Source organism: Salmo salar, chromosome 19, assembly GCF_965601325.2.
Source record: "Salmo salar chromosome 19, fSalSal1, whole genome shotgun sequence".
Taxonomy (NCBI): domain Eukaryota; kingdom Metazoa; phylum Chordata; class Actinopteri; order Salmoniformes; family Salmonidae; genus Salmo; species Salmo salar.
Window position 1 is genome coordinate 56,501,517 of NC_138309.1, and position 72,089 is coordinate 56,573,605.

The following is a 72,089-nucleotide window of genomic DNA, read 5'->3' on the forward strand; positions in this document are numbered from 1 at the left end:
TACTCAATGTAGTAATGTACTCTGCTACTCAATGTAGTAAGGTACTCTGCTACTCAATGTAGTAATATACTCTGCTACTCAATGTAGTAAGGTACTCTGCTACTCAATGTAGTAATCTACTCTGCTACTCAATGTAGTAATGCACTCTGCTGCTCAATGTAGTAATCTACTCTGCTACTCAATGTAGTAATATCTCTGCTACTCAATGTAGTAATATACTCTGCTACTCAATGTAGTAATGTACTCTGCTACTCAATGTAGTAATATACTCTGCTACTCAATGTAGTAATATACTCTGCTACTCAATGTAGTAATGCAATCTGCTGCTCAATGTAGTAATCTACTCTGCTACTCAATGTAGTAAGGTACTCTGCTACTCAATGTAGTAATATACTCTGCTACTCAATGTAGTAATGCACTCTGCTACTCAATGTAGTAATCTACTCTGCTAATCAACTACTCAATGTAGTAATATACTCTGCTACTCAATGTAGTAATATACTCTGCTACTCAATGTATAAAGGTACTCTGCTACTCAATGTAGAAAGGTACTCTGCTGCTCAATGTAGAAAGGTACTCTGCTACTCAATGTAGTAATCTACTCTGCGACTCAACTACTCAATGTAGTAAGGTACACTGCTACTCAATGTAGTAATATACTCTGCTACTCAATGTAGTAATGTACTCTGCTACTCAATGTAGTAAGGTACTCTGCTACTCAATGTAGTAAGGTACTCTGCTACTCAATGTAGTAAGGTACTCTGCTACTCAATGTAGTAATATCTCTGCTACTCAATGTAGTAATATACTCTGCTACTCAATGTAGTAAGGTACTCTGCTGCTCAATGTAGTAATGCACTCTGCTGCTCAATGTAGTAATCTACTCTGCTACTCAATGTAGTAATATCTCTGCTACTCAATGTAGTAATATCTCTGCTACTCAATGTAGTAATCTACTCTGCTACTCAATGTAGTAATGCACTCTGCTGCTCAATGTAGTAATCTACTCTGCTACTCAATGTAGTAATATCTCTGCTACTCAATGTAGTAATATACTCTGCTACTCAATGTAGTAAGGTACTCTGCTACTCAATGTAGTAAGGTACTCTGCTACTCAATGTAGTAAGGTACTCTGCTACTCAATGTAGTAAGGTACTCTGCTACTCAATGTAGTAAGGTACTCTGCTACTCAATGTAGTAAGGTACTCTGCTACTCAATGTAGTAAGGTACTCTGCTACTCAATGTAGTAAGGTACTCTGCTACTCAATGTAGTAATCTACTCTGCTACTCAATGTAGTAATGCACCCTGCTGCTCAATGTAGTAATCTACTCTGCTACTCAATGTAGTAATATCTCTGCTACTCAATGTAGTAATGTACTCTGCTACTCAATGTAGTAAGGTACTCTGCTACTCAATGTAGTAAGGTACTCTGCTACTCAATGTAGTAATATACTCTGCTACTCAATGTAGTAATATACTCTGCTACTCAATGTAGTAATGCACTCTGCTGCTCAATGTAGTAATCTACTCTGCTACTCAATGTAGTAAGGTACTCTGCTACTCAATGTAGTAATGTACTCTGCTACTCAATGTAGTAATATACTCTGCTACTCAATGTAGTAATATACTCTGCTACTCAATGTTGTAATGCAATCTGATGCTCAATGTAGTAATCTACTCTGCTACTCAATGTAGTAATATCTCTCCTACTCAATGTAGTAATATACTCTGCTACTCAATGTAGTAAGGTACTCTGCTACTCAATGTAGTAAGGTACTCTGCTACTCAATGTAGTAAGGTACTCTGCTACTCAATGTAGTAAGGTACTCTGCTACTCAATGTAGTAATGTACTCTGCTACTCAATGTAGTAAGGTACTCTGCTACTCAATGTAGTAATCTACTCTGCTACTCAATGTAGTAATGCACTCTGCTACTCAATGTAGTAATCTACTCTGCTACTCAATGTAGAAAGGTACTCTGCTACTCAATGTAGTAAGGTACTCTGCTACTCAATGTAGTAAGGTACTCTGCTACTCAATGTAGTAAGGTACTCTGCTACTCAATGTAGTAAGGTACTCTGCTACTCAATGTAGTAATGTACTCTGCTACTCAATGTAGTAAGGTACTCTGCTACTCAATGTAGTAAGGTACTCTGCTACTCAATGTAGTAAGGTACTCTGCTACTCAATGTAGTAAGGTACTCTGATACTCAATGTAGTAAGGTACTCTGCTACTCAATGTAGTAAGGTACTCTGTTTCTCAATGTAGTAAGGTACTCTGCTACTCAATGTAGTAAGGTACTCTGCTACTCAATGTAGTAATCTACTCTGCTACTCAATGTAGTAATATCTCTGCTACTCAATGTAGTAATATACTCTGCTACTCAATGTAGTAATATATCTGCTACTCAATGTAGTAATATACTCTGCTACTCAATGTAGTAAGGTACTCTGCTACTCAATGTAGTAATGTACTCTGCTACTCAATGTAGTAATATACTCTGCTACTCAATGTAGTAATATACTCTGCTACTCAATGTAGTAATGCAATCGGCTGCTCAATGTAGTAATCTACTCTGCTACTCAATGTAGTAATATCTCTGCTACTCAATGTAGTAATATACTATGCTACTCAATGTAGTAAGGTACTCTGCTACTCAATGTAGTAAGGTACTCTGCTACTCAATGTAGTAAGGTACTCTGCTACTCAATGTAGTAATATACTCTGCTACTCAATGTAGTAAGGTACTCTGCTACTCAATGTAGTAATCTACTCTGCTACTCAATGTAGTAATGCACTCTGCTGCTCAATGTAGTAATCTACTCTGCTACTCAATGTAGTAATATCTCTGCTACTCAATGTAGTAATATCCTCTGCTACTCAATGTAGTAATGTACTCTGCTACTCAATGTAGTAATATACTCTGCTACTCAATGTAGTAATATACTCTGCTACTCAATGTAGTAATATACTCTGCTACTCAATGTAGTAATGCAATCTGCTGCTCAATGTAGTAATCTACTCTGCTACTCAATGTAGTAAGGTACTCTGCTACTCAATGTAGTAATATACTCTGCTACTCAATGTAGTAATATACTCTGCTACTCAATGTAGTAATGCACTCTGCTAGTCAATGTAGTAATCTACTCTGCTACTCAACTACTCAATGTAGTAATATACTCTGCTACTCAATGTAGTAATATACTCTGCTACTCAATGTAGAAAGGTACTCTGCTACTCAATGTAGAAAGGTACTCTGCTATTCAATGTAGAAAGGTACTCTGCTACTCAATGTAATAATCTACTCTGCGACTCAACTACTCAATGTAGTAAGGTACACTGCTACTCAATGTAGTAATATACTCTGCTACTCAATGTAGTAATCTACTCTGCTACTCAATGTAGTAATATCTCTGCTACTCAATGTAGTAATATACTATGCTACTCAATGTAGTAAGGTACTCTGCTACTCAATGTAGTAAGGTACTCTGCTACTCAATGTAGTAAGGTACTCTGCTACTCAATGTAGTAAGGTACTCTGCTACTCAATGTAGTAAGGTACTCTGCTACTCAATGTAGTAAGGTACTCTGCTACTCAATGTAGTAATCTACTCTGCTACTCAATGTAGTAATATATCTGCTACTCAATGTAGTAATATACTCTGCTACTCAATGTAGTAAGGTACTCTGCTACTCAATGTAGTAATGTACTCTGCTACTCAATGTAGTAATATACTCTGCTACTCAATGTAGTAATATACTCTGCTACTCAATGTAGTAATGCAATCGGCTGCTCAATGTAGCAATCTACTCTGCTACTCAATGTAGTAATATCTCTGCTACTCAATGTAGTAATATACTCTGCTACTCAATGTAGTAAGGTACTCTGCTACTCAATGTAGTAAGGTACTCTGCTACTCAATGTAGTAAGGTACTCTGCTAGTCAATGTAGTAATATACTCTGCTACTCAATGTAGTAAGGTAGTCTGCTACTCAATGTAGTAATCTACTCTGCTACTCAATGTAGTAATGCACTCTGCTGCTCAATGTAGTAATCTACTCTGCTACTCAATGTAGTAATATCTCTGCTACTCAATGTAGTAATATACTCTGCTACTCAATGTAGTAATGTACTCTGCTACTCAATGTAGTAATATGCTCTGCTACTCAATGTAGTAATATACTCTGCTACTCAATGTAGTAATATACTCTGCTACTCAATGTAGTAATGCAATCTGCTGCTCAATGTAGTAATCTACTCTGCTACTCAATGTAGTAAGGTACTCTGCTACTCAATGTAGTAATATACTCTGCTACTCAATGTAGTAATGCACTCTGCTACTCAATGTAGTAATCTACTCTGCTACTCAACTACTCAATGTAGTAATATACTCTGCTACTCAATGTAGTAATATACTCTGCTACTCAATGTAGAAAGGTACTCTGCTACTCAATGTAGAAAGGTACTCTGCTGCTCAATGTAGAAAGGTACTCTGCTACTAAATGTAGTAATCTACTCTGCGACTCAACTACTCAATGTAGTAAGGTACTCTGCGACTCAACTACTCAATGTAGTAAGGTACACTGCTACTCAATGTAGTAATATACTCTGCTACTCAATGTAGTAATCTACTCTGCTACTCAATGTAGTAATATCTCTGCTACTCAATGTAGTAATATACTATGCTACTCAATGTAGTAAGGTACTCTGCTACTCAATGTAGTAAGGTACTCTGCTACTCAATGTAGTAAGGTACTCTGCTACTCAATGTAGTAAGGTACTCTGCTACTCAATGTAGTAAGGTACTCTGCTACTCAATGTAGTAAGGTACTCTGCTACTCAATGTAGTAATCTACTCTGCTACTCAATGTAGTAATATATCTGCTACTCAATGTAGTAATATACTCTGCTACTCAATGTAGTAAGGTACTCTGCTACTCAATGTAGTAATGTACTCTGCTACTCAATGTAGTAATATACTCTGCTACTCAATGTAGTAATATACTCTGCTACTCAATGTAGTAATGCAATCGGCTGCTCAATGTAGCAATCTACTCTGCTACTCAATGTAGTAATATCTCTGCTACTCAATGTAGTAATATACTCTGCTACTCAATGTAGTAAGGTACTCTGCTACTCAATGTAGTAAGGTACTCTGCTACTCAATGTAGTAAGGTACTCTGCTACTCAATGTAGTAATATACTCTGCTACTCAATGTAGTAAGGTACTCTGCTACTCAATGTAGTAATCTACTCTGCTACTCAATGTAGTAATGCACTCTGCTGCTCAATGTAGTAATCTACTCTGCTACTCAATGTAGTAATATCTCTGCTACTCAATGTAGTAATATACTCTGCTACTCAATGTAGTAATGTACTCTGCTACTCAATGTAGTAATATACTCTGCTGCTCAATGTAGTAATATACTCTGCTACTCAATGTAGTAATATACTCTGCTACTCAATGTAGTAATGCAATCTGCTGCTCAATGTAGTAATCTACTCTGCTACTCAATGTAGTAAGGTACTCTGCTACTCAATGTAGTAAGGTACTCTGCTAGTCAATGTAGTAATATACTCTGCTACTCAATGTAGTAAGGTAGTCTGCTACTCAATGTAGTAATCTACTCTGCTACTCAATGTAGTAATGCACTCTGCTGCTCAATGTAGTAATCTACTCTGCTACTCAATGTAGTAATATCTCTGCTACTCAATGTAGTAATATACTCTGCTACTCAATGTAGTAATGTACTCTGCTACTCAATGTAGTAATATGCTCTGCTACTCAATGCAGTAATATACTCTGCTACTCAATGTAGTAATATTCTCTGCTACTCAATGTAGTAATGCAATCTGCTGCTCAATGTAGTAATCTACTCTGCTACTCAATGTAGTAAGGTACTCTGCTACTCAATGTAGTAATATACTCTGCTACTCAATGTAGTAATGCACTCTGCTACTCAATGTAGTAATCTACTCTGCTACTCAACTACTCAATGTAGTAATATACTCTGCTACTCAATGTAGTAATATACTCTGCTACTCAATGTAGAAAGGTACTCTCCTACTCAATGTAGAAAGGTACTCTGCTGCTCAATGTAGAAAGGTACTCTGCTACTAAATGTAGTAATCTACTCTGCGACTCAACTACTCAATGTAGTAAGGTACTCTGCGACTCAACTACTCAATGTAGTAAGGTACACTGCTACTCAATGTAGTAATATACTCTGCTACTCAATGTAGTAATCTACTCTGCTACTCAATGTAGTAATATCTCTGCTACTCAATGTAGTAATATACTATGCTACTCAATGTAGTAAGGTACTCTGCTACTCAATGTAGTAAGGTACTCTGCTACTCAATGTAGTAAGGTACTCTGCTACTCAATGTAGTAAGGTACTCTGCTACTCAATGTAGTAATCTACTCTGCTACTCAATGTAGTAATATATCTGCTACTCAATGTAGTAATATACTCTGCTACTCAATGTAGTAAGGTACTCTGCTACTCAATGTAGTAATGTACTCTGCTACTCAATGTAGTAATATACTCTGCTACTCAATGTAGTAATATACTCTGCTACTCAATGTAGTAATGCAATCGGCTGCTCAATGTAGCAATCTACTCTGCTACTCAATGTAGTAATATCTCTGCTACTCAATGTAGTAATATACTCTGCTACTCAATGTAGTAAGGTACTCTGCTACTCAATGTAGTAAGGTACTCTGCTACTCAATGTAGTAAGGTACTCTGCTACTCAATGTAGTAATATACTCTGCTACTCAATGTAGTAAGGTACTCTGCTACTCAATGTAGTAATCTACTCTGCTACTCAATGTAGTAATGCACTCTGCTGCTCAATGTAGTAATCTACTCTGCTACTCAATGTAGTAATATCTCTGCTACTCAATGTAGTAATATACTCTGCTACTCAATGTAGTAATGTACTCTGCTACTCAATGTAGTAATATACTCTGCTACTCAATGTAGTAATATACTCTGCTACTCAATGTAGTAATATACTCTGCTACTCAATGTAGTAATGCAATCTGCTGCTCAATGTAGTAATCTACTCTGCTACTCAATGTAGTAAGGTACTCTGCTACTCAATGTAGTAATATACTCTGCTACTCAATGTAGTAATGCACTCTGCTACTCAATGTAGTAATCTACTCTGCTACTCAACTACTCAATGTAGAAAGGTACTCTGCTACTCAATGTAGAAAGGTACTCTGCTGCTCAATGTAGAAAGGTACTCTGCTACTAAATGTAGTAATCTACTCTGCGACACAACTACTCAATGTAGTAAGGTACACTGCTACTCAATGTAGTAATATACTCTGCTACTCAATGTAGTAATGTACTCTGCTACTCAATGTAGTAAGGTACTCTGCTACTCAATGTAGTAAGGTACTCTGCTACTCAATGTATTAAGGTACTCTGCTACTGAATGTAGTAATATCTCTGCTACTCAATGTAGTAATATACTCTGATACTCAATGTAGTAAGGTACTCTGCTGCTCAATGTAGTAATGCACTCTGCTGCTCAATGTAGTAATCTACTCTGATACTCAATGTAGTAATATCTCTGCTACTCAATGTAGTAATATCTCTGCTACTCAATGTAGTAATCTACTCTGCTACTCAATGTAGTAATGCACTCTGCTGCTCAATGTAGTAATCTACTCTGCTACTCAATGTAGTAATATCTCTGCTACTCAATGTAGTAATATACTCTGCTACTCAATGTAGTAAGGTACTCTGCTACTCAATGTAGTAAGGTACTCTGCTACTCAATGTAGTAAGGTACTCTGCTACTCAATGTAGTAAGGTACTCTGCTACTCAATGTAGTAAGGTACTCTGCTACTCAATGTAGTAAGGTACTCTGCTACTCAATGTAGTAAGGTACTCTGCTACTCAATGTAGTAATCTACTCTGCTACTCAATGTAGTAATGCACCCTGCTGCTCAATGTAGTAATCTACTCTGCTACTCAATGTAGTAATATCTCTGCTACTCAATGTAGTAATGTACTCTGCTACTCAATGTAGTAAGGTACTCTGCTACTCAATGTAGTAAGGTACTCTGCTACTCAATGCAGTAATATACTCTGCTACTCAATGTAGTAATATACTCTGCTACTCAATGTAGTAATGCACTCTGCTGCTCAATGTAGTAATCTACTCTGCTACTCAATGTAGTAAGGTACTCTGCTACTCAATGTAGTAATGTACTCTGCTACTCAATGTAGTAATATACTCTGCTACTCAATGTAGTAATATACTCTGCTACTCAATGTAGTAATGCAATCTGCTGCTCAATGTAGTAATCTACTCTGCTACTCAATGTAGTAATATCTCTGCTACTCAATGTAGTAATATACTCTGCTACTCAATGTAGTAAGGTACTCTGCTACTCAATGTAGTAAGGTACTCTGCTACTCAATGTAGTAAGGTACTCTGCTACTCAATGTAGTAAGGTACTCTGCTACTCAATGTAGTAATGTACTCTGCTACTCAATGTAGTAAGGTACTCTGCTACTCAATGTAGTAATCTACTCTGCTACTCAATGTAGTAATGCACTCTGCTACTCAATGTAGTAATCTACTCTGCTACTCAATGTAGAAAGGTACTCTGCTACTCAATGTAGAATGGTACTCTGCTACTCAATGTAGAAAGGTACTCTGCTACTCAATGTAGTAATCTACTCTGCGACTCAACTACTCAATGTAGTAAGGTACACTGCTACTCAATGTAGTAATGCACTCTGCTGCTCAATGTAGTAATCTACTCTGCTACTCAATGTAGTAATATCTCTGCTACTCAATGTAGTAATATCTCTGCTACTCAATGTAGTAATCTACTCTGCTACTCAATGTAGTAATGCACTCTGCTGCTCAATGTAGTAATCTACTCTGCTACTCAATGTAGTAATATCTCTGCTACTCAATGTAGTAATATCTCTGCTACTCAATGTAGTAATATACTCTGCTACTCAATGTAGTAAGGTACTCTCCTACTCAATGTAGTAAGGTACTCTGCTACTCAATGTAGTAAGGTACTCTGCTACTCAATGTAGTAATCTACTCTGCTACTCAATGTAGTAATGCACTCTGCTGCTCAATGTAGTAATCTACTCTGCTACTCAATGTAGTAATATATCTGCTACTCAATGTAGTAATATACTCTGCTACTCAATGTAGTAAGGTACTCTGCTACTCAATGTAGTAAGGTACTCTGCTACTCAATGTAGTAATATACTCTGCTACTCAATGTAGTAATATACTCTGCTACTCAATGTAGTAATACACTCTGCTGCTCAATGTAGTAATCTACTCTGCTACTCAATGTAGTAATATCTCTGCTACTCAATGTAGTAATATACTCTGCTACTCAATGTAGAAATGTACTCTGCTACTCAATGTAGTAATATACTCTGCTACTCAATGTAGTAATATACTCTGCTACTCAATGTAGTAATGCAATCTGCTGCTCAATGTAGTAATCTACTCTGCTACTCAATGTAGTAATATCTCTGCTACTCAATGTAGTAATATACTCTGCTACTCAATGTAGTAAGGTACTCTGCTACTCAATGTAGTAAGGTACTCTGCTACTCAATGTAGTAAGGTACTCTGCTACTCAATGTAGTAAGGTACTCTGCTACTCAATGTAGTAAGGTACTCTGCTACTCAATGTAGTAAGGTACTCTGCTACTCAATGTAGTAATGTACTCTGCTACTCAATGTAGTAAGGTACTCTGCTACTCAATGTAGTAATATACTCTGCTACTCAATGTAGTAAGGTACTCTGCTACTCAATGTAGTAATCTACTCTGCTACTCAATGTAGTAATGCACTCTGCTGCTCAATGTAGTAATCTACTCTGCTACTCAATGTAGTAATATCTCTGCTACTCAATGTAGTAATATACTCTGCTACTCAATGTAGTAATGTACTCTGCTACTCAATGTAGTAATATACTCTGCTACTCAATGTAGTAATATACTCTGCTACTCAATGTAGTAATGCAATCTGCTGCTCAATGTAGTAATCTACTCTGCTACTCAATGTAGTAAGGTACTCTGCTACTCAATGTAGTAATATACTCTGCTACTCAATGTAGTAATGCACTCTGCTACTCAATGTAGTAATCTACTCTGCTAATCAACTACTCAATGTAGTAATATACTCTGCTACTCAATGTAGTAATATACTCTGCTACTCAATGTAGAAAGGTACTCTGCTACTCAATGTAGAAAGGTACTCTGCTGCTCAATGTAGAAAGGTACTCTGCTACTCAATGTAGTAATCTACTCTGCGACTCAACTACTCAATGTAGTAAGGTACACTGCTACTCAATGTAGTAATATACTCTGCTACTCAATGTAGTAATGTACTCTGCTACTCAATGTAGTAAGGTACTCTGCTACTCAATGTAGTAAGGTACTCTGCTACTCAATGTAGTAAGGTACTCTGCTACTCAATGTAGTAATATCTCTGCTACTCAATGTAGTAATATACTCTGCTACTCAATGTAGTAAGGTACTCTGCTGCTCAATGTAGTAATGCACTCTGCTGCTCAATGTAGTAATCTACTCTGCTACTCAATGTAGTAATATCTCTGCTACTCAATGTAGTAATATCTCTGCTACTCAATGTAGTAATCTACTCTGCTACTCAATGTAGTAATGCACTCTGCTGCTCAATGTAGTAATCTACTCTGCTACTCAATGTAGTAATATCTCTGCTACTCAATGTAGTAATATACTCTGCTACTCAATGTAGTAAGGTACTCTGCTACTCAATGTAGTAAGGTACTCTGCTACTCAATGTAGTAAGGTACTCTGCTACTCAATGTAGTAAGGTACTCTGCTACTCAATGTAGTAAGGTACTCTGCTACTCAATGTAGTAAGGTACTCTGCTACTCAATGTAGTAAGGTACTCTGCTACTCAATGTAGTAAGGTACTCTGCTACTCAATGTAGTAATCTACTCTGCTACTCAATGTAGTAATGCACCCTGCTGCTCAATGTAGTAATCTACTCTGCTACTCAATGTAGTAATATCTCTGCTACTCAATGTAGTAATGTACTCTGCTACTCAATGTAGTAAGGTACTCTGCTACTCAATGTAGTAAGGTACTCTGCTACTCAATGTAGTAATATACTCTGCTACTCAATGTAGTAATATACTCTGCTACTCAATGTAGTAATGCACTCTGCTGCTCAATGTAGTAATCTACTCTGCTACTCAATGTAGTAAGGTACTCTGCTACTCAATGTAGTAATGTACTCTGCTACTCAATGTAGTAATATACTCTGCTACTCAATGTAGTAATATACTCTGCTACTCAATGTTGTAATGCAATCTGATGCTCAATGTAGTAATCTACTCTGCTACTCAATGTAGTAATATCTCTCCTACTCAATGTAGTAATATACTCTGCTACTCAATGTAGTAAGGTACTCTGCTACTCAATGTAGTAAGGTACTCTGCTACTCAATGTAGTAAGGTACTCTGCTACTCAATGTAGTAAGGTACTCTGCTACTCAATGTAGTAATGTACTCTGCTACTCAATGTAGTAAGGTACTCTGCTACTCAATGTAGTAATCTACTCTGCTACTCAATGTAGTAATGCACTCTGCTACTCAATGTAGTAATCTACTCTGCTACTCAATGTAGAAAGGTACTCTGCTACTCAATGTAGTAAGGTACTCTGCTACTCAATGTAGTAAGGTACTCTGCTACTCAATGTAGTAAGGTACTCTGCTACTCAATGTAGTAAGGTACTCTGCTACTCAATGTAGTAATGTACTCTGCTACTCAATGTAGTAAGGTACTCTGCTACTCAATGTAGTAATATACTCTGCTACTCAATGTAGTAAGGTACTCTGCTACTCAATGTAGTAATCTACTCTGCTACTCAATGTAGTAATGCACTCTGCTGCTCAATGTAGTAATCTACTCTGCTACTCAATGTAGTAATATCTCTGCTACTCAATGTAGTAATATACTCTGCTACTCAATGTAGTAATGTACTCTGCTACTCAATGTAGTAAGGTACTCTGCTACTCAATGTAGTAAGGTACTCTGCTACTCAATGTAGTAATATCTCTGCTACTCAATGTAGTAATATACTCTGCTACTCAATGTAGTAAGGTACTCTGCTGCTAAATGTAGTAATGCACTCTGCTGCTCAATGTAGTAATCTACTCTGCTACTCAATGTAGTAATATCTCTGCTACTCAATGTAGTAATATACTCTGCTACTCAATGTAGTAAGGTACTCTGCTTCTCAATGTAGTAAGGTACTCTGCTACTCAATGTAGTAAGGTACTCTGCTACTCAATGTAGTAAGGTACTCTGCTACTCAATGTAGTAAGGTACTCTGCTACTCAATGTAGTAAGGTACTCTGCTACTCAATGTAGTAAGGTACTCTGCTACTCAATGTAGTAAGGTACTCTGCTACTCAATGTAGTAATCTACTCTGCTACTCAATGTAGTAATGCACCCTGCTGCTCAATGTAGTAATCTACTCTGCTACTCAATGTAGTAATATCTCTGCTACTCAATGTAGTAATGTACTCTGCTACTCAATGTAGTAAGGTACTCTGCTACTCAATGTAGTAAGGTACTCTGCTACTCAATGTAGTAATATACTCTGCTACTCAATGTAGTAATATACTCTGCTACTCAATGTAGTAATGCACTCTGCTGCTCAATGTAGTAATCTACTCTGCTACTCAATGTAGTAAGGTACTCTGCTACTCAATGTAGTAATGTACTCTGCTACTCAATGTAGTAATATACTCTGCTACTCAATGTAGTAATATACTCTGCTACTCAATGTTGTAATGCAATCTGATGCTCAATGTAGTAATCTACTCTGCTACTCAATGTAGTAATATCTCTGCTACTCAATGTAGTAATATACTCTGCTACTCAATGTAGTAAGGTACTCTGCTACTCAATGTAGTAAGGTACTCTGCTACTCAATGTAGTAAGGTACTCTGCTACTCAATGTAGTAAGGTACTCTGCTACTCAATGTAGTAATGTACTCTGCTACTCAATGTAGTAAGGTACTCTGCTACTCAATGTAGTAATCTACTCTGCTACTCAATGTAGTAATGCACTCTGCTACTCAATGTAGTAATCTACTCTGCTACTCAATGTAGAAAGGTACTCTGCTACTCAATGTAGTAAGGTACTCTGCTACTCAATGTAGTAAGGTACTCTGCTACTCAATGTAGTAAGGTACTCTGCTACTCAATGTAGTAAGGTACTCTGCTACTCAATGTAGTAATGTACTCTGCTACTCAATGTAGTAAGGTACTCTGCTACTCAATGTAGTAATATACTCTGCTACTCAATGTAGTGAGGTACTCTGCTACTCAATGTAGTAATCTACTCTGCTACTCAATGTAGTAATGCACTCTGCTGCTCAATGTAGTAATCTACTCTGCTACTCAATGTAGTAATATCTCTGCTACTCAATGTAGTAATATACTCTGCTACTCAATGTAGTAATGTACTCTGCTACTCAATGTAGTAATATACTCTGCTACTCAATGTAGTAATATACTCTGCTACTCAATGTAGTAATCTACTCTGCTACTCAATGTAGTAATGCACTCTGCTACTCAATGTAGTAATCTACTCTGCTACTCAATGTAGAAAGGTACTCTGCTACTCAATGTAGTAAGGTACTCTGCTACTCAATGTAGTAAGGTACTCTGCTACTCAATGTAGTAAGGTACTCTGCTACTCAATGTAGTAAGGTACTCTGCTACTCAATGTAGTAATGTACTCTGCTACTCAATGTAGTAAGGTACTCTGCTACTCAATGTAGTAATATACTCTGCTACTCAATGTAGTAAGGTACTCTGCTACTCAATGTAGTAATCTACTCTGCTACTCAATGTAGTAATGCACTCTGCTGCTCAATGTAGTAATCTACTCTGCTACTCAATGTAGTAATATCTCTGCTACTCAATGTAGTAATATACTCTGCTACTCAATGTAGTAATGTACTCTGCTACTCAATGTAGTAAGGTACTCTGCTACTCAATGTAGTAAGGTACTCTGCTACTCAATGTAGTAATATCTCTGCTACTCAATGTAGTAATATACTCTGCTACTCAATGTAGTAAGGTACTCTGCTGCTCAATGTAGTAATGCACTCTGCTGCTCAATGTAGTAATCTACTCTGCTACTCAATGTAGTAATATCTCTGCTACTCAATGTAGTAATATCTCTGCTACTCAATGTAGTAATCTACTCTGCTACTCAATGTAGTAATGCACTCTGCTGCTCAATGTAGTAATCTACTCTGCTACTCAATGTAGTAATATCTCTGCTACTCAATGTAGTAATATACTCTGCTACTCAATGTAGTAAGGTACTCTGCTACTCAATGTAGTAAGGTACTCTGCTACTCAATGTAGTAAGGTACTCTGCTACTCAATGTAGTAAGGTACTCTGCTACTCAATGTAGTAAGGTACTCTGCTACTCAATGTAGTAAGGTACTCTGCTACTCAATGTAGTAAGGTACTCTGCTACTCAATGTAGTAATCTACTCTGCTACTCAATGTAGTAATGCACCCTGCTGCTCAATGTAGTAATCTACTCTGCTACTCAATGTAGTAATATCTCTGCTACTCAATGTAGTAATGTACTCTGCTACTCAATGTAGTAAGGTACTCTGCTACTCAATGTAGTAAGGTACTCTGCTACTCAATGTAGTAATATACTCTGCTACTCAATGTAGTAATATACTCTGCTACTCAATGTAGTAATGCACTCTGCTGCTCAATGTAGTAATCTACTCTGCTACTCAATGTAGTAAGGTACTCTGCTACTCAATGTAGTAATGTACTCTGCTACTCAATGTAGTAATATACTCTGCTACTCAATGTAGTAATATACTCTGCTAATCAATGTTGTAATGCAATCTGATGCTCAATGTAGTAATCTACTCTGCTACTCAATGTAGTAATATCTCTGCTACTCAATGTAGTAATATACTCTGCTACTCAATGTAGTAAGGTACTCTGCTACTCAATGTAGTAAGGTACTCTGCTACTCAATGTAGTAAGGTACTCTGCTACTCAATGTAGTAAGGTACTCTGCTACTCAATGTAGTAATGTACTCTGCTACTCAATGTAGTAAGGTACTCTGCTACTCAATGTAGTAATCTACTCTGCTACTCAATGTAGTAATGCACTCTGCTACTCAATGTAGTAATCTACTCTGCTACTCAATGTAGAAAGGTACTCTGCTACTCAATGTAGTAAGGTACTCTGCTACTCAATGTAGTAAGGTACTCTGCTACTCAATGTAGTAAGGTACTCTGCTACTCAATGTAGTAAGGTACTCTGCTACTCAATGTAGTAATGTACTCTGCTACTCAATGTAGTAAGGTACTCTGCTACTCAATGTAGTAATATACTCTGCTACTCAATGTAGTAAGGTACTCTGCTACTCAATGTAGTAATCTACTCTGCTACTCAATGTAGTAATGCACTCTGCTGCTCAATGTAGTAATCTACTCTGCTACTCAATGTAGTAATATCTCTGCTACTCAATGTAGTAATATACTCTGCTACTCAATGTAGTAATGTACTCTGCTACTCAATGTAGTAATATACTCTGCTACTCAATGTAGTAATATACTCTGCTACTCAATGTAGTAATATACTCTGCTACTCAATGTAGTAATGCAATCTGCTGCTCAATGTAGTAATCTACTCTGCTACTCAATGTAGTAAGGTACTCTGCTACTCAATGTAGTAATATACTCTGCTACTCAATATAGTAATGCACTCTGCTACTCAATGTAGTAATCTACTCTGCTACTCAACTACTCAATGTAGTAATATACTCTGCTACTCAATGTAGTAATATACTCTGCTACTCAATGTAGAAAGGTACTCTGCTACTCAATGTAGAAAGGTACTCTGCTGCTCAATGTAGAAAGGTACTCTGCTACTCAATGTAGTAATCTACTCTGCGACTCAACTACTCAATGTAGTAAGGTACACTGCTACTCAATGTAGTAATATACTCTGCTACTCAATGTAGTAATGTACTCTGCTACTCAATGTAGTAAGGTACTCTGCTACTCAATGTAGTAAGGTACTCTGCTACTCAATGTAGTAAGGTACTCTGCTACTCAATGTAGTAATATCTCTGCTACTCAATGTAGTAATATACTCTGCTACTCAATGTAGTAAGGTACTCTGCTGCTCAATGTAGTAATGCACTCTGCTGCTCAATGTAGTAATCTACTCTGCTACTCAATGTAGTAATATCTCTGCTACTCAATGTAGTAATATCTCTGCTACTCAATGTAGTAATCTACTCTGCTACTCAATGTAGTAATGCACTCTGCTGCTCAATGTAGTAATCTACTCTGCTACTCAATGTAGTAATATCTCTGCTACTCAATGTAGTAATATACTCTGCTACTCAATGTAGTAAGGTACTCTGCTACTCAATGTAGTAAGGTACTCTGCTACTCAATGTAGTAAGGTACTCTGCTACTCAATGTAGTAAGGTACTCTGCTACTCAATGTAGTAAGGTACTCTGCTACTCAATGTAGTAAGGTACTCTGCTACTCAATGTAGTAAGGTACTCTGCTACTCAATGTAGTAATCTACTCTGCTACTCAATGTAGTAATGCACCCTGCTGCTCAATGTAGTAATCTACTCTGCTACTCAATGTAGTAATATCTCTGCTACTCAATGTAGTAATGTACTCTGCTACTCAATGTAGTAAGGTACTCTGCTACTCAATGTAGTAAGGTACTCTGCTACTCAATGTAGTAATATACTCTGCTACTCAATGTAGTAATATACTCTGCTGCTCAATGTAGTAATGCACTCTGCTGCTCAATGTAGTAATCTACTCTGCTACTCAATGTAGTAAGGTACTCTGCTACTCAATGTAGTAATGTACTCTGCTACTCAATGTAGTAATATACTCTGCTACTCAATGTAGTAATATACTCTGCTACTCAATGTAGTAATGCAATCTGCTGCTCAATGTAGTAATCTACTCTGCTACTCAATGTAGTAATATCTCTGCTACTCAATGTAGTAATATACTCTGCTACTCAATGTAGTAAGGTACTCTGCTACTCAATGTAGTAAGGTACTCTGCTACTCAATGTAGTAAGGTACTCTGCTACTCAATGTAGTAAGGTACTCTGCTACTCAATGTAGTAATGTACTCTGCTACTCAATGTAGTAAGGTACTCTGCTACTCAATGTAGTAATCTACTCTGCTACTCAATGTAGTAATGCACTCTGCTGCTCAATGTAGTAATCTACTCTGCTACTCAATGTAGTAATATCTCTGCTACTCAATGTAGTAATATACTCTGCTACTCAATGTAGTAAGGTACTCTGCTACTCAATGTAGTAAGGTACTCTGCTACTCAATGTAGTAAGGTACTCTGCTACTCAATGTAGTAAGGTACTCTGCTACTCAATGTAGTAAGGTACTCTGCTACTCAATGTAGTAAGGTACTCTGCTACTCAATGTAGTAAGGTACTCTGCTACTCAATGTAGTAATCTACTCTGCTACTCAATGTAGTAATGCACCCTGCTGCTCAATGTAGTAATCTACTCTGCTACTCAATGTAGTAATATCTCTGCTACTCAATGTAGTAATGTACTCTGCTACTCAATGTAGTAAGGTACTCTGCTACTCAATGTAGTAAGGTACTCTGCTACTCAATGTAGTAATATACTCTGCTACTCAATGTAGTAATATACTCTGCTACTCAATGTAGTAATGCACTCTGCTGCTCAATGTAGTAATCTACTCTGCTACTCAATGTAGTAAGGTACTCTGCTACTCAATGTAGTAATGTACTCTGCTACTCAATGTAGTAATATACTCTGCTACTCAATGTAGTAATATACTCTGCTACTCAATGTTGTAATGCAATCTGATGCTCAATGTAGTAATCTACTCTGCTACTCAATGTAGTAATATCTCTGCTACTCAATGTAGTAATATACTCTGCTACTCAATGTAGTAAGGTACTCTGCTACTCAATGTAGTAAGGTACTCTGCTACTCAATGTAGTAAGGTACTCTGCTACTCAATGTAGTAAGGTACTCTGCTACTCAATGTAGTAATGTACTCTGCTACTCAATGTAGTAAGGTACTCTGCTACTCAATGTAGTAATCTACTCTGCTACTCAATGTAGTAATGCACTCTGCTACTCAATGTAGTAATCTACTCTGCTACTCAATGTAGAAAGGTACTCTGCTACTCAATGTAGTAAGGTACTCTGCTACTCAATGTAGTAAGGTACTCTGCTACTCAATGTAGTAAGGTACTCTGCTACTCAATGTAGTAAGGTACTCTGCTACTCAATGTAGTAATGTACTCTGCTACTCAATGTAGTAAGGTACTCTGCTACTCAATGTAGTAATATACTCTGCTACTCAATGTAGTAAGGTACTCCGCTACTCAATGTAGTAATCTACTCTGCTACTCAATGTAGTAATGCACTCTGCTGCTCAATGTAGTAATCTACTCTGCTACTCAATGTAGTAATATCTCTGCTACTCAATGTAGTAATATACTCTGCTACTCAATGTAGTAATGTACTCTGCTACTCAATGTAGTAATATACTCTGCTACTCAATGTAGTAATATACTCTGCTACTCAATGTAGTAATATACTCTGCTACTCAATGTAGTAATGCAATCTGCTGCTCAATGTAGTAATCTACTCTGCTACTCAATGTAGTAAGGTACTCTGCTACTCAATGTAGTAATATACTCTGCTACTCAATATAGTAATGCACTCTGCTACTCAATGTAGTAATCTACTCTGCTACTCAACTACTCAATGTAGTAATATACTCTGCTACTCAATGTAGTAATATACTCTGCTACTCAATGTAGAAAGGTACTCTGCTACTCAATGTAGAAAGGTACTCTGCTGCTCAATGTAGAAAGGTACTCTGCTACTCAATGTAGTAATCTACTCTGCGACTCAACTACTCAATGTAGTAAGGTACACTGCTACTCAATGTAGTAATATACTCTGCTACTCAATGTAGTAATGTACTCTGCTACTCAATGTAGTAAGGTACTCTGCTACTCAATGTAGTAAGGTACTCTGCTACTCAATGTAGTAAGGTACTCTGCTACTCAATGTAGTAATATCTCTGCTACTCAATGTAGTAATATACTCTGCTACTCAATGTAGTAAGGTACTCTGCTGCTCAATGTAGTAATGCACTCTGCTGCTCAATGTAGTAATCTACTCTGCTACTCAATGTAGTAATATCTCTGCTACTCAATGTAGTAATATCTCTGCTACTCAATGTAGTAATCTACTCTGCTACTCAATGTAGTAATGCACTCTGCTGCTCAATGTAGTAATCTACTCTGCTACTCAATGTAGTAATATCTCTGCTACTCAATGTAGTAATATACTCTGCTACTCAATGTAGTAAGGTACTCTGCTACTCAATGTAGTAAGGTACTCTGCTACTCAATGTAGTAAGGTACTCTGCTACTCAATGTAGTAAGGTACTCTGCTACTCAATGTAGTAAGGTACTCTGCTACTCAATGTAGTAAGGTACTCTGCTACTCAATGTAGTAATCTACTCTGCTACTCAATGTAGTAATGCACCCTGCTGCTCAATGTAGTAATCTACTCTGCTACTCAATGTAGTAATATCTCTGCTACTCAATGTAGTAATGTACTCTGCTACTCAATGTAGTAAGGTACTCTGCTACTCAATGTAGTAAGGTACTCTGCTACTCAATGTAGTAATATACTCTGCTACTCAATGTAGTAATATACTCTGCTGCTCAATGTAGTAATGCACTCTGCTGCTCAATGTAGTAATCTACTCTGCTACTCAATGTAGTAAGGTACTCTGCTACTCAATGTAGTAATGTACTCTGCTACTCAATGTAGTAATATACTCTGCTACTCAATGTAGTAATATACTCTGCTACTCAATGTAGTAATGCAATCTGCTGCTCAATGTAGTAATCTACTCTGCTACTCAATGTAGTAATATCTCTGCTACTCAATGTAGTAATATACTCTGCTACTCAATGTAGTAAGGTACTCTGCTACTCAATGTAGTAAGGTACTCTGCTACTCAATGTAGTAAGGTACTCTGCTACTCAATGTAGTAAGGTACTCTGCTACTCAATGTAGTAATGTACTCTGCTACTCAATGTAGTAAGGTACTCTGCTACTCAATGTAGTAATCTACTCTGCTACTCAATGTAGTAATGCACTCTGCTACTCAATGTAGTAATCTACTCTGCTACTCAATGTAGAAAGGTACTCTGCTACTCAATGTAGAATGGTACTCTGCTACTCAATGTAGAAAGGTACTCTGCTACTCAATGTAGTAATCTACTCTGCGACTCAACTACTCAATGTAGTAAGGTACACTGCTACTCAATGTAGTAATGCACTCTGCTGCTCAATGTAGTAATCTACTATGCTACTCAATGTAGTAATATCTCTGCTACTCAATGTAGTAATATCTCTGCTACTCAATGTAGTAATCTACTCTGCTACTCAATGTAGTAAGGCACTCTGCTGCTCAATGTAGTAATCTACTCTGCTACTCAATGTAGTAATATCTCTGCTACTCAATGTAGTAATATCTCTGCTACTCAATGTAGTAATATACTCTGCTACTCAATGTAGTAAGGTACTCTCCTACTCAATGTAGTAAGGTACTCTGCTACTCAATGTAGTAAGGTACTCTGCTACTCAATGTAGTAATCTACTCTGCTACTCAATGTAGTAATGCACTCTGCTGCTCAATGTAGTAATCTACTCTGCTACTCAATGTAGTAATATATCTGCTACTCAATGTAGTAATATACTCTGCTACTCAATGTAGTAAGGTACTCTGCTACTCAATGTAGTAAGGTACTCTGCTACTCAATGTAGTAATATACTCTGCTACTCAATGTAGTAATATACTCTGCTACTCAATGTAGTAATACACTCTGCTGCTCAATGTAGTAATCTACTCTGCTACTCAATGTAGTAATATCTCTGCTACTCAATGTAGTAATATACTCTGCTGCTCAATGTAGTAATGTACTCTGCTACTCAATGTAGTAATATACTCTGCTACTCAATGTAGTAATATACTCTGCTACTCAATGTAGTAATGCAATCTGCTGCTCAATGTAGTAATCTACTCTGCTACTCAATGTAGTAATATCTCTGCTACTCAATGTAGTAATATACTCTGCTACTCAATGTAGTAAGGTACTCTGCTACTCAATGTAGTAAGGTACTCTGCTACTCAATGTAGTAAGGTACTCTGCTACTCAATGTAGTAAGGTACTCTGCTACTCAATGTAGTAAGGTACTCTGCTACTCAATGTAGTAATGTACTCTGCTACTCAATGTAGTAAGGTACTCTGCTACTCAATGTAGTAATATACTCTGCTACTCAATGTAGTAAGGTACTCTGCTACTCAATGTAGTAATCTACTCTGCTACTCAATGTAGTAATGCACTCTGCTGCTCAATGTAGTAATCTACTCTGCTACTCAATGTAGTAATATCTCTGCTACTCAATGTAGTAATATACTCTGCTACTCAATGTAGTAATGTACTCTGCTACTCAATGTAGTAATATACTCTGCTACTCAATGTAGTAATATACTCTGCTACTCAATGTAGTAATATACTCTGCTACTCAATGTAGTAATGCAATCTGCTGCTCAATGTAGTAATCTACTCTGCTACTCAATGTAGTAAGGTACTCTGCTACTCAATGTAGTAATATACTCTGCTACTCAATGTAGTAATGCACTCTGCTACTCAATGTAGTAATCTACTCTGCTACTCAACTACTCAATGTAGTAATATACTCTGCTACTCAATGTAGTAATATACTCTGCTACTCAATGTAGAAAGGTACTCTGCTACTCAATGTAGAAAGGTACTCTGCTGCTCAATGTAGAAAGGTACTCTGCTACTCAATGTAGTAATCTACTCTGCGACTCAACTACTCAATGTAGTAAGGTACACTGCTACTCAATGTAGTAATATACTCTGCTACTCAATGTAGTAATGTACTCTGCTACTCAATGTAGTAAGGTACTCTGCTACTCAATGTAGTAAGGTACTCTGCTACTCAATGTAGTAAGGTACTCTGCTACTCAATGTAGTAATATCTCTGCTACTCAATGTAGTAATATACTCTGCTACTCAATGTAGTAAGGTACTCTGCTGCTCAATGTAGTAATGCACTCTGCTGCTCAATGTAGTAATCTACTCTGCTACTCAATGTAGTAATATCTCTGCTACTCAATGTAGTAATATCTCTGCTACTCAATGTAGTAATCTACTCTGCTACTCAATGTAGTAATGCACTCTGCTGCTCAATGTAGTAATCTACTCTGCTACTCAATGTAGTAATATCTCTGCTACTCAATGTAGTAATATACTCTGCTACTCAATGTAGTAAGGTACTCTGCTACTCAATGTAGTAAGGTACTCTGCTACTCAATGTAGTAAGGTACTCTGCTACTCAATGTAGTAAGGTACTCTGCTACTCAATGTAGTAAGGTACTCTGCTACTCAATGTAGTAAGGTACTCTGCTACTCAATGTAGTAAGGTACTCTGCTACTCAATGTAGTAAGGTACTCTGCTACTCAATGTAGTAATCTACTCTGCTACTCAATGTAGTAATGCACCCTGCTGCTCAATGTAGTAATCTACTCTGCTACTCAATGTAGTAATATCTCTGCTACTCAATGTAGTAATGTACTCTGCTACTCAATGTAGTAAGGTACTCTGCTACTCAATGTAGTAAGGTACTCTGCTACTCAATGTAGTAATATACTCTGCTACTCAATGTAGTAATATACTCTGCTACTCAATGTAGTAATGCACTCTGCTGCTCAATGTAGTAATCTACTCTGCTACTCAATGTAGTAAGGTACTCTGCTACTCAATGTAGTAATGTACTCTGCTACTCAATGTAGTAATATACTCTGCTACTCAATGTAGTAATATACTCTGCTACTCAATGTAGTAATGCAATCTGATGCTCAATGTAGTAATCTACTCTGCTACTCAATGTAGTAATCTACTCTGCTACTCAATGTAGTAATATCTCTGCTACTCAATGTAGTAATATACTATGCTACTCAATGTAGTAAGGTACTCTGCTACTCAATGTAGTAAGGTACTCTGCTACTCAATGTAGTAAGGTACTCTGCTACTCAATGTAGTAAGGTACTCTGCTACTCAATGTAGTAAGGTACTCTGCTACTCAATGTAGTAAGGTACTCTGCTACTCAATGTAGTAATCTACTCTGCTACTCAATGTAGTAATATGTCTGCTACTCAATGTAGTAATATACTCTGCTACTCAATGTAGTAAGGTACTCTGCTACTCAATGTAGTAATGTACTCTGCTACTCAATGTAGTAATATACTCTGCTACTCAATGTAGTAATATACTCTGCTACTCAATGTAGTAATGCAATCGGCTGCTCAATGTAGCAATCTACTCTGCTACTCAATGTAGTAATATCTCTGCTACTCAATGTAGTAATATACTCTGCTACTCAATGTAGTAAGGTACTCTGCTACTCAATGTAGTAAGGTACTCTGCTACTCAATGTAGTAAGGTACTCTGCTACTCAATGTAGTAATATACTCTGCTACTCAATGTAGTAAGGTACTCTGCTACTCAATGTAGTAATCTACTCTGCTACTCAATGTAGTAATGCACTCTGCTGCTCAATGTAGTAATCTACTCTGCTACTCAATGTAGTAATATCTCTGCTACTCAATGTAGTAATATACTCTGCTACTCAATGTAGTAATGTACTCTGCTACTCAATGTAGTAATATACTCTGCTGCTCAATGTAGTAATATACTCTGCTACTCAATGTAGTAATATACTCTGCTACTCAATGTAGTAATGCAATCTGCTGCTCAATGTAGTAATCTACTCTGCTACTCAATGTAGTAAGGTACTCTGCTACTCAATGTAGTAAGGTACTCTGCTAGTCAATGTAGTAATATACTCTGCTACTCAATGTAGTAAGGTAGTCTGCTACTCAATGTAGTAATCTACTCTGCTACTCAATGTAGTAATGCACTCTGCTGCTCAATGTAGTAATCTACTCTGCTACTCAATGTAGTAATATCTCTGCTACTCAATGTAGTAATATACTCTGCTACTCAATGTAGTAATGTACTCTGCTACTCAATGTAGTAATATGCTCTGCTACTCAATGCAGTAATATACTCTGCTACTCAATGTAGTAATATTCTCTGCTACTCAATGTAGTAATGCAATCTGCTGCTCAATGTAGTAATCTACTCTGCTACTCAATGTAGTAAGGTACTCTGCTACTCAATGTAGTAATATACTCTGCTACTCAATGTAGTAATGCACTCTGCTACTCAATGTAGTAATCTACTCTGCTACTCAACTACTCAATGTAGTAATATACTCTGCTACTCAATGTAGAAATATACTCTGCTACTCAATGTAGAAAGGTACTCTCCTACTCAATGTAGAAAGGTACTCTGCTGCTCAATGTAGAAAGGTACTCTGCTACTAAATGTAGTAATCTACTCTGCGACTCAACTACTCAATGTAGTAAGGTACTCTGCGACTCAACTACTCAATGTAGTAAGGTACACTGCTACTCAATGTAGTAATATACTCTGCTACTCAATGTAGTAATCTACTCTGCTACTCAATGTAGTAATATCTCTGCTACTCAATGTAGTAATATACTATGCTACTCAATGTAGTAAGGTACTCTGCTACTCAATGTAGTAAGGTACTCTGCTACTCAATGTAGTAAGGTACTCTGCTACTCAATGTAGTAAGGTACTCTGCTACTCAATGTAGTAAGGTACTCTGCTACTCAATGTAGTAAGGTACTCTGCTACTCAATGTAGTAATCTACTCTGCTACTCAATGTAGTAATATATCTGCTACTCAATGTAGTAATATACTCTGCTACTCAATGTAGTAAGGTACTCTGCTACTCAATGTAGTAATGTACTCTGCTACTCAATGTAGTAATATACTCTGCTACTCAATGTAGTAATATACTCTGCTACTCAATGTAGTAATGCAATCGGCTGCTCAATGTAGCAATCTACTCTGCTACTCAATGTAGTAATATCTCTGCTACTCAATGTAGTAATATACTCTGCTACTCAATGTAGTAAGGTACTCTGCTACTCAATGTAGTAAGGTACTCTGCTACTCAATGTAGTAAGGTACTCTGCTACTCAATGTAGTAATATACTCTGCTACTCAATGTAGTAAGGTACTCTGCTACTCAATGTAGTAATCTACTCTGCTACTCAATGTAGTAATGCACTCTGCTGCTCAATGTAGTAATCTACTCTGCTACTCAATGTAGTAATATCTCTGCTACTCAATGTAGTAATATACTCTGCTACTCAATGTAGTAATGTACTCTGCTACTCAATGTAGTAATATACTCTGCTACTCAATGTAGTAATATACTCTGCTACTCAATGTAGTAATATACTCTGCTACTCAATGTAGTAATGCAATCTGCTGCTCAATGTAGTAATCTACTCTGCTACTCAATGTAGTAAGGTACTCTGCTACTCAATGTAGTAATATACTCTGCTACTCAATGTAGTAATGCACTCTGCTACTCAATGTAGTAATCTACTCTGCTACTCAACTACTCAATGTAGAAAGGTACTCTGCTACTCAATGTAGAAAGGTACTCTGCTGCTCAATGTAGAAAGGTACTCTGCTACTAAATGTAGTAATCTACTCTGCGACACAACTACTCAATGTAGTAAGGTACACTGCTACTCAATGTAGTAATATACTCTGCTACTCAATGTAGTAATGTACTCTGCTACTCAATGTAGTAAGGTACTCTGCTACTCAATGTAGTAAGGTACTCTGCTACTCAATGTATTAAGGTACTCTGCTACTGAATGTAGTAATATCTCTGCTACTCAATGTAGTAATATACTCTGCTACTCAATGTAGTAAGGTACTCTGCTGCTCAATGTAGTAATGCACTCTGCTGCTCAATGTAGTAATCTACTCTGCTACTCAATGTAGTAATATCTCTGCTACTCAATGTAGTAATATCTCTGCTACTCAATGTAGTAATCTACTCTGCTACTCAATGTAGTAATGCACTCTGCTGCTCAATGTAGTAATCTACTCTGCTACTCAATGTAGTAATATCTCTGCTACTCAATGTAGTAATATACTCTGCTACTCAATGTAGTAAGGTACTCTGCTACTCAATGTAGTAAGGTACTCTGCTACTCAATGTAGTAAGGTACTCTGCTACTCAATGTAGTAAGGTACTCTGCTACTCAATGTAGTAAGGTACTCTGCTACTCAATGTAGTAAGGTACTCTGCTACTCAATGTAGTAAGGTACTCTGCTACTCAATGTAGTAATCTACTCTGCTACTCAATGTAGTAATGCACCCTGCTGCTCAATGTAGTAATCTACTCTGCTACTCAATGTAGTAATATCTCTGCTACTCAATGTAGTAATGTACTCTGCTACTCAATGTAGTAAGGTACTCTGCTACTCAATGTAGTAAGGTACTCTGCTACTCAATGCAGTAATATACTCTGCTACTCAATGTAGTAATATACTCTGCTACTCAATGTAGTAATGCACTCTGCTGCTCAATGTAGTAATCTACTCTGCTACTCAATGTAGTAAGGTACTCTGCTACTCAATGTAGTAATGTACTCTGCTACTCAATGTAGTAATATACTCTGCTACTCAATGTAGTAATATACTCTGCTACTCAATGTAGTAATGCAATCTGCTGCTCAATGTAGTAATCTACTCTGCTACTCAATGTAGTAATATCTCTGCTACTCAATGTAGTAATATACTCTGCTACTCAATGTAGTAAGGTACTCTGCTACTCAATGTAGTAAGGTACTCTGCTACTCAATGTAGTAAGGTACTCTGCTACTCAATGTAGTAAGGTACTCTGCTACTCAATGTAGTAATGTACTCTGCTACTCAATGTAGTAAGGTACTCTGCTACTCAATGTAGTAATCTACTCTGCTACTCAATGTAGTAATGCACTCTGCTACTCAATGTAGTAATCTACTCTGCTACTCAATGTAGAAAGGTACTCTGCTACTCAATGTAGAATGGTACTCTGCTACTCAATGTAGAAAGGTACTCTGCTACTCAATGTAGTAATCTACTCTGCGACTCAACTACTCAATGTAGTAAGGTACACTGCTACTCAATGTAGTAATGCACTCTGCTGCTCAATGTAGTAATCTACTCTGCTACTCAATGTAGTAATATCTCTGCTACTCAATGTAGTAATATCTCTGCTACTCAATGTAGTAATCTACTCTGCTACTCAATGTAGTAATGCACTCTGCTGCTCAATGTAGTAATCTACTCTGCTACTCAATGTAGTAATATCTCTGCTACTCAATGTAGTAATATCTCTGCTACTCAATGTAGTAATATACTCTGCTACTCAATGTAGTAAGGTACTCTCCTACTCAATGTAGTAAGGTACTCTGCTACTCAATGTAGTAAGGTACTCTGCTACTCAATGTAGTAATCTACTCTGCTACTCAATGTAGTAATGCACTCTGCTGCTCAATGTAGTAATCTACTCTGCTACTCAATGTAGTAATATATCTGCTACTCAATGTAGTAATATACTCTGCTACTCAATGTAGTAAGGTACTCTGCTACTCAATGTAGTAAGGTACTCTGCTACTCAATGTAGTAATATACTCTGCTACTCAATGTAGTAATATACTCTGCTACTCAATGTAGTAATACACTCTGCTGCTCAATGTAGTAATCTACTCTGCTACTCAATGTAGTAATATCTCTGCTACTCAATGTAGTAATATACTCTGCTACTCAATGTAGAAATGTACTCTGCTACTCAATGTAGTAATATACTCTGCTACTCAATGTAGTAATATACTCTGCTACTCAATGTAGTAATGCAATCTGCTGCTCAATGTAGTAATCTACTCTGCTACTCAATGTAGTAATATCTCTGCTACTCAATGTAGTAATATACTCTGCTACTCAATGTAGTAAGGTACTTTGCTACTCAATGTAGTAAGGTACTCTGCTACTCAATGTAGTAAGGTACTCTGCTACTCAATGTAGTAAGGTACTCTGCTACTCAATGTAGTAAGGTACTCTGCTACTCAATGTAGTAAGGTACTCTGCTACTCAATGTAGTAATGTACTCTGCTACTCAATGTAGTAAGGTACTCTGCTACTCAATGTAGTAATATACTCTGCTACTCAATGTAGTAAGGTACTCTGCTACTCAATGTAGTAATCTACTCTGCTACTCAATGTAGTAATGCACTCTGCTGCTCAATGTAGTAATCTACTCTGCTACTCAATGTAGTAATATCTCTGCTACTCAATGTAGTAATATACTCTGCTACTCAATGTAGTAATGTACTCTGCTACTCAATGTAGTAATATACTCTGCTACTCAATGTAGTAATATACTCTGCTACTCAATGTAGTAATGCAATCTGCTGCTCAATGTAGTAATCTACTCTGCTACTCAATGTAGTAAGGTACTCTGCTACTCAATGTAGTAATATACTCTGCTACTCAATGTAGTAATGCACTCTGCTACTCAATGTAGTAATCTACTCTGCTAATCAACTACTCAATGTAGTAATATACTCTGCTACTCAATGTAGTAATATACTCTGCTACTCAATGTAGAAAGGTACTCTGCTACTCAATGTAGAAAGGTACTCTGCTGCTCAATGTAGAAAGGTACTCTGCTACTCAATGTAGTAATCTACTCTGCGACTCAACTACTCAATGTAGTAAGGTACACTGCTACTCAATGTAGTAATATACTCTGCTACTCAATGTAGTAATGTACTCTGCTACTCAATGTAGTAAGGTACTCTGCTACTCAATGTAGTAAGGTACTCTGCTACTCAATGTAGTAAGGTACTCTGCTACTCAATGTAGTAATATCTCTGCTACTCAATGTAGTAATATACTCTGCTACTCAATGTAGTAAGGTACTCTGCTGCTCAATGTAGTAATGCACTCTGCTGCTCAATGTAGTAATCTACTCTGCTACTCAATGTAGTAATATCTCTGCTACTCAATGTAGTAATATCTCTGCTACTCAATGTAGTAATCTCCTCTGCTACTCAATGTAGTAATGCACTCTGCTGCTCAATGTAGTAATCTACTCTGCTACTCAATGTAGTAATATCTCTGCTACTCAATGTAGTAATATACTCTGCTACTCAATGTAGTAAGGTACTCTGCTACTCAATGTAGTAAGGTACTCTGCTACTCAATGTAGTAAGGTACTCTGCTACTCAATGTAGTAAGGTACTCTGCTACTCAATGTAGTAAGGTACTCTGCTACTCAATGTAGTAAGGTACTCTGCTACTCAATGTAGTAAGGTACTCTGCTACTCAATGTAGTAAGGTACTCTGCTACTCAATGTAGTAATCTACTCTGCTACTCAATGTAGTAATGCACCCTGCTGCTCAATGTAGTAATCTACTCTGCTACTCAATGTAGTAATATCTCTGCTACTCAATGTAGTAATGTACTCTGCTACTCAATGTAGTAAGGTACTCTGCTACTCAATGTAGTAAGGTACTCTGCTACTCAATGTAGTAATATACTCTGCTACTCAATGTAGTAATATACTCTGCTACTCAATGTAGTAATGCACTCTGCTGCTCAATGTAGTAATCTACTCTGCTACTCAATGTAGTAAGGTACTCTGCTACTCAATGTAGTAATATACTCTGCTACTCAATGTAGTAATATACTCTGCTACTCAATGTTGTAATGCAATCTGATGCTCAATGTAGTAATCTACTCTGCTACTCAATGTAGTAATATCTCTCCTACTCAATGTAGTAATATACTCTGCTACTCAATGTAGTAAGGTACTCTGCTACTCAATGTAGTAAGGTACTCTGCTACTCAATGTAGTAAGGTACTCTGCTACTCAATGTAGTAAGGTACTCTGCTACTCAATGTAGTAATGTACTCTGCTACTCAATGTAGTAAGGTACTCTGCTACTCAATGTAGTAATCTACTCTGCTACTCAATGTAGTAATGCACTCTGCTACTCAATGTAGTAATCTACTCTGCTACTCAATGTAGAAAGGTACTCTGCTACTCAATGTAGTAAGGTACTCTGCTACTCAATGTAGTAAGGTACTCTGCTACTCAATGTAGTAAGGTACTCTGCTACTCAATGTAGTAAGGTACTCTGCTACTCAATGTAGTAATGTACTCTGCTACTCAATGTAGTAAGGTACTCTGCTACTCAATGTAGTAATATACTCTGCTACTCAATGTAGTAAGGTACTCTGCTACTCAATGTAGTAATCTACTCTGCTACTCAATGTAGTAATGCACTCTGCTGCTCAATGTAGTAATCTACTCTGCTACTCAATGTAGTAATATCTCTGCTACTCAATGTAGTAATATACTCTGCTACTCAATGTAGTAATGTACTCTGCTACTCAATGTAGTAAGGTACTCTGCTACTCAATGTAGTAAGGTACTCTGCTACTCAATGTAGTAATATCTCTGCTACTCAATGTAGTAATATACTCTGCTACTCAATGTAGTAAGGTACTCTGCTGCTCAATGTAGTAATGCACTCTGCTGCTCAATGTAGTAATCTACTCTGCTACTCAATGTAGTAATATCTCTGCTACTCAATGTAGTAATATCTCTGCTACTCAATGTAGTAATCTACTCTGCTACTCAATGTAGTAATGCACTCTGCTGCTCAATGTAGTAATCTACTCTGCTACTCAATGTAGTAATATCTCTGCTACTCAATGTAGTAATATACTCTGCTACTCAATGTAGTAAGGTACTCTGCTACTCAATGTAGTAAGGTACTCTGCTACTCAATGTAGTAAGGTACTCTGCTACTCAATGTAGTAAGGTACTCTGCTACTCAATGTAGTAAGGTACTCTGCTACTCAATGTAGTAAGGTACTCTGCTACTCAATGTAGTAAGGTACTCTGCTACTCAATGTAGTAAGGTACTCTGCTACTCAATGTAGTAATCTACTCTGCTACTCAATGTAGTAATGCACCCTGCTGCTCAATGTAGTAATCTACTCTGCTACTCAATGTAGTAATATCTCTGCTACTCAATGTAGTAATGTACTCTGCTACTCAATGTAGTAAGGTACTCTGCTACTCAATGTAGTAAGGTACTCTGCTACTCAATGTAGTAATATACTCTGCTACTCAATGTAGTAATATACTCTGCTACTCAATGTAGTAATGCACTCTGCTGCTCAATGTAGTAATCTACTCTGCTACTCAATGTAGTAAGGTACTCTGCTACTCAATGTAGTAATGTACTCTGCTACTCAATGTAGTAATATACTCTGCTACTCAATGTAGTAATATACTCTGCTACTCAATGTTGTAATGCAATCTGATGCTCAATGTAGTAATCTACTCTGCTACTCAATGTAGTAATATCTCTGCTACTCAATGTAGTAATATACTCTGCTACTCAATGTAGTAAGGTACTCTGCTACTCAATGTAGTAAGGTACTCTGCTACTCAATGTAGTAAGGTACTCTGCTACTCAATGTAGTAAGGTACTCTGCTACTCAATGTAGTAATGTACTCTGCTACTCAATGTAGTAAGGTACTCTGCTACTCAATGTAGTAATCTACTCTGCTACTCAATGTAGTAATGCACTCTGCTACTCAATGTAGTAATCTACTCTGCTACTCAATGTAGAAAGGTACTCTGCTACTCAATGTAGTAAGGTACTCTGCTACTCAATGTAGTAAGGTACTCTGCTACTCAATGTAGTAAGGTACTCTGCTACTCAATGTAGTAAGGTACTCTGCTACTCAATGTAGTAATGTACTCTGCTACTCAATGTAGTAAGGTACTCTGCTACTCAATGTAGTAATATACTCTGCTACTCAATGTAGTAAGGTACTCTGCTACTCAATGTAGTAATCTACTCTGCTACTCAATGTAGTAATGCACTCTGCTGCTCAATGTAGTAATCTACTCTGCTACTCAATGTAGTAATATCTCTGCTACTCAATGTAGTAATATACTCTGCTACTCAATGTAGTAATGTACTCTGCTACTCAATGTAGTAATATACTCTGCTACTCAATGTAGTAATATACTCTGCTACTCAATGTAGTAATCTACTCTGCTACTCAATGTAGTAATGCACTCTGCTACTCAATGTAGTAATCTACTCTGCTACTCAATGTAGAAAGGTACTCTGCTACTCAATGTAGTAAGGTACTCTGCTACTCAATGTAGTAAGGTACTCTGCTACTCAATGTAGTAAGGTACTCTGCTACTCAATGTAGTAAGGTACTCTGCTACTCAATGTAGTAATGTACTCTGCTACTCAATGTAGTAAGGTACTCTGCTACTCAATGTAGTAATATACTCTGCTACTCAATGTAGTAAGGTACTCTGCTACTCAATGTAGTAATCTACTCTGCTACTCAATGTAGTAATGCACTCTGCTGCTCAATGTAGTAATCTACTCTGCTACTCAATGTAGTAATATCTCTGCTACTCAATGTAGTAATATACTCTGCTACTCAATGTAGTAATGTACTCTGCTACTCAATGTAGTAAGGTACTCTGCTACTCAATGTAGTAAGGTACTCTGCTACTCAATGTAGTAATATCTCTGCTACTCAATGTAGTAATATACTCTGCTACTCAATGTAGTAAGGTACTCTGCTGCTCAATGTAGTAATGCACTCTGCTGCTCAATGTAGTAATCTACTCTGCTACTCAATGTAGTAATATCTCTGCTACTCAATGTAGTAATATCTCTGCTACTCAATGTAGTAATCTACTCTGCTACTCAATGTAGTAATGCACTCTGCTGCTCAATGTAGTAATCTACTCTGCTACTCAATGTAGTAATATCTCTGCTACTCAATGTAGTAATATACTCTGCTACTCAATATAGTAAGGTACTCTGCTACTCAATGTAGTAAGGTACTCTGCTACTCAATGTAGTAAGGTACTCTGCTACTCAATGTAGTAAGGTACTCTGCTACTCAATGTAGTAAGGTACTCTGCTACTCAATGTAGTAAGGTACTCTGCTACTCAATGTAGTAAGGTACTCTGCTACTCAATGTAGTAATCTACTCTGCTACTCAATGTAGTAATGCACCCTGCTGCTCAATGTAGTAATCTACTCTGCTACTCAATGTAGTAATATCTCTGCTACTCAATGTAGTAATGTACTCTGCTACTCAATGTAGTAAGGTACTCTGCTACTCAATGTAGTAAGGTACTCTGCTACTCAATGTAGTAATATACTCTGCTACTCAATGTAGTAATATACTCTGCTACTCAATGTAGTAATGCACTCTGCTGCTCAATGTAGTAATCTACTCTGCTACTCAATGTAGTAAGGTACTCTGCTACTCAATGTAGTAATGTACTCTGCTACTCAATGTAGTAATATACTCTGCTACTCAATGTAGTAATATACTCTGCTACTCAATGTTGTAATGCAATCTGATGCTCAATGTAGTAATCTACTCTGCTACTCAATGTAGTAATATCTCTGCTACTCAATGTAGTAATATACTCTGCTACTCAATGTAGTAAGGTACTCTGCTACTCAATGTAGTAAGGTACTCTGCTACTCAATGTAGTAAGGTACTCTGCTACTCAATGTAGTAAGGTACTCTGCTACTCAATGTAGTAATGTACTCTGCTACTCAATGTAGTAAGGTACTCTGCTACTCAATGTAGTAATCTACTCTGCTACTCAATGTAGTAATGCACTCTGCTACTCAATGTAGTAATCTACTCTGCTACTCAATGTAGAAAGGTACTCTGCTACTCAATGTAGTAAGGTACTCTGCTACTCAATGTAGTAAGGTACTCTGCTACTCAATGTAGTAAGGTACTCTGCTACTCAATGTAGTAAGGTACTCTGCTACTCAATGTAGTAATGTACTCTGCTACTCAATGTAGTAAGGTACTCTGCTACTCAATGTAGTAATATACTCTGCTACTCAATGTAGTAAGGTACTCTGCTACTCAATGTAGTAATCTACTCTGCTACTCAATGTAGTAATGCACTCTGCTGCTCAATGTAGTAATCTACTCTGCTACTCAATGTAGTAATATCTCTGCTACTCAATGTAGTAATATACTCTGCTACTCAATGTAGTAATGTACTCTGCTACTCAATGTAGTAATATACTCTGCTACTCAATGTAGTAATATACTCTGCTACTCAATGTAGTAATATACTCTGCTACTCAATGTAGTAATGCAATCTGCTGCTCAATGTAGTAATCTACTCTGCTACTCAATGTAGTAAGGTACTCTGCTACTCAATGTAGTAATATACTCTGCTACTCAATATAGTAATGCACTCTGCTACTCAATGTAGTAATCTACTCTGCTACTCAACTACTCAATGTAGTAATATACTCTGCTACTCAATGTAGTAATATACTCTGCTACTCAATGTAGAAAGGTACTCTGCTACTCAATGTAGAAAGGTACTCTGCTGCTCAATGTAGAAAGGTACTCTGCTACTCAATGTAGTAATCTACTCTGCGACTCAACTACTCAATGTAGTAAGGTACACTGCTACTCAATGTAGTAATATACTCTGCTACTCAATGTAGTAATGTACTCTGCTACTCAATGTAGTAAGGTACTCTGCTACTCAATGTAGTAAGGTACTCTGCTACTCAATGTAGTAAGGTACTCTGCTACTCAATGTAGTAATATCTCTGCTACTCAATGTAGTAATATACTCTGCTACTCAATGTAGTAAGGTACTCTGCTGCTCAATGTAGTAATGCACTCTGCTGCTCAATGTAGTAATCTACTCTGCTACTCAATGTAGTAATATCTCTGCTACTCAATGTAGTAATATCTCTGCTACTCAATGTAGTAATCTACTCTGCTACTCAATGTAGTAATGCACTCTGCTGCTCAATGTAGTAATCTACTCTGCTACTCAATGTAGTAATATCTCTGCTACTCAATGTAGTAATATACTCTGCTACTCAATGTAGTAAGGTACTCTGCTACTCAATGTAGTAAGGTACTCTGCTACTCAATGTAGTAAGGTACTCTGCTACTCAATGTAGTAAGGTACTCTGCTACTCAATGTAGTAAGGTACTCTGCTACTCAATGTAGTAAGGTACTCTGCTACTCAATGTAGTAAGGTACTCTGCTACTCAATGTAGTAATCTACTCTGCTACTCAATGTAGTAATGCACCCTGCTGCTCAATGTAGTAATCTACTCTGCTACTCAATGTAGTAATATCTCTGCTACTCAATGTAGTAATGTACTCTGCTACTCAATGTAGTAAGGTACTCTGCTACTCAATGTAGTAAGGTACTCTGCTACTCAATGTAGTAATATACTCTGCTACTCAATGTAGTAATATACTCTGCTGCTCAATGTAGTAATGCACTCTGCTGCTCAATGTAGTAATCTACTCTGCTACTCAATGTAGTAAGGTACTCTGCTACTCAATGTAGTAATGTACTCTGCTACTCAATGTAGTAATATACTCTGCTACTCAATGTAGTAATATACTCTGCTACTCAATGTAGTAATGCAATCTGCTGCTCAATGTAGTAATCTACTCTGCTACTCAATGTAGTAATATCTCTGCTACTCAATGTAGTAATATACTCTGCTACTCAATGTAGTAAGGTACTCTGCTACTCAATGTAGTAAGGTACTCTGCTACTCAATGTAGTAAGGTACTCTGCTACTCAATGTAGTAAGGTACTCTGCTACTCAATGTAGTAATGTACTCTGCTACTCAATGTAGTAAGGTACTCTGCTACTCAATGTAGTAATCTACTCTGCTACTCAATGTAGTAATGCACTCTGCTACTCAATGTAGTAATCTACTCTGCTACTCAATGTAGAAAGGTACTCTGCTACTCAATGTAGAATGGTACTCTGCTACTCAATGTAGAAAGGTACTCTGCTACTCAATGTAGTAATCTACTCTGCGACTCAACTACTCAATGTAGTAAGGTACACTGCTACTCAATGTAGTAATGCACTCTGCTGCTCAATGTAGTAATCTACTATGCTACTCAATGTAGTAATATCTCTGCTACTCAATGTAGTAATATCTCTGCTACTCAATGTAGTAATCTACTCTGCTACTCAATGTAGTAATCTACTCTGCTACTCAACTACTCAATGTAGTAATATACTCTGCTACTCAATGTAGTAATATACTCTGCTACTCAATGTAGAAAGGTACTCTGCTACTCAATGTAGAAAGGTACTCTGCTGCTCAATGTAGAAAGGTACTCTGCTACTCAATGTAGTAATCTACTCTGCGACTCAACTACTCAATGTAGTAAGGTACACTGCTACTCAATGTAGTAATATACTCTGCTACTCAATGTAGTAATGTACTCTGCTACTCAATGTAGTAAGGTACTCTGCTACTCAATGTAGTAAGGTACTCTGCTACTCAATGTAGTAAGGTACTCTGCTACTCAATGTAGTAATATCTCTGCTACTCAATGTAGTAATATACTCTGCTACTCAATGTAGTAAGGTACTCTGCTGTTCAATGTAGTAATGCACTCTGCTGCTCAATGTAGTAATCTACTCTGCTACTCAATGTAGTAATATCTCTGCTACTCAATGTAGTAATATCTCTGCTACTCAATGTAGTAATCTACTCTGCTACTCAATGTAGTAATGCACTCTGCTGCTCAATGTAGTAATCTACTCTGCTACTCAATGTAGTAATATCTCTGCTACTCAATGTAGTAATATACTCTGCTACTCAATGTAGTAAGGTACTCTGCTACTCAATGTAGTAAGGTACTCTGCTACTCAATGTAGTAAGGTACTCTGCTACTCAATGTAGTAAGGTACTCTGCTACTCAATGTAGTAAGGTACTCTGCTACTCAATGTAGTAAGGTACTCTGCTACTCAATGTAGTAAGGTACTCTGCTACTCAATGTAGTAAGGTACTCTGTTACTCAATGTAGTAATCTACTCTGCTACTCAATGTAGTAATGCACCCTGCTGCTCAATGTAGTAATCTACTCTGCTACTCAATGTAGTAATATCTCTGCTACTCAATGTAGTAATGTACTCTGCTACTCAATGTAGTAAGGTACTCTGCTACTCAATGTAGTAAGGTACTCTGCTACTCAATGTAGTAATATACTCTGCTACTCAATGTAGTAATATACTCTGCTACTCAATGTAGTAATGCACTCTGCTGCTCAATGTAGTAATCTACTCTGCTACTCAATGTAGTAAGGTACTCTGCTACTCAATGTAGTAATGTACTCTGCTACTCAATGTAGTAATATACTCTGCTACTCAATGTAGTAATATACTCTGCTACTCAATGTAGTAATGCAATCTGATGCTCAATGTAGTAATCTACTCTGCTACTCAATGTAGTAATATCTCTGCTACTCAATGTAGTAATATACTCTGCTACTCAATGTAGTAAGGTACTCTGCTACTCAATGTAGTAAGGTACTCTGCTACTCAATGTAGTAAGGTACTCTGCTACTCAATGTAGTAAGGTACTCTGCTACTCAATGTAGTAATGTACTCTGCTACTCAATGTAGTAAGGTACTCTGCTACTCAATATAGTAATCTACTCTGCTACTCAATGTAGTAATGCACTCTGCTACTCAATGTAGTAATCTACTCTGCTACTCAATGTAGAAAGGTACTCTGCTACTCAATGTAGTAAGGTACTCTGCTACTCAATGTAGTAAGGTACTCTGCTACTCAATGTAGTAAGGTACTCTGCTACTCAATGTAGTAAGGTACTCTGCTACTCAATGTAGTAATGTACTCTGCTACTCAATGTAGTAAGGTACTCTGCTACTCAATGTAGTAATATACTCTGCTACTCAATGTAGTAAGGTACTCTGCTACTCAATGTAGTAATCTACTCTGCTACTCAATGTAGTAATGCACTCTGCTGCTCAATGTAGTAATCTACTCTGCTACTCAATGTAGTAATATCTCTGCTACTCAATGTAGTAATATACTCTGCTACTCAATGTAGTAATGTACTCTGCTACTCAATGTAGTAATATACTCTGCTACTCAATGTAGTAATATACTCTGCTACTCAATGTAGTAATATACTCTGCTACTCAATGTAGTAATGCAATCTGCTGCTCAATGTAGTAATCTACTCTGCTACTCAATGTAGTAAGGTACTCTGCTACTCAATGTAGTAATATACTCTGCTACTCAATGTAGTAATGCACTCTGCTACTCAATGTAGTAATCTACTCTGCTACTCAACTACTCAATGTAGTAATATACTCTGCTACTCAATGTAGTAATATACTCTGCTACTCAATGTAGAAAGGTACTCTGCTACTCAATGTAGAAAGGTACTCTGCTGCTCAATGTAGAAAGGTACACTGCTACTCAATGTAGTAATCTACTCTGCGACTCAACTACTCAATGTAGTAAGGTACACTGCTACTCAATGTAGTAATATACTCTGCTACTCAATGTAGTAATGTACTCTGCTACTCAATGTAGTAAGGTACTCTGCTACTCAATGTAGTAAGGTACTCTGCTACTCAATGTAGTAAGGTACTCTGCTACTCAATGTAGTAATATCTCTGCTACTCAATGTAGTAATATACTCTGCTACTCAATGTAGTAAGGTACTCTGCTGCTCAATGTAGTAATGCACTCTGCTGCTCAATGTAGTAATCTACTCTGCTACTCAATGTAGTAATATCTCTGCTACTCAATGTAGTAATATCTCTGCTACTCAATGTAGTAATCTACTCTGCTACTCAATGTAGTAATGCACTCTGCTGCTCAATGTAGTAATCTACTCTGCTACTCAATGTAGTAATATCTCTGCTACTCAATGTAGTAATATACTCTGCTACTCAATGTAGTAAGGTACTCTGCTACTCAATGTAGTAAGGTACTCTGCTACTCAATGTAGTAAGGTACTCTGCTACTCAATGTAGTAAGGTACTCTGCTACTCAATGTAGTAAGGTACTCTGCTACTCAATGTAGTAAGGTACTCTGCTACTCAATGTAGTAAGGTACTCTGCTACTCAATGTAGTAATCTACTCTGCTACTCAATGTAGTAATGCACCCTGCTGCTCAATGTAGTAATCTACTCTGCTACTCAATGTAGTAATATCTCTGCTACTCAATGTAGTAATGTACTCTGCTACTCAATGTAGTAAGGTACTCTGCTACTCAATGTAGTAAGGTACTCTGCTACTCAATGTAGTAATATACTCTGCTACTCAATGTAGTAATATACTCTGCTGCTCAATGTAGTAATGCACTCTGCTGCTCAATGTAGTAATCTACTCTGCTACTCAATGTAGTAAGGTACTCTGCTACTCAATGTAGTAATGTACTCTGCTACTCAATGTAGTAATATACTCTGCTACTCAATGTAGTAATATACTCTGCTACTCAATGTAGTAATGCAATCTGCTGCTCAATGTAGTAATCTACTCTGCTACTCAATGTAGTAATATCTCTGCTACTAAATGTAGTAATATACTCTGCTACTCAATGTAGTAAGGTACTCTGCTACTCAATGTAGTAAGGTACTCTGCTACTCAATGTAGTAAGGTACTCTGCTACTCAATGTAGTAATGTACTCTGCTACTCAATGTAGTAAGGTACTCTGCTACTCAATGTAGTAATCTACTCTGCTACTCAATGTAGTAATGCACTCTGCTACTCAATGTAGTAATCTACTCTGCTACTCAATGTAGAAAGGTACTCTGCTACTCAATGTAGAATGGTACTCTGCTACTCAATGTAGAAAGGTACTCTGCTACTCAATGTAGTAATCTACTCTGCGACTCAACTACTCAATGTAGTAAGGTACACTGCTACTCAATGTAGTAATGCACTCTGCTGCTCAATGTAGTAATCTACTATGCTACTCAATGTAGTAATATCTCTGCTACTCAATGTAGTAATATCTCTGCTACTCAATGTAGTAATCTACTCTGCTACTCAATGTAGTAAGGCACTCTGCTGCTCAATGTAGTAATCTACTCTGCTACTCAATGTAGTAATATCTCTGCTACTCAATGTAGTAATATCTCTGCTACTCAATGTAGTAATATACTCTGCTACTCAATGTAGTAAGGTACTCTCCTACTCAATGTAGTAAGGTACTCTGCTACTCAATGTAGTAAGGTACTCTGCTACTCAATGTAGTAATCTACTCTGCTACTCAATGTAGTAATGCACTCTGCTGCTCAATGTAGTAATCTACTCTGCTACTCAATGTAGTAATATATCTGCTACTCAATGTAGTAATATACTCTGCTACTCAATGTAGTAAGGTACTCTGCTACTCAATGTAGTAAGGTACTCTGCTACTCAATGTAGTAATATACTCTGCTACTCAATGTAGTAATATACTCTGCTACCTAATGTAGTAATACACTCTGCTGCTCAATGTAGTAATCTACTCTGCTACTCAATGTAGTAATATCTCTGCTACTCAATGTAGTAATATACTCTGCTACTCAATGTAGTAATGTACTCTGCTACTCAATGTAGTAATATACTCTGCTACTCAATGTAGTAATATACTCTGCTACTCAATGTAGTAATGCAATCTGCTGCTCAATGTAGTAATCTACTCTGCTACTCAATGTAGTAATATCTCTGCTACTCAATGTAGTAATATACTCTGCTACTCAATGTAGTAAGGTACTCTGCTACTCAATGTAGTAAGGTACTCTGCTACTCAATGTAGTAAGGTACTCTGCTACTCAATGTAGTAAGGTACTCTGCTACTCAATGTAGTAAGGTACTCTGCTACTCAATGTAGTAAGGTACTCTGCTACTCAATGTAGTAATGTACTCTGCTACTCAATGTAGTAAGGTACTCTGCTACTCAATGTAGTAATCTACTCTGCTACTCAATGTAGTAATGCACTCTGCTGCTCAATGTAGTAATCTACTCTGCTACTCAATGTAGTAATATCTCTGCTACTCAATGTAGTAATATACTCTGCTACTCAATGTAGTAAGGTACTCTGCTACTCAATGTAGTAAGGTACTCTGCTACTCAATGTAGTAAGGTACTCTGCTACTCAATGTAGTAATATACTCTGCTACTCAATGTAGTAATATACTCTGCTACTCAATGTAGTAATGCACTCTGCTGCTCAATGTAGTAATCTACTCTGCTACTCAATGTAGTAATATCTCTGCTACTCAATGTAGTAATATCTCTGCTACTCAATGTAGTAATATACTCTGCTACTCAATGTAGTAAGGTACTCTGCTACTCAATGTAGTAAGGTACTCTGCTACTCAATGTAGTAAGGTACTCTGCTACTCAATGTAGTAAGGTACTCTGCTACTCAATGTAGTAATGTACTCTGCTACTCAATGTAGTAAGGTACTCTGCTACTCAATATAGTAATCTACTCTGCTACTCAATGTAGTAATGCACTCTGCTACTCAATGTAGTAATCTACTCTGCTACTCAATGTAGAAAGGTACTCTGCTACTCAATGTAGTAAGGTACTCTGCTACTCAATGTAGTAAGGTACTCTGCTACTCAATGTAGTAAGGTACTCTGCTACTCAATGTAGTAAGGTACTCTGCTACTCAATGTAGTAATGTACTCTGCTACTCAATGTAGTAAGGTACTCTGCTACTCAATGTAGTAATATACTCTGCTACTCAATGTAGTAAGGTACTCTGCTACTCAATGTAGTAATCTACTCTGCTACTCAATGTAGTAATGCACTCTGCTGCTCAATGTAGTAATCTACTCTGCTACTCAATGTAGTAATATCTCTGCTACTCAATGTAGTAATATACTCTGCTACTCAATGTAGTAATGTACTCTGCTACTCAATGTAGTAATATACTCTGCTACTCAATGTAGTAATATACTCTGCTACTCAATGTAGTAATATACTCTGCTACTCAATGTAGTAATGCAATCTGCTGCTCAATGTAGTAATCTACTCTGCTACTCAATGTAGTAAGGTACTCTGCTACTCAATGTAGTAATATACTCTGCTACTCAATGTAGTAATGCACTCTGCTACTCAATGTAGTAATCTACTCTGCTACTCAACTACTCAATGTAGTAATATACTCTGCTACTCAATGTAGTAATATACTCTGCTACTCAATGTAGAAAGGTACTCTGCTACTCAATGTAGAAAGGTACTCTGCTGCTCAATGTAGAAAGGTACACTGCTACTCAATGTAGTAATCTACTCTGCGACTCAACTACTCAATGTAGTAAGGTACACTGCTACTCAATGTAGTAATATACTCTGCTACTCAATGTAGTAATGTACTCTGCTACTCAATGTAGTAAGGTACTCTGCTACTCAATGTAGTAAGGTACTCTGCTACTCAATGTAGTAAGGTACTCTGCTACTCAATGTAGTAATATCTCTGCTACTCAATGTAGTAATATACTCTGCTACTCAATGTAGTAAGGTACTCTGCTGCTCAATGTAGTAATGCACTCTGCTGCTCAATGTAGTAATCTACTCTGCTACTCAATGTAGTAATATCTCTGCTACTCAATGTAGTAATATCTCTGCTACTCAATGTAGTAATCTACTCTGCTACTCAATGTAGTAATGCACTCTGCTGCTCAATGTAGTAATCTACTCTGCTACTCAATGTAGTAATATCTCTGCTACTCAATGTAGTAATATACTCTGCTACTCAATGTAGTAAGGTACTCTGCTACTCAATGTAGTAAGGTACTCTGCTACTCAATGTAGTAAGGTACTCTGCTACTCAATGTAGTAAGGTACTCTGCTACTCAATGTAGTAAGGTACTCTGCTACTCAATGTAGTAAGGTACTCTGCTACTCAATGTAGTAAGGTACTCTGCTACTCAATGTAGTAATCTACTCTGCTACTCAATGTAGTAATGCACCCTGCTGCTCAATGTAGTAATCTACTCTGCTACTCAATGTAGTAATATCTCTGCTACTCAATGTAGTAATGTACTCTGCTACTCAATGTAGTAAGGTACTCTGCTACTCAATGTAGTAAGGTACTCTGCTACTCAATGTAGTAATATACTCTGCTACTCAATGTAGTAATATACTCTGCTGCTCAATGTAGTAATGCACTCTGCTGCTCAATGTAGTAATCTACTCTGCTACTCAATGTAGTAAGGTACTCTGCTACTCAATGTAGTAATGTACTCTGCTACTCAATGTAGTAATATACTCTGCTACTCAATGTAGTAATATACTCTGCTACTCAATGTAGTAATGCAATCTGCTGCTCAATGTAGTAATCTACTCTGCTACTCAATGTAGTAATATCTCTGCTACTAAATGTAGTAATATACTCTGCTACTCAATGTAGTAAGGTACTCTGCTACTCAATGTAGTAAGGTACTCTGCTACTCAATGTAGTAAGGTACTCTGCTACTCAATGTAGTAATGTACTCTGCTACTCAATGTAGTAAGGTACTCTGCTACTCAATGTAGTAATCTACTCTGCTACTCAATGTAGTAATGCACTCTGCTACTCAATGTAGTAATCTACTCTGCTACTCAATGTAGAAAGGTACTCTGCTACTCAATGTAGAATGGTACTCTGCTACTCAATGTAGAAAGGTACTCTGCTACTCAATGTAGTAATCTACTCTGCGACTCAACTACTCAATGTAGTAAGGTACACTGCTACTCAATGTAGTAATGCACTCTGCTGCTCAATGTAGTAATCTACTATGCTACTCAATGTAGTAATATCTCTGCTACTCAATGTAGTAATATCTCTGCTACTCAATGTAGTAATCTACTCTGCTACTCAATGTAGTAAGGCACTCTGCTGCTCAATGTAGTAATCTACTCTGCTACTCAATGTAGTAATATCTCTGCTACTCAATGTAGTAATATCTCTGCTACTCAATGTAGTAATATACTCTGCTACTCAATGTAGTAAGGTACTCTCCTACTCAATGTAGTAAGGTACTCTGCTACTCAATGTAGTAAGGTACTCTGCTACTCAATGTAGTAATCTACTCTGCTACTCAATGTAGTAATGCACTCTGCTGCTCAATGTAGTAATCTACTCTGCTACTCAATGTAGTAATATATCTGCTACTCAATGTAGTAATATACTCTGCTACTCAATGTAGTAAGGTACTCTGCTACTCAATGTAGTAAGGTACTCTGCTACTCAATGTAGTAATATACTCTGCTACTCAATGTAGTAATATACTCTGCTACCTAATGTAGTAATACACTCTGCTGCTCAATGTAGTAATCTACTCTGCTACTCAATGTAGTAATATCTCTGCTACTCAATGTAGTAATATACTCTGCTACTCAATGTAGTAATGTACTCTGCTACTCAATGTAGTAATATACTCTGCTACTCAATGTAGTAATATACTCTGCTACTCAATGTAGTAATGCAATCTGCTGCTCAATGTAGTAATCTACTCTGCTACTCAATGTAGTAATATCTCTGCTACTCAATGTAGTAATATACTCTGCTACTCAATGTAGTAAGGTACTCTGCTACTCAATGTAGTAAGGTACTCTGCTACTCAATGTAGTAAGGTACTCTGCTACTCAATGTAGTAAGGTACTCTGCTACTCAATGTAGTAAGGTACTCTGCTACTCAATGTAGTAAGGTACTCTGCTACTCAATGTAGTAATGTACTCTGCTACTCAATGTAGTAAGGTACTCTGCTACTCAATGTAGTAATCTACTCTGCTACTCAATGTAGTAATGCACTCTGCTGCTCAATGTAGTAATCTACTCTGCTACTCAATGTAGTAATATCTCTGCTACTCAATGTAGTAATATACTCTGCTACTCAATGTAGTAAGGTACTCTGCTACTCAATGTAGTAAGGTACTCTGCTACTCAATGTAGTAAGGTACTCTGCTACTCAATGTAGTAATATACTCTGCTACTCAATGTAGTAATATACTCTGCTACTCAATGTAGTAATGCACTCTGCTGCTCAATGTAGTAATCTACTCTGCTACTCAATGTAGTAATATCTCTGCTACTCAATGTAGTAATATCGCTGCTACTCAATGTAGTATTATACTCTGCTACTCAATGTAGTAATATACTCTGCTACTCAATTTAGTATTGCACTCTGCTGCTCAATGTAGTAATCTACTCTGCTACTCAATGTAGTAATATCTCTGCTACTCAATGTAGTAATATCTCTGCTACTCAATGTAGTAATCTACTCTGCTACTCAATGTAGTAATGCACTCTGCTGCTCAATGTAGTAATCTACTCTGCTACTCAATGTAGTAATATCTCTGCTACTCAATGTAGTAATATACTCTGCTACTCAATGTAGTAAGGTACTCTGCTACTCAATGTAGTAAGGTACTCTGCTACTCAATGTAGTAAGGTACTCTGCTACTCAATGTAGTAAGGTACTCTGCTACTCAATGTAGTAAGGTACTCTGCTACTCAATGTAGTAAGGTACTCTGCTACTCAATGTAGTAAGGTACTCTGCTACTCAATGTAGTAAGGTACTCTGCTACTCAATGTAGTAATCTACTCTGCTACTCAATGTAGTAATGCACCCTGCTGCTCAATGTAGTAATCTACTCTGCTACTCAATGTAGTAATATCTCTGCTACTCAATGTAGTAATGTACTCTGCTACTCAATGTAGTAAGGTACTCTGCTACTCAATGTAGTAAGGTACTCTGCTACTCAATGTAGTAATATACTCTGCTACTCAATGTAGTAATATACTCTGCTGCTCAATGTAGTAATGCACTCTGCTGCTCAATGTAGTAATCTACTCTGCTACTCAATGTAGTAAGGTACTCTGCTACTCAATGTAGTAATGTACTCTGCTACTCAATGTAGTAATATACTCTGCTACTCAATGTAGTAATATACTCTGCTACTCAATGTAGTAATGCAATCTGCTGCTCAATGTAGTAATCTACTCTGCTACTCAATGTAGTAATATTTCTGCTACTTAATGTAGTAATATACTCTGCTACTCAATGTAGTAAGGTACTCTGCTACTCAATGTAGTAAGGTACTCTGCTACTCAATGTAGTAAGGTACTCTGCTACTCAATGTAGTAAGGTACTCTGCTACTCAATGTAGTAATGTACTCTGCTACTCAATGTAGTAAGGTACTCTGCTACTCAATGTAGTAATCTACTCTGCTACTCAATGTAGTAATGCACTCTGCTACTTAATGTAGTAATCTACTCTGCTACTCAATGTAGAAAGGTACTCTGCTACTCAATGTAGAATGGTACTCTGCTACTCAATGTAGAAAGGTACTCTGCTACTCAATGTAGTAATCTACTCTGCGACTCAACTACTCAATGTAGTAAGGTACACTGCTACTCAATGTAGTAATGCACTCTGCTGCTCAATGTAGTAATCTACTATGCTACTCAATGTAGTAATATCTCTGCTACTCAATGTAGTAATATCTCTGCTACTCAATGTAGTAATCTACTCTGCTACTCAATGTAGTAAGGCACTCTGCTGCTCAATGTAGTAATCTACTCTGCTACTCAATGTAGTAATATCTCTGCTACTCAATGTAGTAACATCTCTGCTACTCAATGTAGTAATATACTCTGCTACTCAATGTAGTAAGGTACTCTCCTACTCAATGTAGTAAGGTACTCTGCTACTCAATGTAGTAAGGTACTCTGCTACTCAATGTAGTAATCTACTCTGCTACTCAATGTAGTAATGCACTCTGCTGCTCAATGTAGTAATCTACTCTGCTACTCAATGTAGTAATATATCTGCTACTCAATGTAGTAATATACTCTGCTACTCAATGTAGTAAGGTACTCTGCTACTCAATGTAGTAAGGTACTCTGCTACTCAATGTAGTAATATACTCTGCTACTCAATGTAGTAATATACTCTGCTACTCAATGTAGTAATACACTCTGCTGCTCAATGTAGTAATCTACTCTGCTACTCAATGTAGTAATATCTCTGCTACTCAATGTAGTAATATACTCTGCTACTCAATGTAGTAATGTACTCTGCTACTCAATGTAGTAATATACTCTGCTACTCAATGTAGTAATATACTCTGCTACTCAATGTAGTAATGCAATCTGCTGCTCAATGTAGTAATCTACTCTGCTACTCAATGTAGTAATATCTCTGCTACTCAATGTAGTAATATACTCTGCTACTCAATGTAGTAAGGTACTCTGCTACTCAATGTAGTAAGGTACTCTGCTACTCAATGTAGTAAGGTACTCTGCTACTCAATGTAGTAAGGTACTCTGCTACTCAATGTAGTAAGGTACTCTGCTACTCAATGTAGTAAGGTACTCTGCTACTCAATGTAGTAATGTACTCTGCTACTCAATGTAGTAAGGTACTCTGCTACTCAATGTAGTAATCTACTCTGCTACTCAATGTAGTAATGCACTCTGCTGCTCAATGTAGTAATCTACTCTGCTACTCAATGTAGTAATATCTCTGCTACTCAATGTAGTAATATACTCTGCTACTCAATGTAGTAAGATACTCTGCTACTCAATGTAGTAAGGTACTCTGCTACTCAATGTAGTAAGGTACTCTGCTACTCAATGTAGTAATATACTCTGCTACTCAATGTAGTAATATACTCTGCTACTCAATGTAGTAATGCACTCTGCTGCTCAATGTAGTAATCTACTCTGCTACTCAATGTAGTAATATCTCTGCTACTCAATGTAGTAATATCGCTGCTACTCAATGTAGTATTATACTCTGCTACTCAATGTAGTAAGGTACTCTGCTACTCAATGTAGTAATGTACTCTGCTACTCAATGTAGTAATGTACTCTGCTACTCAATGTAGTAATATAGTCTGCTACTCAATGTTGTAATGCAATCTGCTGCTCAATGTAGTAATCTACTCTGCTACTCAATGTAGTAATATCTCTGCTACTCAATGTAGTAATATACTCTGCTACTCAATGTAGTAAGGTACTCTGCTACTCAATGTAGTAAGGTACTCTGCTACTCAATGTAGTAAGGTACTCTGCTACGCAATGTAGTAAGGTACTCTGCTACTCAATGTAGTAAGGTACTCTGCTACTCAATGTAGTAAGGTACTCTGCTACTCAATGTAGTAATATCTCTGCTACTCAATGTAGTAATATACTCTGCTACTCAATGTAGTAAGGTACTCTGCTACTCAATGTAGTAATGCACTCTGCTGCTCAATGTAGTAATCTACTCTGCTACTCAATGTAGTAATATCTCTGCTACTCAATGTAGTAATATCTCTGCTACTCAATGTAGTAATCTACTCTGCTACTCAATGTAGTAATGCACTCTGCTGCTCAATGTAGTAATCTATTCTGCTACTCAATGTAATAATATACTCTGCTACTCAATGTAGTAATATACTCTGCTACTCAATGTAGTAAGGTACTCTGCTACTCAATGTAGTAAGGTACTCTGCTACTCAATGTAGTAAGGTACTCTGCTACTCAATGTAGTAAGGTACTCTGCTACTCAATGTAGTAAGGTTCTCTGCTACTCAATGTAGTAAGGTACTCTGCTACTCAATGTAGTAATATACTCTGCTACTCAATGTAGTAATATACTCTGCTACTCAATGTAGTAAGGTACTCTGCTACTCAATGTAGTAAGGTACTCTGCTACTCAATGTAGTAAGGTACTCTGCTACTCAATGTAGTAAGGTACTCTGCTACTCAATGTAGTAAGGTACTCTGCTACTCAATGTAGTAAGGTACTCTGCTACTCAATGTAGTAATCTACTCTGCTACTCAATGTAGTAAGGTACTCTGCTACTCAATGTAGTAATCTACTCTGCTACTCAATGTAGTAATGCACTCTGCTGCTCAATGTAGTAATCTACTCTGCTACTCAATGTAGTAATATCTCTGCTACTCAATGTAGTAATATACTCTGCTACTCAATGTAGTAAGGTACTCTGCTACTCAATGTAGTAAGGTACTCTGCTACTCAATGTAGTAAGGTACTCTGCTACTCAATGTAGTAATATACTCTGCTACTCAATGTAGTAATATACTCTGCTACTCAATGTAGTAATGCACTCTGCTGCTCAATGTAGTAATCTACTCTGCTACTCAATGTAGTAATATCTCTGCTACTCAATGTAGTAATATCGCTGCTACTCAATGTAGTATTATACTCTGCTACTCAATGTAGTAAGGTACTCTGCTACTCAATGTAGTAATGTACTCTGCTACTCAATGTAGTAATGTACTCTGCTACTCAATGTAGTAATATACTCTGCTACTCAATGTTGTAATGCAATCTGCTGCTCAATGTAGTAATCTACTCTGCTACTCAATGTAGTAATATCTCTGCTACTCAATGTAGTAATATACTCTGCTACTCAATGTAGTAAGGTACTCTGCTACTCAATGTAGTAAGGTACTCTGCTACGCAATGTAGTAAGGTACTCTGCTACTCAATGTAGTAAGGTACTCTGCTACTCAATGTAGTAAGGTACTCTGCTACTCAATGTAGTAATATCTCTGCTACTCAATGTAGTAATATACTCTGCTACTCAATGTAGTAAGGTACTCTGCTACTCAATGTAGTAATGCACTCTGCTGCTCAATGTAGTAATCTACTCTGCTACTCAATGTAGTAATATCTCTGCTACTCAATGTAGTAATATCTCTGCTACTCAATGTAGTAATCTACTCTGCTACTCAATGTAGTAATGCACTCTGCTGCTCAATGTAGTAATCTATTCTGCTACTCAATGTAGTAATATACTCTGCTACTCAATGTAGTAATATACTCTGCTACTAAATGTAGTAAGGTACTCTGCTACTCAATGTAGTAAGGTACTCTGCTACTCAATGTAGTAAGGTACTCTGCAACTCAATGTAGTAAGGTACTCTGCTACTCAATGTAGTAAGGTACTCTGCTACTCAATGTAGTAAGGTACTCTGCTACTCAATGTAGTAAGGTACTCTGCTACTCAATGTAGTAATATACTCTGCTACTCAATGTAGTAATATACTCTGCTACTCAATGTAGTAAGGTACTCTGCTACTCAATGTAGTAAGGTACTCTGCTACTCAATGTAGTAAGGTACTCTGCTACTCAATGTAGTAAGGTACTCTGCTACTCAATGTAGTAAGGTACTCTGCTACTCAATGTAGTAAGGTACTCTGCTACTCAATGTAGTAATCTACTCTGCTACTCAATGTAGTAATGCACTCTGCTGCTCAATGTAGTAATGCACTCTGCTGCTCAATGTAGTAATCTACTCTGCTACTCAATGTAGTAATATCTCTGCTACTCAATGTAGTAATATACTCTGCTACTCAATGTAGTAAGGTACTCTGCTACTCAATGTAGTAAGGAACTCTGCTACTCAATGTAGTAATATACTCTGCTACTCAATGTAGTAATATACTCTGCTACTCAATGTAGTAATGCACTCTGCTGCTCAATGTAGTAATCTACTCTGCTACTCAATGTAGTAATATATCTGCTACTCAATGTAGTAATATACTCTGCTACTCAATGTAGTAAGGTACTCTGCTACTCAATGTAGTAATGTACTCTGCTACTCAATGTAGTAATATACTCTGCTACTCAATGTAGTAATATACTCTGCTACTCAATGTAGTAATGCAATCTGCTGCTCAATGTAGTAATCTACTCTACTACTCAATGTAGTAATATCTCTGCTACTCAATGTAGTAAGGTACTCTGCTACTCAATGTAGTAAGGTACTCTGCTACTCAATGTAGTAAGGTACTGTGCTACTCAATGTAGTAAGGTACTCTGCTACTCAATGTAGTAAGGTACTCTGCTACTCAATGTAGTAATGTACTCTGCTACTCAATGTAGTAAGGTACTCTGCTACTCAATGTAGTAATCTACTCTGCTACTCAATGTAGTAATATCTCTGCTACTCAATGTAGTAATCTACTCTGCTACTCAATGTAGTAAGGTACTCTGCTACTCAATGTAGTAATATACTCTGCTACTCAATGTAGTAATATACTCTGCTACCTAATGTAGTAATACACTCTGCTGCTCAATGTAGTAATCTACTCTGCTACTCAATGTAGTAATATCTCTGCTACTCAATGTAGTAATATACTCTGCTACTCAATGTAGTAATGTACTCTGCTACTCAATGTAGTAATATACTCTGCTACTCAATGTAGTAATATACTCTGCTACTCAATGTAGTAATGCAATCTGCTGCTCAATGTAGTAATCTACTCTGCTACTCAATGTAGTAATATCTCTGCTACTCAATGTAGTAATATACTCTGCTACTCAATGTAGTAAGGTACTCTGCTACTCAATGTAGTAAGGTACTCTGCTACTCAATGTAGTAAGGTACTCTGCTACTCAATGTAGTAAGGTACTCTGCTACTCAATGTAGTAAGGTACTCTGCTACTCAATGTAGTAAGGTACTCTGCTACTCAATGTAGTAATGTACTCTGCTACTCAATGTAGTAAGGTACTCTGCTACTCAATGTAGTAATCTACTCTGCTACTCAATGTAGTAATGCACTCTGCTGCTCAATGTAGTAATCTACTCTGCTACTCAATGTAGTAATATCTCTGCTACTCAATGTAGTAATATACTCTGCTACTCAATGTAGTAAGGTACTCTGCTACTCAATGTAGTAAGGTACTCTGCTACTCAATGTAGTAAGGTACTCTGCTACTCAATGTAGTAATATACTCTGCTACTCAATGTAGTAATATACTCTGCTACTCAATGTAGTAATGCACTCTGCTGCTCAATGTAGTAATCTACTCTGCTACTCAATGTAGTAAAATCTCTGCTACTCAATGTAGTAATATCGCTGCTACTCAATGTAGTATTATACTCTGCTACTCAATGTAGTAATATACTCTGCTACTCAATTTAGTATTGCACTCTGCTGCTCAATGTAGTAATCTACTCTGCTACTCAATGTAGTAATATCTCTGCTACTCAATGTAGTAATATCTCTGCTACTCAATGTAGTAATCTACTCTGCTACTCAATGTAGTAATGCACTCTGCTGCTCAATGTAGTAATCTACTCTGCTACTCAATGTAGTAATATCTCTGCTACTCAATGTAGTAATATACTCTGCTACTCAATGTAGTAAGGTACTCTGCTACTCAATGTAGTAAGGTACTCTGCTACTCAATGTAGTAAGGTACTCTGCTACTCAATGTAGTAAGGTACTCTGCTACTCAATGTAGTAAGGTACTCTGCTACTCAATGTAGTAAGGTACTCTGCTACTCAATGTAGTAAGGTACTCTGCTACTCAATGTAGTAAGGTACTCTGCTACTCAATGTAGTAATCTACTCTGCTACTCAATGTAGTAATGCACCCTGCTGCTCAATGTAGTAATCTACTCTGCTACTCAATGTAGTAATATCTCTGCTACTCAATGTAGTAATGTACTCTGCTACTCAATGTAGTAAGGTACTCTGCTACTCAATGTAGTAAGGTACTCTGCTACTCAATGTAGTAATATACTCTGCTACTCAATGTAGTAATATACTCTGCTGCTCAATGTAGTAATGCACTCTGCTGCTCAATGTAGTAATCTACTCTGCTACTCAATGTAGTAAGGTACTCTGCTACTCAATGTAGTAATGTACTCTGCTACTCAATGTAGTAATATACTCTGCTACTCAATGTAGTAATATACTCTGCTACTCAATGTAGTAATGCAATCTGCTGCTCAATGTAGTAATCTACTCTGCTACTCAATGTAGTAATATCTCTGCTACTCAATGTAGTAATATACTCTGCTACTCAATGTAGTAAGGTACTCTGCTACTCAATGTAGTAAGGTACTCTGCTACTCAATGTAGTAAGGTACTCTGCTACTCAATGTAGTAAGGTACTCTGCTACTCAATGTAGTAATGTACTCTGCTACTCAATGTAGTAAGGTACTCTGCTACTCAATGTAGTAATCTACTCTGCTACTCAATGTAGTAATGCACTCTGCTACTTAATGTAGTAATCTACTCTGCTACTCAATGTAGAAAGGTACTCTGCTACTCAATGTAGAATGGTACTCTGCTACTCAATGTAGAAAGGTACTCTGCTACTCAATGTAGTAATCTACTCTGCGACTCAACTACTCAATGTAGTAAGGTACACTGCTACTCAATGTAGTAATGCACTCTGCTGCTCAATGTAGTAATCTACTATGCTACTCAATGTAGTAATATCTCTGCTACTCAATGTAGTAATATCTCTGCTACTCAATGTAGTAATCTACTCTGCTACTCAATGTAGTAAGGCACTCTGCTGCTCAATGTAGTAATCTACTCTGCTACTCAATGTAGTAATATCTCTGCTACTCAATGTAGTAACATCTCTGCTACTCAATGTAGTAATATACTCTGCTACTCAATGTAGTAAGGTACTCTCCTACTCAATGTAGTAAGGTACTCTGCTACTCAATGTAGTAAGGTACTCTGCTACTCAATGTAGTAATCTACTCTGCTACTCAATGTAGTAATGCACTCTGCTGCTCAATGTAGTAATCTACTCTGCTACTCAATGTAGTAATATATCTGCTACTCAATGTAGTAATATACTCTGCTACTCAATGTAGTAAGGTACTCTGCTACTCAATGTAGTAAGGTACTCTGCTACTCAATGTAGTAATATACTCTGCTACTCAATGTAGTAATATACTCTGCTACTCAATGTAGTAATACACTCTGCTGCTCAATGTAGTAATCTACTCTGCTACTCAATGTAGTAATATCTCTGCTACTCAATGTAGTAATATACTCTGCTACTCAATGTAGTAATGTACTCTGCTACTCAATGTAGTAATATACTCTGCTACTCAATGTAGTAATATACTCTGCTACTCAATGTAGTAATGCAATCTGCTGCTCAATGTAGTAATCTACTCTGCTACTCAATGTAGTAATATCTCTGCTACTCAATGTAGTAATATACTCTGCTACTCAATGTAGTAAGGTACTCTGCTACTCAATGTAGTAAGGTACTCTGCTACTCAATGTAGTAAGGTACAGTGCTACTCAATGTAGTAAGGTACTCTGCTACTCAATGTAGTAAGGTACTCTGCTACTCAATGTAGTAAGGTACTCTGCTACTCAATGTAGTAATGTACTCTGCTACTCAATGTAGTAAGGTACTCTGCTACTCAATGTAGTAATCTACTCTGCTACTCAATGTAGTAATGCACTCTGCTGCTCAATGTAGTAATCTACTCTGCTACTCAATGTAGTAATATCTCTGCTACTCAATGTAGTAATATACTCTGCTACTCAATGTAGTAATGTACTCTGCTACTCAATGTAGTAAGGTACTCTGCTACTCAATGTAGTAAGGTACTCTGCTACTCAATGTAGTAATATACTCTGCTACTCAATGTAGTAATATACTCTGCTACTCAATGTAGTAATGCACTCTGCTGCTCAATGTAGTAATCTACTCTGCTACTCAATGTAGTAATATCTCTGCTACTCAATGTAGTAATATCGCTGCTACTCAATGTAGTATTATACTCTGCTACTCAATGTAGTAAGGTACTCTGCTACTCAATGTAGTAATGTACTCTGCTACTCAATGTAGTAATGTACTCTGCTACTCAATGTAGTAATATACTCTGCTACTCAATGTTGTAATGCAATCTGCTGCTCAATGTAGTAATCTACTCTGCTACTCAATGTAGTAATATCTCTGCTACTCAATGTAGTAATATACTCTGCTACTCAATGTAGTAAGGTACTCTGCTACTCAATGTAGTAAGGTACTCTGCTACTCAATGTAGTAAGGTACTCTGCTACGCAATGTAGTAAGGTACTCTGCTACTCAATGTAGTAAGGTACTCTGCTACTCAATGTAGTAAGGTACTCTGCTACTCAATGTAGTAATATCTCTGCTACTCAATGTAGTAATATACTCTGCTACTCAATGTAGTAAGGTACTCTGCTACTCAATGTAGTAATGCACTCTGCTGCTCAATGTAGTAATCTACTCTGCTACTCAATGTAGTAATATCTCTGCTACTCAATGTAGTAATATCTCTGCTACTCAATGTAGTAATCTACTCTGCTACTCAATGTAGTAATGCACTCTGCTGCTCAATGTAGTAATCTATTCTGCTACTCAATGTAATAATATACTCTGCTACTCAATGTAGTAATATACTCTGCTACTCAATGTAGTAAGGTACTCTGCTACTCAATGTAGTAAGGTACTCTGCTACTCAATGTAGTAAGGTACTCTGCTACTCAATGTAGTAAGGTACTCTGCTACTCAATGTAGTAAGGTTCTCTGCTACTCAATGTAGTAAGGTACTCTGCTACTCAATGTAGTAATATACTCTGCTACTCAATGTAGTAATATACTCTGCTACTCAATGTAGTAAGGTACTCTGCTACTCAATGTAGTAAGGTACTCTGCTACTCAATGTAGTAAGGTACTCTGCTACTCAATGTAGTAAGGTACTCTGCTACTCAATGTAGTAAGGTACTCTGCTACTCAATGTAGTAAGGTACTCTGCTACTCAATGTAGTAATCTACTCTGCTACTCAATGTAGTAAGGTACTCTGCTACTCAATGTAGTAATCTACTCTGCTACTCAATGTAGTAATGCACTCTGCTGCTCAATGTAGTAATCTACTCTGCTACTCAATGTAGTAATATCTCTGCTACTCAATGTAGTAATATACTCTGCTACTCAATGTAGTAAGGTACTCTGCTACTCAATGTAGTAAGGTACTCTGCTACTCAATGTAGTAAGGTACTCTGCTACTCAATGTAGTAATATACTCTGCTACTCAATGTAGTAATATACTCTGCTACTCAATGTAGTAATGCACTCTGCTGCTCAATGTAGTAATCTACTCTGCTACTCAATGTAGTAATATCTCTGCTACTCAATGTAGTAATATCGCTGCTACTCAATGTAGTATTATACTCTGCTACTCAATGTAGTAAGGTACTCTGCTACTCAATGTAGTAATGTACTCTGCTACTCAATGTAGTAATGTACTCTGCTACTCAATGTAGTAATATACTCTGCTACTCAATGTTGTAATGCAATCTGCTGCTCAATGTAGTAATCTACTCTGCTACTCAATGTAGTAATATCTCTGCTACTCAATGTAGTAATATACTCTGCTACTCAATGTAGTAAGGTACTCTGCTACTCAATGTAGTAAGGTACTCTGCTACGCAATGTAGTAAGGTACTCTGCTACTCAATGTAGTAAGGTACTCTGCTACTCAATGTAGTAAGGTACTCTGCTACTCAATGTAGTAATATCTCTGCTACTCAATGTAGTAATATACTCTGCTACTCAATGTAGTAAGGTACTCTGCTACTCAATGTAGTAATGCACTCTGCTGCTCAATGTAGTAATCTACTCTGCTACTCAATGTAGTAATATCTCTGCTACTCAATGTAGTAATATCTCTGCTACTCAATGTAGTAATCTACTCTGCTACTCAATGTAGTAATGCACTCTGCTGCTCAATGTAGTAATCTATTCTGCTACTCAATGTAGTAATATACTCTGCTACTCAATGTAGTAATATACTCTGCTACTAAATGTAGTAAGGTACTCTGCTACTCAATGTAGTAAGGTACTCTGCTACTCAATGTAGTAAGGTACTCTGCAACTCAATGTAGTAAGGTACTCTGCTACTCAATGTAGTAAGGTACTCTGCTACTCAATGTAGTAAGGTACTCTGCTACTCAATGTAGTAAGGTACTCTGCTACTCAATGTATTAATATACTCTGCTACTCAATGTAGTAATATACTCTGCTACTCAATGTAGTAAGGTACTCTGCTACTCAATGTAGTAAGGTACTCTGCTACTCAATGTAGTAAGGTACTCTGCTACTCAATGTAGTAAGGTACTCTGCTACTCAATGTAGTAAGGTACTCTGCTACTCAATGTAGTAATCTACTCTGCTACTCAATGTAGTAATGCACTCTGCTGCTCAATGTAGTAATGCACTCTGCTGCTCAATGTAGTAATCTACTCTGCTACTCAATGTAGTAATATCTCTGCTACTCAATGTAGTAATATACTCTGCTACTCAATGTAGTAAGGTACTCTGCTACTCAATGTAGTAAGGAACTCTGCTACTCAATGTAGTAATATACTCTGCTACTCAATGTAGTAATATACTCTGCTACTCAATGTAGTAATGCACTCTGCTGCTCAATGTAGTAATCTACTCTGCTACTCAATGTAGTAATATATCTGCTACTCAATGTAGTAATATACTCTGCTACTCAATGTAGTAAGGTACTCTGCTACTCAATGTAGTAATGTACTCTGCTACTCAATGTAGTAATATACTCTGCTACTCAATGTAGTAATATACTCTGCTACTCAATGTAGTAATGCAATCTGCTGCTCAATGTAGTAATCTACTCTACTACTCAATGTAGTAATATCTCTGCTACTCAATGTAGTAAGGTACTCTGCTACTCAATGTAGTAAGGTACTCTGCTACTCAATGTAGTAAGGTACTGTGCTACTCAATGTAGTAAGGTACTCTGCTACTCAATGTAGTAAGGTACTCTGCTACTCAATGTAGTAATGTACTCTGCTACTCAATGTAGTAAGGTACTCTGCTACTCAATGTAGTAATCTACTCTGCTACTCAATGTAGTAATATCTCTGCTACTCAATGTAGTAATCTACTCTGCTACTCAATGTAGTAAGGTACTCTGCTACTCAATGTAGTAATATACTCTGCTACTCAATGTAGTAATGCACTCTGCTACTCAATGTAGTAATATACTCTGCTACTCAATGTAGAAAGGTACTCTGCTACTCAATGTAGTAATCTACTCTGCGACTCAACTACTCAATGTAGTAAGGTACACTGCTACTCAATGTAGTAATGCACTCTGCTGCTCAATGTAGTAATCTACTCTGCTACTCAATGTAGTAATATCTCTGCTACTCAATGTAGTAATATCTCTGCTACTCAATGTAGTAATCTACTCTGCTACTCAATGTAGTAATATCTCTGCTACTCAATGTAGTAATATACTCTGCTACTCAATGTAGTAATGTACTCTGCTACTCAATGTAGTAATGTACTCTGCTACTCAATGTAGTAAGGTACTCTGCTACTCAATGTAGTAATCTACTCTGCTACTCAATGTAGTAATGCACTCTGCTGCTCAATGTAGTAATCTACTCTGCAACTCAATGTAGTAATATCTCTGCTACTCAATGTAGTAATATACTCTGCTACTCAATGTAGTAAGGTACTCTGCTACTCAATGTAGTAAGGTACTCTGCTACTCAATGTAGTAAGGTACTCTGCTACTCAATGTAGTAAGGTACTCTGCTACTCAATGTAGTAATATACTCTGCTACTCAATGTAGTAATATACTCTGCTACTCAATGTAGTAATGCACTCTGCTGCTCAATGTAGTAATCTACTCTGCTACTCAATGTAGTAATATCTCTGCTACTCAATGTAGTAATATCTCTGCTACTCAATGTAGTAATATACTCTGCTACTCAATGCAGTAAGGTACTCTGCTACTCAATGTAGTAATGTACTCTGCTACTCAATGTAGTAATGTACTCTGCTACTCAATGTAGTAATATACTCTGCTACTCAATGTTGTAATGCAATCTGCTGCTCAATGTAGTAATCTACTCTGCTACTCAATGTAGTAATATCTCTGCTACTCAATGTAGTAATATACTCTGCTACTCAATGTAGTAAGGTACTCTGCTACTCAATGTAGTAAGGTACTCTGCTCCTCAATGTAGTAAGGTACTCTGCTACTCAATGTAGTAAGGTACTCTGCTACTCAATGTAGTAAGGTACTCTGCTACTCAATGTAGTAAGGTACTCTGCTACTCAATGTAGTAATATCTCTGCTACTCAATGTAGTAATATACTCTGCTACTCAATGTAGTAAGGTACTCTGCTACTCAATGTAGTAATGCACTCTGCTGCTCAATGTAGTAATCTACTCTGCTACTCAATGTAGTAATATCTCTGCTACTCAATGTAGTAATATCTCTGCTACTCAATGTAGTAATCTACTCTGCTACTCAATGTAGTAATGCACTCTGCTGCTCAATGTAGTAATCTACTCTGCTACTCAATGTAGTAATATCTCTGCTACTCAATGTAGTAATATACTCTGCTACTCAATGCAGTAAGGTACTCTGCTACTCAATGTAGTAAGGTACTCTGCTACTCAATGTAGTAAGGTACTCTGCTACTCAATGTAGTAATGTACTCTGCTACTCAATGTAGTAAGGTACTCTGCTACTCAATGTAGTAAGGTACTCTGCTACTCAATGTAGTAATATACTCTGCTACTCAATGTAGTAATATACTCTGCTACTCAATGTAGTAATGCACTCTGCTGCTCAATGTAGTAATCTACTCTGCTACTCAATGTAGTAATATCTCTGCTACTCAATGTAGTAATATACTCTGCTACTCAATGTAGTAAGGTACTCTGCTACTCAATGTAGTAAGGTACTCTGCTACTCAATGTAGTAAGGTACTCTGCTACTCAATGTAGTAAGGTACTCTGCTACTCAATGTAGTAATATACTCTGCTACTCAATGTAGTAATATACTCTGCTACTCAATGTAGTAATGCACTCTGCTGCTCAATGTAGTAATCTACTCTGCTACTCAATGTAGTAATATCTCTGCTACTCAATGTAGTAATATCTCTGCTACTCAATGTAGTAATATACTCTGCTACTCAATGCAGTAAGGTACTCTGCTACTCAATGTAGTAATGTACTCTGCTACTCAATGTAGTAATGTACTCTGCTACTCAATGTAGTAATATACTCTGCTACTCAATGTTGTAATGCAATCTGCTGCTCAATGTAGTAATCTACTCTGCTACTCAATGTAGTAATATCTCTGCTACTCAATGTAGTAATATACTCTGCTACTCAATGTAGTAAGGTACTCTGCTACTCAATGTAGTAAGGTACTCTGCTCCTCAATGTAGTAAGGTACTCTGCTACTCAATGTAGTAAGGTACTCTGCTACTCAATGTAGTAAGGTACTCTGCTACTCAATGTAGTAAGGTACTCTGCTACTCAATGTAGTAATATCTCTGCTACTCAATGTAGTAATATACTCTGCTACTCAATGTAGTAAGGTACTCTGCTACTCAATGTAGTAATGCACTCTGCTGCTCAATGTAGTAATCTACTCTGCTACTCAATGTAGTAATATCTCTGCTACTCAATGTAGTAATATCTCTGCTACTCAATGTAGTAATCTACTCTGCTACTCAATGTAGTAATGCACTCTGCTGCTCAATGTAGTAATCTACTCTGCTACTCAATGTAGTAATATCTCTGCTACTCAATGTAGTAATATACTCTGCTACTCAATGCAGTAAGGTACTCTGCTACTCAATGTAGTAAGGTACTCTGCTACTCAATGTAGTAAGGTACTCTGCTACTCAATGTAGTAATGTACTCTGCTACTCAATGTAGTAAGGTACTCTGCTACTCAATGTAGTAAGGTACTCTGCTACTCAATGTAGTAATATACTCTGCTACTCAATGTAGTAATATACTCTGCTACTCAATGTAGTAATGCACTCTGCTGCTCAATGTAGTAATCTACTCTGCTACTCAATGTAGTAATATCTCTGCTACTCAATGTAGTAATATACTCTGCTACTCAATGTAGTAATGTACTCTGCTACTCAATGTAGTAATATACTCTGCTACTCAATGTAGTAATATACTCTGCTACTCAATGTAGTAATGCAATCTGCTGCTCAATGTAGTAATCTATTCTGCTACTCAATGTAGTAATATACTCTGCTACTCAATGTAGTAATATACTCTGCTACTCAATGTAGTAAGGTACTCTGCTACTCAATGTAGTAAGGTACTCTGCTACTCAATGTAGTAAGGTACTCTGCTACTCAATGTAGTAAGGTACTCTGCTACTCAATGTAGTAAGGTACTCTGCTACTCAATGTAGTAAGGTACTCTGCTACTCAATGTAGTAAGGTACTCTGCTACTCAATGTAGTAATATACTCTGCTACTCAATGTAGTAATATACTCTGCTACTCAATGTAGTAAGGTACTCTGCTACTTAATGTAGTAAGGTACTCTGCTACTCAATGTAGTAAGGTACTCTGCTACTCAATGTAGTAAGGTACTCTGCTACTCAATGTAGTAAGGTACTCTGCTACTCAATGTAGTAAGGTACTCTGCTACTCAATGTAGTAAGGTACTCTGCTACTCAATGTAGTAATCTACTCTGCTACTCAATGTAGTAATGCACTCTGCTGCTCAATGTAGTAATGCACTCTGCTGCTCAATGTAGTAATCTACTCTGCTACTCAATGTAGTAATATCTCTGCTACTCAATGTAGTAATATACTCTGCTACTCAATGTAGTAAGGTACTCTGCTACTCAATGTAGTAAGGAACTCTGCTACTCAATGTAGTAATATACTCTGCTACTCAATGTAGTAATATACTCTGCTACTCAATGTAGTAATGCACTCTGCTGCTCAATGTAGTAATCTACTCTGCTACTCAATGTAGTAATATATCTGCTACTCAATGTAGTAATATACTCTGCTACTCAATGTAGTAAGGTACTCTGCTACTCAATGTAGTAATGTACTCTGCTACTCAATGTAGTAATATACTCTGCTACTCAATGTAGTAATATACTCTGCTACTCAATGTAGTAATGCAATCTGCTGCTCAATGTAGTAATCTACTCTACTACTCAATGTAGTAATATCTCTGCTACTCAATGTAGTAAGGTACTCTGCTACTCAATGTAGTAAGGTACTCTGCTACTCAATGTAGTAAGGTACTGTGCTACTCAATGTAGTAAGGTACTCTGCTACTCAATGTAGTAAGGTACTCTGCTCCTCAATGTAGTAATGTACTCTGCTACTCAATGTAGTAAGGTACTCTGCTACTCAATGTAGTAATCTACTCTGCTACTCAATGTAGTAATATCTCTGCTACTCAATGTAGTAATCTACTCTGCTACTCAATGTAGTAAGGTACTCTGCTACTCAATGTAGTAATATACTCTGCTACTCAATGTAGTAATGCACTCTGCTACTCAATGTAGTAATATACTCTGCTACTCAATGTAGAAAGGTACTCTGCTACTCAATGTAGAAAGGTACTCTGCTACTCAATGTAGTAATCTACTCTGCGACTCAACTACTCAATGTAGTAAGGTACACTGCTACTCAATGTAGTAATGCACTCTGCTGCTCAATGTAGTAATCTACTCTGCTACTCAATGTAGTAATATCTCTGCTACTCAATGTAGTAATATCTCTGCTACTCAATGTAGTAATCTACTCTGCTACTCAATGTAGTAATATCTCTGCTACTCAATGTAGTAATATACTCTGCTACTCAATGTAGTAATGTACTCTGCTACTCAATGTAGTAATGTACTCTGCTACTCAATGTAGTAAGGTACTCTGCTACTCAATGTAGTAATCTACTCTGCTACTCAATGTAGTAATGCACTCTGCTGCTCAAAGTAGTAATCTACTCTGCTACTCAATGTAGTAATATCTCTGCTACTCAATGTAGTAATATACTCTGCTACTCAATGTAGTAAGGTACTCTGCTACTCAATGTAGTAAGGTACTCTGCTACTCAATGTAGTAAGGTACTCTGCTACTCAATGTAGTAATATACTCTGCTACTCAATGTAGTAATATACTCTGCTACTCAATGTAGTAATGCACTCTGCTGCTCAATGTAGTAATCTACTCTGCTACTCAATGTAGTAATATCTCTGCTACTCAATGTAGTAATATCTCTGCTACTCAATGTAGTAATATACTCTGCTACTCAATGCAGTAAGGTACTCTGCTACGCAATGTAGTAATGTACTCTGCTACTCAATGTAGTAATGTACTCTGCTACTCAATGTAGTAATATACTCTGCTACTCAATGTTGTAATGCAATCTGCTGCTCAATGTAGTAATCTACTCTGCTACTCAATGTAGTAATATCTCTGCTACTCAATGTAGTAATATACTCTGCTACTCAATGTAGTAAGGTACTCTGCTACTCAATGTAGTAAGGTACTCTGCTCCTCAATGTAGTAAGGTACTCTGCTACTCAATGTAGTAAGGTACTCTGCTACTCAATGTAGTAAGGTACTCTGCTACTCAATGTAGTAAGGTACTCTGCTACTCAATGTAGTAATATCTCTGCTACTCAATGTAGTAATATACTCTGCTACTCAATGTAGTAAGGTACTCTGCTACTCAATGTAGTAATGCACTCTGCTGCTCAATGTAGTAATCTACTCTGCTACTCAATGTAGTAATATCTCTGCTACTCAATGTAGTAATATCTCTGCTACTCAATGTAGTAATCTACTCTGCTACTCAATGTAGTAATGCACTCTGCTGCTCAATGTAGTAATCTACTCTGCTACTCAATGTAGTAATATCTCTGCTACTCAATGTAGTAATATACTCTGCTACTCAATGTAGTAAGGTACTCTGCTACTCAATGTAGTAAGGTACTCTGCTACTCAATGTAGTAAGGTACTCTGCTACTCAATGTAGTAATGTACTCTGCTACTCAATGTAGTAGGGTACTCTGCTACTCAATGTAGTAAGGTACTCTGCTACTCAATGTAGTAATATACTCTGCTACTCAATGTAGTAATATACTCTGCTACTCAATGTAGTAATGCACTCTGCTGCTCAATGTAGTAATCTACTCTGCTACTCAATGTAGTAATATCTCTGCTACTCAATGTAGTAATATACTCTGCTACTCAATGTAGTAATGTACTCTGCTACTCAATGTAGTAATATACTCTGCTACTCAATGTAGTAATATACTCTGCTACTCAATGTAGTAATGCAATCTGCTGCTCAATGTAGTAATCTACTCTGCTACTCAATGTAGTAATATCTCTGCTACTCAATGTAGTAATATACTCTGCTACTCAATGTAGTAAGGTACTCTGCTACTCAATGTAGTAAGGTACTCTGCTACTCAATGTAGTAAGGTACTCTGCTACTCAATGTAGTAAGGTACTCTGCTACTCAATGTAGTAAGGTACTCTGCTACTCAATGTAGTAAGGTACTCTGCTACTCAATGTAGTAAGGTACTCTGCTACTCAATGTAGTAAGGTACTCTGCTACTCAATGTAGTAATGTACTCTGCTACTCAACGTAGTAAGGTACTCTGCTACTCAATGTAGTAATCTACTCTGCTACTCAATGTAGTAATGCACTCTGCTGCTCAATGTAGTAATCTACTCTGCTACTCAATGTAGTAATATCTCTGCTACTCAATGTAGTAATATACTCTGCTACTCAATGTAGTAAGGTACTCTGCTTCTCAATGTAGTAAGGTACTCTGCTACTCAATGTAGTAAGGTGCTCTGCTACTCAATGTAGTAAGGTACTCTGCTACTCAATGTAGTAATATACTCTGCTACTCAATGTAGTAATATACTCTGCTACTCAATGTAGTAATGCACTCTGCTGCTCAATGTAGTAATCTACTCTGCTACTCAATGTAGTAATATCTCTGCTACTCAATGTAGTAATATACTCTGCTACTCAATGTAGTAATGTACTCTGCTACTCAATGTAGTAATATACTCTGCTACTCAATGTAGTAATATACTCTGCTACTCAATGTAGTAATGCAATCTGCTGCTCAATGTAGTAATCTACTCTGCTTCTCAATGTAGTAATATCTCTGCTACTCAATGTAGTAATATACTCTGCTACTCAATGTAGTAAGGTACTCTGCTACTCAATGTAGTAAGGTACTCTGCTACTCAATGTAGTAAGGTACTCTGCTACTCAATGTAGTAAGGTACTCTGCTACTCAATGTAGTAAGGTACTCTGCTACTCAATGTAGTAAGGTACTCTGCTACTCAATGTAGTAAGGTACTCTGCTACTCAATGTAGTAATGTACTCTGCTACTCAATGTAGTAAGGTACTCTGCTACTCAATGTAGTAATCTACTCTGCTGCTCAATGTAGTAATGCACTCTGCTGCTCAATGTAGTAATCTACTCTGCTACTCAATGTAGTAATATCTCTGCTACTCAATGTAGTAATATCTCTGCTACTCAATGTAGTAATATACTCTGCTACTCAATGTAGTAAGGTACTCTGCTACTCAATGTAGTAAGGTACTCTGCTACTCAATGTAGTAATGTACTCTGCTACTCAATGTAGTAAGGTACTCTGCTACTCAATGTAGTAATCTACTCTGCTACTCAATGTAGTAATATACTCTGCTACTCAATGTAGTAAGGTACTCTGCTACTCAATGTAGTAAGGTACTCTGCTACTCAATGTAGTAAGGTACTCTGCTACTCAATGTAGTAAGGTACTCTGCTACTCAATGTAGTAATATACTCTGCTACTCAATGTAGTAATGCACTCTGCTGCTCAATGTAGTCATCTACTCTGCTACTCAATGTAGTAATCTACTCTGCTACTCAATGTAGTAAGCTACTCTGCTACTCAATGTAGTAATGTACTCTGCTACTCAATGTAGTAATATACTCTGCTACTCAATGTAGTAATATACTCTGCTACTCAATGTAGTAATATACTCTGCTACTCAATGTAGTAATGCAATCTGCTGCTCAATGTAGTAATCTACTCTGCTACTCAATGTAGTAATATATCTGCTACTCAATGTAGTAATATACTCTGCAACTCAATGTAGTAAGGTACTCTGCTACTCAATGTAGTAAGGTACTCTGGTACTCAATGTAGTAATATACTCTGCCACTCAATGTAGTAAGGTACTCTGCTACTCAATGTAGTAATCTACTCTGCTACTCAATGTAGTAATGCACTCTGCTGCTCAATGTAGTAATCTACTCTGCTACTCAATGTAGTAATATATCTGCTACTCAATGTAGTAATATACTCTGCTACTCAATGTAGTAAGGTACTCTGCTACTCAATGTAGTAAGGTACTCTGCTACTCAATGTAGTAATATACTCTGCTACTCAATGTAGTAATATACTCTGCTACTCAATGTAGTAATGCACTCTGCTGCTCAATGTAGTAATCTACTCTGCTACTCAATGTAGTAATATCTCTGCTACTCAATGTAGTAATATACTCTGCTACTCAATGTAGTAATGTACTCTGCTACTCAATGTAGTAATATACTCTGCTACTCAATGTAGTAATATACTCTGCTACTCAATGTAGTAATGCAATCTGCTGCTCAATGTAGTAATCTACTCTGCTACTCAATGTAGTAATATCTCTGCTACTCAATGTAGTAATATACTCTGCTACTCAATGTAGTAATATCTCTGCTACTCAATGTAGTAATATACTCTGCTACTCAATGTAGTAATATACTCTGCTACTCAATGTAGTAATATCTCTGCTACTCAATGTAGTAATCTACTCTGCTACTCAATGTAGTAATATCTCTGCTACTCAATGTAGTAATCTACTCTGCTACTCAATGTAGTAATATACTCTGCTACTCAATGTAGTAATATACTCTGCTACTCAGTGTAGTAATATCTCTGCTACTCAATGTAGTAATCTACTCTGCTACTCAATGTAGTAATATCTCTGCTACTCAATGTAGTAATATACTCTGCTACTCAATGTAGTAATATACTCTGCTACTCAATGTAGTAATATCTCTGCTACTCAATGTAGTAATCTACTCTGCTACTCAATGTAGTAATATCTCTGCTACTCAATGTAGTAATATACTCTGCTACTCAATGTAGTAAGGTACTCTGCTACTCAATGTAGTAAGGTACTCTGCTACTCAATGTAGTAAGGTACTCTGCTACTCAATGTAGTAAGGTACTCTGCTACTCAATGTAGTAATCTACTCTGCTACTGAATGTAGTAATGCACTCTGCTGCTCAATGTAGTAATCTACTCTGCTACTCAATGTAGTAATATCTCTGCTACTCAATGTAGTAATATACTCTGCTACTCAATGTAGTAATATACTCTGCTACTCAATGTAGTAAGGTACTCTGCTACTCAATGTAGTAAGGTACTCTGCTACTCAATGTAGTAAGGTACTCTGCTACTCAATGTAGTAAGGTACTCTGCTACTCAATGTAGTAATATACTCTGCTACTCAATGTAGTAATGCACTCTGCTGCTCAATGTAGTCATCTACTCTGCTACTCAATGTAGTAATCTACTCTGCTACTCAATGTAGTAATATATCTGCTACTCAATGTAGTAAGCTACTCTGCTACTCAATGTAGTAATGCACTCTGCTACTCAATGTAGTAATATACTCTGCTACTCAATGTAGTAATATACTCTGCTACTCAATGTAGTAATGCAATCTGCTGCTCAATGTAGTAATCTACTCTGCTACTCAATGTAGTAATATATCTGCTACTCAATGTAGTAATATACTCTGCAACTCAATGTAGTAAGGTACTCTGCTACTCAATGTAGTAAGGTACTCTGGTAGTCAATGTAGTAATATACTCTGCCACTCAATGTAGTAAGGTACTCTGCTACTCAATGTAGTAATCTACTCTGCTACTCAATGTAGTAATATACTCTGCTACTCAATGTAGTAATATACTCTGCTACTCAATGTAGTAATGCACTCTGCTGCTCAATGTAGTAATCTACTCTGCTACTCAATGTAGTAATATCTCTGCTACTCAATGTAGTAATATACTCTGCTACTCAATGTAGTAATGTACTCTGCTACTCAATGTAGTAATATACTCTGCTACTCAATGTAGTAATATACTCTGCTACTCAATGTAGTAATGCAATCTGCTGCTCAATGTAGTAATCTACTCTGCTACTCAATGTAGTAATATCTCTGCTACTCAATGTAGTAATATACTCTGCTACTCAATGTAGTAAGGTACTCTGCTACTCAATGTAGTAAGGTACTCTGCTACTCAATGTAGTAAGGTACTCTGCTACTCAATGTAGTAAGGTACTCTGCTACTCAATGTAGTAAGGTACTCTGCTACTCAATGTAGTAAGGTACTCTGCTACTCAATGTAGTAAGGTACTCTGCTACTCAATGTAGTAATGTACTCTGCTACTCAACGTAGTAAGGTACTCTGCTACTCAATGTAGTAATCTACTCTGCTACTCAATGTAGTAATGCACTCTGCTGCTCAATGTAGTAATCTACTCTGCTACTCAATGTAGTAATATCTCTGCTACTCAATGTAGTAATATACTCTGCTACTCAATGTAGTAAGGTACTCTGCTACTCAATGTAGTAAGGTACTCTGCTACTCAATGTAGTAAGGTGCTCTGCTACTCAATGTAGTAAGGTACTCTGCTACTCAATGTAGTAATATACTCTGCTACTCAATGTAGTAATATACTCTGCTACTCAATGTAGTAATGCACTCTGCTGCTCAATGTAGTAATCTACTCTGCTACTCAATGTAGTAATATCTCTGCTACTCAATGTAGTAACATACTCTGCTACTCAATGTAGTAATGTACTCTGCTACTCAATGTAGTAATATACTCTGCTACTCAATGTAGTAATATACTCTGCTACTCAATGTAGTAATGCAATCTGCTGCTCAATGTAGTAATCTACTCTGCTTCTCAATGTAGTAATATCTCTGCTACTCAATGTAGTAATATACTCTGCTACTCAATGTAGTAAGGTACTCTGCTACTCAATGTAGTAAGGTACTCTGCTACTCAATGTAGTAAGGTACTCTGCTACTCAATGTAGTAAGGTACTCTGCTACTCAATGTAGTAAGGTACTCTGCTACTCAATGTAGTAAGGTACTCTGCTACTCAATGTAGTAATGTACTCTGCTACTCAATGTAGTAAGGTACTCTGCTACTCAATGTAGTAATCTACTCTGCTGCTCAATGTAGTAATGCACTCTGCTGCTCAATGTAGTAATCTACTCTGCTACTCAATGTAGTAATATCTCTGCTACTCAATGTAGTAATATCTCTGCTACTCAATGTAGTAATATACTCTGCTACTCAATGTAGTAAGGTACTCTGCTACTCAATGTAGTAAGGTACTCTGCTACTCAATGTAGTAATCTACTCTGCGACTCAACTACTCAATGTAGTAAGGTACACTGCTACTCAATGTAGTAATGCACTCTGCTGCTCAATGTAGTAATCTACTCTGCTACTCAATGTAGTAATATCTCTGCTACTCAATGTAGTAATATCTCTGCTACTCAATGTAGTAATCTACTCTGCTACTCAATGTAGTAATATCTCTGCTACTCAATGTAGTAATATACTCTGCTACTCAATGTAGTAATGTACTCTGCTACTCAATGTAGTAATGTACTCTGCTACTCAATGTAGTAAGGTACTCTGCTACTCAATGTAGTAATCTACTCTGCTACTCAATGTAGTAATGCACTCTGCTGCTCAATGTAGTAATCTACTCTGCTACTCAATGTAGTAAGGTACTCTGCTACTCAATGTAGTAAGGTACTGTGCTACTCAATGTAGTAAGGTACTCTGCTACTCAATGTAGTAAGGTACTCTGCTACTCAATGTAGTAATGTACTCTGCTACTCAATGTAGTAAGGTACTCTGCTACTCAATGTAGTAATCTACTCTGCTACTCAATGTAGTAATATCTCTGCTACTCAATGTAGTAATCTACTCTGCTACTCAATGTAGTAAGGTACTCTGCTACTCAATGTAGTAATATACTCTGCTACTCAATGTAGTAATGCACTCTGCTACTCAATGTAGTAATATACTCTGCTACTCAATGTAGAAAGGTACTCTGCTACTCAATGTAGAAAGGTACTCTGCTACTCAATGTAGTAATCTACTCTGCGACTCAACTACTCAATGTAGTAAGGTACACTGCTACTCAATGTAGTAATGCACTCTGCTGCTCAATGTAGTAATCTACTCTGCTACTCAATGTAGTAATATCTCTGCTACTCAATGTAGTAATATCTCTGCTACTCAATGTAGTAATCTACTCTGCTACTCAATGTAGTAATATCTCTGCTACTCAATGTAGTAATATACTCTGCTACTCAATGTAGTAATGTACTCTGCTACTCAATGTAGTAATGTACTCTGCTACTCAATGTAGTAAGGTACTCTGCTACTCAATGTAGTAATCTACTCTGCTACTCAATGTAGTAATGCACTCTGCTGCTCAATGTAGTAATCTACTCTGCAACTCAATGTAGTAATATCTCTGCTACTCAATGTAGTAATATACTCTGCTACTCAATGTAGTAAGGTACTCTGCTACTCAATGTAGTAAGGTACTCTGCTACTCAATGTAGTAAGGTACTCTGCTACTCAATGTAGTAAGGTACTCTGCTACTCAATGTAGTAATATACTCTGCTACTCAATGTAGTAATATACTCTGCTACTCAATGTAGTAATGCACTCTGCTGCTCAATGTAGTAATCTACTCTGCTACTCAATGTAGTAATATCTCTGCTACTCAATGTAGTAATATCTCTGCTACTCAATGTAGTAATATACTCTGCTACTCAATGCAGTAAGGTACTCTGCTACTCAATGTAGTAATGTACTCTGCTACTCAATGTAGTAATGTACTCTGCTACTCAATGTAGTAATATACTCTGCTACTCAATGTTGTAATGCAATCTGCTGCTCAATGTAGTAATCTACTCTGCTACTCAATGTAGTAATATCTCTGCTACTCAATGTAGTAATATACTCTGCTACTCAATGTAGTAAGGTACTCTGCTACTCAATGTAGTAAGGTACTCTGCTCCTCAATGTAGTAAGGTACTCTGCTACTCAATGTAGTAAGGTACTCTGCTACTCAATGTAGTAAGGTACTCTGCTACTCAATGTAGTAAGGTACTCTGCTACTCAATGTAGTAATATCTCTGCTACTCAATGTAGTAATATACTCTGCTACTCAATGTAGTAAGGTACTCTGCTACTCAATGTAGTAATGCACTCTGCTGCTCAATGTAGTAATCTACTCTGCTACTCAATGTAGTAATATCTCTGCTACTCAATGTAGTAATATCTCTGCTACTCAATGTAGTAATCTACTCTGCTACTCAATGTAGTAATGCACTCTGCTGCTCAATGTAGTAATCTACTCTGCTACTCAATGTAGTAATATCTCTGCTACTCAATGTAGTAATATACTCTGCTACTCAATGTAGTAAGGTACTCTGCTACTCAATGTAGTAAGGTACTCTGCTACTCAATGTAGTAAGGTACTCTGCTACTCAATGTAGTAATGTACTCTGCTACTCAATGTAGTAAGGTACTCTGCTACTCAATGTAGTAAGGTACTCTGCTACTCAATGTAGTAATATACTCTGCTACTCAATGTAGTAATATACTCTGCTACTCAATGTAGTAATGCACTCTGCTGCTCAATGTAGTAATCTACTCTGCTACTCAATGTAGTAATATCTCTGCTACTCAATGTAGTAATATACTCTGCTACTCAATGTAGTAATGTACTCTGCTACTCAATGTAGTAATATACTCTGCTACTCAATGTAGTAATATACTCTGCTACTCAATGTAGTAATGCAATCTGCTGCTCAATGTAGTAATCTATTCTGCTACTCAATGTAGTAATATACTCTGCTACTCAATGTAGTAATATACTCTGCTACTCAATGTAGTAAGGTACTCTGCTACTCAATGTAGTAAGGTACTCTGCTACTCAATGTAGTAAGGTACTCTGCTACTCAATGTAGTAAGGTACTCTGCTACTCAATGTAGTAAGGTACTCTGCTACTCAATGTAGTAAGGTACTCTGCTACTCAATGTAGTAAGGTACTCTGCTACTCAATGTAGTAATATACTCTGCTACTCAATGTAGTAATATACTCTGCTACTCAATGTAGTAAGGTACTCTGCTACTTAATGTATTAAGGTACTCTGCTACTCAATGTAGTAAGGTACTCTGCTACTCAATGTAGTAAGGTACTCTGCTACTCAATGTAGTAAGGTACTCTGCTACTCAATGTAGTAAGGTACTCTGCTACTCAATGTAG